Genomic DNA, 72,089 nt, shown 5'->3' on the forward strand with positions numbered 1-72,089 from the left:
GCTATTTTACCGCATTATCACACAATAAAGAATGGTAACCTCGGCTGCATCAAAGGAAAATGTACAAGAGGCAGGAAAGAAAGTAGAAGATAATATAGTAACTGAGCAATTGTGAGCAGAAGCGTAAGGTAGAAGCTTGCTCTTTAGAGATGTAAGCTTATATTTATACTAATATATTTATTTATTTTTGGCCAAGAATTTAAGTTGACATGGTTAAAACTGGCTATGAGAGCCTAATAATAACATAACAGAAACTAAAGCATGTTAGAATTAAAGTTGGGCACTACACAGTTGCCCATTGCCATCTGAGTACCAAAAGTAGGAGTGCATGGGAAAGCTACCCAGTGTACTGGTTGTTGAGTTTAGGGTTGAATTTAGAGATGTTCACTTAACTGGACTGTATAGTTTAGTTGTATAAAAATGTTTTTGATTGTTAGAAACAGTTATTTGATATCTTTGCTTTTACTATAGCTCACAGCCAGTAATATGGGGCTGAGACCAAATCCATGGCCTTCTAAACATAGTTGTGTTAAGTTCTCTGTTAAAATGTAAATATTAAAATCTTAATATAAATTTGCTGATGTTTAAACCATCCATTATAATCTAAACCCACTATAAAATTGTCCCACTTAACTCTGTTCACTAAAGATAAAAAAACTTGACATATTCAAGAGGTCACACCACTGAAAAGTTTACTTGAGTTTACTGTTTACTTGAGATACTGCAAAACTGGGTTTAAAGGACAAATAAAAAGTCATATTCACTTAAGGAGTCCGTTTGTTAGACTGATTAGATTTATGCATAGTATTTTTCTTGACATTGCTACTTTGCAGAAAATGTTCATTTCAAATACTTGGTTGAAACCCCTTTGCTGGCAATGAACTCATGGACATCACCAGATTCTGTGTTTCCTCCTTTTAAATGCTCTGCCAGGCCTTTACTGTAGCGTTGCTGTTTCTCTGTGGGCCTTTCTGTCCAAAGTTTAGTCTTCAACAAGTGAAATGCATGCTCAATTGGGTTCAGATCAGGTGGCTGACTTGGCAATTCAAGAATATTTCACTTCTTTGCTTTAATAAACTCCTGGGTTACTTTGGCTGTATGTTTTGGGTCATTGTCCATCTGTGTTATGAAACGTCTCCCAATCAATTTGACTGCATTTAGCTGGATTTGAGCAGACAGTGTCTCTAAACACCTTCATTCAGCTGCGGCAAATCATCGATAAACAATAGTGTCCAAGAGCAACTGGCAGCCATGCACGCCCGAGCCATCACATTGCCTCCACCATATTTTATAGATGATTTATAGATGAGTGGTATACTTTGGATCATGAGCTGTTTCATGCCTTCTCCATACTTTTTTTCTTTCCATCATTCTAGTAGAGGTTGATCTTGGTTTCATCAGTCCAAAGAATGTTTTTTCCAGAACTGTGCTGGCTTTTTTAGATGTTTTTTAGCAAAATCCAATCTAACAATTCTATTATTGAGGCTTATGAGTCGCTTACCCTCATTTGCTACCTAGATAGTGATATCACTTTTCTCCGGAAAACCCATGGTAAGGCTGTTACTTTAACATGACCTGATACAATTACACAAAACCACTAATGTTTTTTTTACTAAACAGAGATGACTTAACCCTTTTTTTGCCTACCGTAGTTTTTCAGAGTTAATTTTTGGTGAAAAAAAGACAACTGTTCAACAATGTCAACCTATCTAAATGATCCCCAGTTTATATACTAAATATATAGGTAAGCAATCCACTATCTGAAAACCTGATTCCAGCTCTGTATTACATGAAAGCCCTCTACTATAGATTCCCTTGAACTAAATATATAATTTTTTTTTAAAATGATTTAACGCTTTCTTGGCCTATTCTGCCAATTAGGAGTTGAGGGTGACCAGCTAGGTAGTGAGCATAGGTTACATTGCGAATCCTCACCCAGGGCAGAGCCTTCGCCAAATGGAAGCTTCCCCTTTAAACTGTAGTTGAACTACAGTTCACAAGCACATAAGTGTAAAATAGAATAATGGACGCCAGGAGGTTCTTAAAAGGTAAAACAGGAGCACAGATTTATTATGCCAGAGGCAAATGACCACAGGTTTACTTACAAATATACGAAGGACACAGCAGGTGGAATCACTTTGGACAGTACAAGGTTCACAGTCAAACAGGTGCGACTCCCAAAGGATATTGCAGATAGGTGTACATCAATTCCCAGTTTAACCGACATTGCACAGTGAGGGGATCGGGATCGATCAGGTAGGGTACAGGTAGTCCTTTGCTGACCTAGATGCCTATCAACTGAGTTCCCTGCTCTAAAGGCAAACAGGCCTTGTGGGAAGCTACTTCCTCCTACAAATCCTCGTTGGAGCGACAACTGCTCTTTCTGCTACACCTCTCTGTCTTACTCTCCTAGAGAGTCTATAACAAGATCTTACTATATTAGCTGGTCCTCGTTCACGGGGTTACCTGGTCCCCGACTTACAGATGGAGCCAGAATGGATTATACATTTGTCGCGCTGTAACGGTAGATAAGCGCAGCTAATGCGAAATCCTACGTTGTCTCATCTCATGCGTCGCGTTTACCTGCATGTAATACAGAGTTGTGGCCACTAGATGTCACCAAATGCTAGTTATAACAAACCACATTACATATGGTGGCTTAGTGGGTAAAGTCCCTGCCTTTCACCAGTGTGTTTAGTGTTCAATCCCCAAAGTCAAACCAAGTTAAATTCTGTTGTCACTTTCAGTGCAATGAACCATGTCCCAACATTAAAAAAAAAATTTTTTTTGGTGGGGGGTGGGAGACAAATAAATGGAAAAATAATCAATGGGCTTTTGTGACCATAATTCTAGGCATTAGTAATTTGCATAGTACTGTATTAATACTTGGTTGAGTACTTTACCCCCCTATAAAAACAAATAATAATTATAAAAACAAATACATACATCAATGTTTTATAGAACCTTAAATACAGCAATATTTATTATTATTTTTTTTTAACTTTTTAATAGCTGTATGTATTAGCCTAAAAGAAACGTTTTCAGCACATGCACTAGATCAGAGGCTTCATAGCCTTGTGGTTAAGTGACTGAACTTTGAAACTGAAGGTCATGGGTTCAAATCCTAGATTTTCTTTTCCCCCTTCACAATCATGATTTTTTTTTTTTTTGGTGTGTGGGACACTGCTAAATCAATTGAAATAAATGAATGGGAGTTGTGATAATAATTATCTTATAAAATAATAAGCCTAAATATGACAATGATTTTTTTTTAATTTTATTATGCTATTAGCCTTGAAAAAATGTTTTCGTCAGCCTTAACCGCCAAAAGGCTTCATAGCATTGGGGTTAGCTCACTGAGCTTTGACACACAAGGTCATATGTTCTAGTCTTGCTTTTTTTTTTTAATTTGTACTGTTAAATGTTCCACAGTATATGTATTAGAGATTCTACCAGTTGATTTATTAATGTTAAAAATAATATTTATATTTCTGACAGCACAAAAAAAATATTCTCCTGTTATAGATTGGATTTGTGATATACACAGCAACAGAATAAACATTGCTTTATAAAATGCACCCCATGTCCTGCCAGAGAGAGAGAGAGAGACAACATTTCCAACTTAATTGGCTTTTGGCAGAGAGGCCAGTACAGCTAACAGGTGCAACTAAGATACTTTGTAACAATTTTGAATTAAGAAAATAAGTAATTGTAACAGTTTAGATAAGGCCAAATTTTGTAAAATGAACATGGTAATTAGGGGTGTGTGGCCACAAAATGGGTGTGGTCAAAAAAAGATTTGCCATGCTACATGCGAAAAAAATTTTGTCCCTCTTTTTACTTATAAAATGTTGGGAGGTGTGCTGAAAGCACTCTGACCAAAGCTGCTGGGGCCACCTGTTGTTGGACCCAGTACACCCTGGACGATAAATATCCTGACATCTGGGTATGTGTTGGGGGGGTTCTCTGCAGCTCCACATGAGCCCCTGACTGCTGGTTTATGTTTTTGATATTTTCACTGCCTTTGCCAATCACCATTATCGGCTTCATTCATTAAACTCGGCTGGACAGCCTTCCCGCAGCTCCCCTGGCTGTTCCCGTCACATCACACAGCCTATAGGAAGGAAGTCACGCTACAATGCCAGTAGCTGCCCAGCTGCACACCTACAGGACCCAGAGCGGCCGATCATGGCTAAATGGCTGAATAAGTACTTCAACATGGGTAACAATAACAGCAAGAGCCCCCCGCAACCCCCCAGATCGGATTCCAGGAAGAATGGGGGGCCGAGAGCTCTTTCCACCTGCAGTACTGCAGGTAAGCTGGTGCTTGGGGGACACCATGCTCTTGTGCTCCGACCCCTCTGTCAGTTGTTGCCTGCCGATCTCCTCTCGCTGTTGCTGCGGTACAGGTGTGGAAAAAGCATAAATGGAAAAAAAATCAATGGGCTTTTGTGACCATAATTCTAGGCATTAGTAATTTGCATGGTACTGTATTAATACTTGGTTGAGTACTTTACCCCCCCCCATAAAAACAAATAATAATTATAAAAACAAATACATACATCAATGTTTTATAGAACCTTAAATACAGCAATATTTATTTTATTTTATTTTTTTACTTTTTAATAGCTGTGTGTATTAGCCTAAAATAAACGTTTTCAGCATATGTAATAGATCAGAGGCTTCATAGCCTTGTGGTTAAGTGACTGAACTTTGAAGCTGAAGGTCATGGGTTCCTCTATTTTCTTTTCCCCCTTCACAATCATGATTTTTTTTTTTTTTTTTTGGTGTGTGGGACACTGCTAAATGAATGGAAATAAATGAATGGGAGTTGTGATAATAATTATCTTATAAAATGATAAGCCTATATATGACAATGATTTTTTTTTTTATGTTATTTTACTATTAGCCTTGAAAAAATGTTTTCAGCCAAAAGGCTTCATAGCATTGGGGTTAGCTCACTGAGCTTTGACACACAAGGTCATAGGTTCTAGTCTTGCATTTTTTTAAAAAAAAAAATTGTACTGTTAAATGGTAAGAAGCACGTAGCACTGGCACAGTGGAAATGTGACTCCAGCGACTCCGGAGATCGTTCTAGTGGGTCTAAGTCCGTGAAGAAGAGTCTTGCGAGTCTGTGAAGAACGAGGCCGGTGATTTGAAATCTCTCTCCCTTGTCAGTGATTTCTGGAGGAAGCCCTGGTAGTGAAGGTGGTGGGGGGAGCAGAGGATCAATGTCGGCCGCCTCCCCCTTATATATTTAATTTTTTTCCCTATTAATAACATTGGGATCAGCCATGAAATGTACCGGCCAGGCCAGTAAAATACCGGGCAGGTGGCAACACTAGTTCCCGGTAAGCCGGGTCCCTAATTACTTTGCGCTACAGGTGTCTGCAATCCTAGTTAGTTATGACCGGGGCCCCTCTCTTGCAGGCCCGGACTGGCAATCTGTGGGTTCTGGCAAATTCCAGAGGGGCTGCTATAAGGTCCCATAGAAAGTCAGTATTTAGTGGCTGGTGGTGTCTGTTTGGGCCTCTGTGTAGGCTGGTTGGGCCTGTTTTACCTGAAATGCCAGGGCCTATTTGGACTCTCAGTCCAGCCCTGCTCTCTTGTGTCTTTAGTAGCACAGGTTGCTGCAGCTGTCTGTGGAACATTTAACAGTACAATTTTTTTTTTTAAAAAAATGCAAGACTAGAACCTATGACCTTGTGTGTCAAAGCTCAGTGAGCTAACCCCAATGCTATGAAGCCTTTTGGCTGAAAACATTTTTTCAAGGCTAATAGTAAAATAACATAAAAAAAAAAATCATTGTCATATATAGGCTTATCATTTTATAAGATAATTATTATCACAACTCCCATTCATTTATTTCCATTCATTTAGCAGTGTCCCACACACCAAAAAAAAAAAAAAAAATCATGATTGTGAAGGGGGAAAAGAAAATAGAGGAACCCATGACCTTCAGCTTCAAAGTTCAGTCACTTAACCACAAGGCTATGAAGCCTCTGATCTATTGCATGTGCTGAAAACGTTTCTTTTAGGCTAATACACACAGCTATTAAAAAGTAAAATAAATAAATAAATAAATAAATAAATAAATAAATAAATAAATAAATAAATAAATAAATAAATAAATAAATAAATAAATAAATATTGCTATAAAACATTTATGTATGTATTTGTTTTTATAATTATTATTTGTTTTTATAGGGGGGTAAAGTACTCAACCAAGTATTAATACAGTACTATGCAAATTACTAATGCCTAGAATTATTGGCACAAAAGCCCATTGATTTTTGTTTCCATTTATTTGGCTGTGTCCACCCAAAAACTGAATACATCAATGTAGTAAAATATTATTAATAGAAGTTGCTGACCGTTTTTACCCACTCCATATCACAGTTTAAAAGACTCAAAACTGCCACTACAATTGAAAAAAAAAAAATCTAATGACTATAAAACTGCTAAAATGGGAATCGATCCACCACCTTTTGTATCATAAAGCAGAGCATTAGCCAACTGAGCCATTTCTTAGAACAAGAGTAAAGCTGAATCACTTTATATAAGACACTGGTCAGGCTGCTACGGAACCCAAAAAAAAAACAAAAAAACAAATGCACACAAGGGAAAGGAGGACTGTGGTCACTACTTAATTTAGCTCTTCTACCTTATAAGAAACTGCTACCCATTTAGCTAAGAATGTCAAGCTTAAGCCTAAAACTTCAATCACTAAAAAGGGTGATTGCAAATCACTCTGCTGTCTACAGTCAAATATTTCAGCTCAGGAAGAGGAGAGTAAAGGTACTTTCCCCGCAGAAGCCCTGTTTCTTCCCCTCAAGAGATCCTTTCTGAAATGATCTCTGCCTTTTTGTAGCAAAAACAAATAATATAACGCTTATTAAAAAAAAAAAAATAATGGTGGGCAGATTAAAACTAATAACCCTCTATTTCCCTCTATTTCCTAGACCTACACCTTAACCACTACACTATAGGTGCTGCTTATGGGGTTTCTAATAGCTCAGGCGCCACCTGGTGTCCATTGCTTGAACTGCACCTATTTAAAATTTAAGGGCAATCCTTTCTATACGCTGGGACTGTGCGTTTCCCTGCGCTTAGTGCGAACAGCGCATTTATCTTGATCCGTTACAGCGCGTCAAACGTACAATCTATTCTGGCTCCATCTGTAGCACCAAAGGTGTCAGGTCCCTCTGGGGTAAATGCTTACTGGGGCCTAGGCTCCCAGGCTCAATGGGGATTCACCTAGCAGCAGCACCAGGAGCCAAAGAGGAAGAGGACACTCCCTGCACAACACTATATAGTACTGTGGCAGGGGAGTGTCATTACACTCTTTGTCCAATAGGTGTGGGTGTTACACTTTACCAGTTAGAAGGGCTTGGCCCAATAACAAGGGAAAAGAGAACTACATACAAAAGGTAGGGGATTAACTCTATAGGGATAGGATATCCTATAGGTCCCTACAATGATTTTCCTTTTCTCTGTCATAATAGCATAGTACCTTGCACTTGATGCTAACTAAGCAGCATTAATCCATACCAGTGCAGCGGAGTTCCCTGGCACCATCTTCTGTTCATTCACATCCTCTTAGGGTCTCTTCGCTGACACAAAGCCTGCAGGAGCATGTGCAGTTGAAGCTGATTCCTGATTAGACCCAACTCTGCAGGCTTTGTGCCAGCTAACCCGAAATACTTTGCTAGTGTTCTTTGTCAATCCAATGGTTCATTGACTCCACCAATTATAGCTCTGAAGGAAAAATGTTTTCTATTCAACACAAGAGAATTTTATAATAAAAAGATGTCAGCAAAAATAGATTAGAAATCTGCATAAGAAAAAAAGACAATCATAAATGAAAATGTACTAAAAATTTAATATTTCATAAAAGATGTAATTTAATTTGTTACAATAAAACACAAGAAGCAATATTAGAGTTGTTTTAGTATATTATCTATTTCAGCTCTGAAATTCATAGAAATATGTTATCCTATAAAAGACTACCCCCCACTCCTGCCAAAGCATTATGCATAAAAATGTTTTCTTAATTAGATTATAATGGCATGATGACAATAATGATATATAGATATATATATTTATATTTATTTTATATTTATTTTATATATATATATATATATATATATATATATATATATATATATATATATATAAAGAAAAATATAAATGTTGGATTATTTTAGTGCTTGAGGCATTTATTAGTCTTGCACTATAACATTTAAAATGCATTCATGCTCTTGAGTGTAATTATTTAAGAGTCAAGTCATTCATTCGCGCGTGTGTAATAACCATTTCAGGAAGCATTGCCACAATGGGCGTCTAGTTTTAGGGTAAAATTCATTTTCATGGAACCTTGTGCAAATAGTATAATAGATATAAGTTCTTCACATCATACATAATACAAGAGAAGCCTCTTCAGATATGTTCATTTATGGTGGGAATTTTTTATTTTTTGGAATGCTGGCACTTTCCAACTAGGCAACAGTTCTTCATTCCTATAACCTGAAAAAAAGGTGCACACTTAGAACTATATGCAAAAAAGTGCAGAATCCAATACAGATCAAATCAGAGGTATGTACCTATTTGTGGGATATTTTGCATTTGAGCTGCCTTGTCCTTTAATGTTTTCACTTTTGTTTATCCAGACCTTGGATGTTTTTTATACTTTGGGCAGAAAATAATTATAGCATTGTATCTGTCATGAAGTAACTATTGATGACCTTGCACTAAACCCTGAATTGAGTATTGCATTATATTTGTATTCATCAGAGATTTTTTTTTATAGATTTTTTTTTTAAACAGTTTGTTTAATTACATGAGCTTCATTGTGCTCCTCCTGACTACATCTAAACATCACATGTCTATCAGGCCACCAACTTTTTTCAAATGAAATCTTATCAAATGTACTGCTTACACCTAATGAAAAACCTAAGAGAACTGGGATGCTTTTCTATTCAGACATTTTTGACATTCTAGATATATTACTAAAATAATGACCATAATAATAATCATAATAAAAATGATTCACAAAAGATTAGCGTCTCCTTTAAACATCAACTTCAATTGTTTCATCAGTCGCTGAGAAAATGCCATCTCTACTTGGATACTAATGCACACTAGAATACGATATGAAATTAATGTTATGAGAATAAAAAACTTAATATAATTCTTGTTTCTTATGCTTGTACATTGGGTATAAACAGCATATTCAATAATGTATATTTCACTTTGTTTTAAAGAGGATCTCCAGCTTTATTCAAAACACAAATTTAAAATAAAAAATTGGTAAAAACTGCTAAAGACATCACCTGGCTCAGAGCTGCTGTTTGAAGAGGTCCTAAAGCAGCAGACATTTTGGTTTCTTTGATGGTTTCTTCTTTTCCACTGGAGTTTTCCTATTTATTTGCCTTACCAAGTCATAAAAGATCTAGGATGCAGGAGGAAAAAGAAAATCAAGTGTTCAAATTTAAAATAAATGCACCATTAATCAGAAAAAAATTAGACAGTTGCTCAGTTCTAACAATATTTAAAATCATTTTCCTAGTTTTAACAACTAAGTATGAATTTCTTTAAGTTCTATTTAAATAATTATATATACTAGGGATGTACCGAATCCACTATTTTGGATTCAGCCGAACCCCCGAATCTTCCAAAAGATTCAGCCGAATACTGAACCTAATCCTAATTTGTATATGCAAATAAGGGATGAGAAGGGGAAAACATTATTTACTTCCTTGTTTTTTGAAAAAAAGTCTTGGGATTTGGTTCAGCCGGGCAGAAGAATTCTGCCCAATCCTGCTGAGAAAGGCCCAAACCTTGTTGAATCCTGAACCGAGTAATATATACATTTAACCTAAACGAAAATAATAATTTACAATCATATTTAGAAAAGACAAATATATGGTTATACATCTGACATGATTAATAGACTACTTAATGGGAGTGTATACTCACACTATAGTTTTGTGAGAGTATAGCGAGCGGCAAATCTTACAGAGTGCCATTGCCCTTAAAGTGGACCTGTCACCCAGACACAAAAAGCTGTATAATAAAAGTCCTTTTCAAATTAAACATGAAATCCAATTTAAATTTTTTATTAAAGCATTCATAGCTGTTGTAAGATCATTTAAAAATCTCAGCTGTCAATCAAATACTGTCTGCCCCTCCTCTATGCCATGGGCATAGAGGCGGGGCAGACAATTACTTTCACTTTCCATTCAGCACTTCCTAGATGTCACTGCTCTCCCCTCATTCCCCCGTTCTCTCACTGTTTAGTTGTGTAGCCAGGGCATGGCGATGGACATCGGGTCCCCCATTCTGGTGCACAAACAAGATTCTGAGATGATACAAGGCTTTCCTTAAAAGCAGTGTCCACAAAATGGCTCCTGCCTGCTTGCTATCATTTTGAATTCCCAGACTGAAGGAAACAAGATTCAAATAATTTATATAGTGTAATTAAAGTTCATTTTGCTTGACTAATGTGATAAAATAGGATTTGGAATAATTTTTTTGGATGACGGGTCCCCTTTAAAAGGTGGCATGGCATGGTCCAACAGCCAAAGGGGTGTGGTATATTATGATACTCTCAATAGCATGGAGACCACCATAGGTTTTCTCAATGTCTGAAAGAAGATACCATTATTCTATCCCAGCACATATAATATTACTGTACTAAGAACAATTGGAAAACTGCTGCAAAATGTGTTCCCAGAAGTTTTTTTCCTACAGCAAATCAGTCAGGCTCATTTAACAACTCTGAGAAAATGTACACATGGCCAGTAACCTGTAGTATCCAATTAGTAAAAAAATTTAAGTATTCGCAAGCACCCGAAGACCATATAAGGTGATCGATTTTAATTGCTGATGCAGTCACAAAATCCTGTGAATTTCATGTAAGCAAGGTACACTGAACTTGTGCATCATAGCAACCAAGGCATGTGTTTTGAGCATTCAGTGGAGACATTTTGGGTAACATTGTGTCACTGATTAAAGTGCCACTAAAATCTTGCATTAGATTTCTGTCTCAGCTTCCATAAAAATAATGAAAGCAAAATACTAATTGTAATGTTATTGCCCTGTTGAAAATATATCTACTGTTGGTAAATTAGCTCCACTGACTGGGCATCAGCTAGTTAGAAAGCTATCACTAACAGCATGAGTGTGCTGTTTGCAGCCAGAAAACAAATGTTAAATTGAGGAACTCATCTCAAAATAATTTAAAATAACTATAAAAAAAACATATTAATTTGAACACAAATTTATAATGGCTTGTAAACAGTAACAAAAGCAACATACATTTTCAGGCTTACAATGACTTAATAATGTCCAAGATCATATCTTGATGCATTAATATATTTTTAGACTTTTTAAATTAAAAATGTTCCTATATACACAGCCATGTTTCTGTTAGTGTTTTAGTTGCCATGATGCCTTAATTGCTTTTCTCCTTAAATAACAAAAAAATTAAAGTTAGGCTGAGAAGGGCTTAACCCTTTAAGTGCCAGCAAAATTTCACATTTTGGTTACGCGAAATGCCAGCCGTTTTTGAAACATTTTGTGCTCTCTCACTTTAGGGGCATTTTCTGAGGGGAAACCTATAGTTTACCTAGGAAAACTATACATTGTTTTTTTCGGGAGAAACTGAGCTTTCTAAATCTGCCTGAGTTTTCATGTATTTCCACCTGTGCAAAAAAATTTATAGTACTAAATACCAAAAAAAAATGAAAAATTACCATTTTTCATCATATATCAATTTATACCAGAAAAATATTTCATGTTACGGATGAAAATCCAACTGATTTGGAAAGCCTTATGTCTCTCGAATGTGCCAATACCAGATATGTATAGTTTTAGGGAGAAATGAAGTTAGTGCATACAAATAGTCCTGTGGGTAACTTCAGCTAATGAAAGAGCAACACATTGACTGCATTTTTGTGGGGTAAAAACACAGAAATATATGTTTACCCCCCAAACCCATACATTTTTGGAAAGTACACATTCTACAGAATCTAAAATGGGTACCCATGCCTTTCTGCTCCAAACTACTGAGTCACAAGGCTTTCCCAAAGTTGTCGGTTTTGGTGAAATATCTGAAAATTGCCTCAAAGCTTCAACTTCCCAGCACCATATCACCCATGTGTCATTACGTACTAAGAAAAAGCACCCTAAATATGATTGCCAGGGTTCCTCTGAACATTTTGGTGGCCATTGTTCATAAGTTTACCAAAGTATCTGGCATTTAGAGGCCCCAAAATGAAGTTAGCGCATACAAACAGTCCCGTGGGTAACTTCAGCTAATGAAAAATCAACACATTGACTGCATTTTTGTGGGGTAAAAACACAGAAATATATGTTTACCCCCCAAAACCCATATATTTTTGGAAAGTACACATTCTACAGAATCTAAAATGGGTACCCATGCCTTTCTGCTCCAAACTACTGAGTCGCAAGGCTTTCCCACAATTGTCGGTTTTGGTGAAATATCTGAAAATTGCCTCAAAGCTTCAACTTCTCAGCACCATATCACCCATGTATCGTTATGCACCAAGAAAAAGCACCCTAAATATGATTGCCAGGGTTCCTCTGAACATTTTGGTGGCCATTGTTCATAAGTTTACCAAAGTATATGGCATTTAGAGGCCCCAAAATGAAGTTAGCACATACAAATTGTCCTGTGGGTAACTTCAGCTAATGAAAAATCAACACATTGACTGCATTTTTGTGGGGTAAAAACACAGAAATATATGTTTACCCCCCAACCCCATATATTTTTGGAAAGTACACATTCTACAGAATCTAAAATGGGTACCCATGCCTTTCTGCTCCAAACTAGGCTTTGCCAAATTTGGCGGTTTGGGTGAAATATCTGGAAATTGCCTCAAAGCTTCAACTTTCCAGCATCGTATTGTCCATGTATCATTACCAGCATAAAGCATCCTAAATATAAACATAGGGGTCTACTAAACAGTTTGATGCCCAATGTGCATAGATATACCAAACTATGTGGCGCACAGAGACCCCCAAATGACAATATGTATAGACATTTTCACCGCTGACGCGCTGGCTGCTGCAATATAACCACCCGGTGTGTGTATTATGCGACATTAGACCACCTAACAGTACAGAGACCCCAGAAAACCATATATTTTCAGAAAGTACACATTCTGACGAATCCAATATGGGTAAATAAGTGTTTCTACTGCAAACTGCCAAACTGCAAAGCAATGCTGAACATAACGTTTTTTATCAAATTTCTGAAAATTGTCACAAAGCTTGAATTTTACCCCATTATATGCCCCACATTTCGTAACTTATCAGCATAAAACATCCTAAATATGAACGCCAGGGGTCTACTGAACACTTTGATGCCCAATATGCATAGATATACCAAACTATGTGGCGCACAGAGACCCCCAAATGACAATAGCATATATACATTTTCACGGCTGACGCGCTGGCTGCTGCAATATAAGCACCTGGTGTGTGTATTATGCAACATTAGACCCCCCCTAACAGTACAGAGACCCCAGAAAACCATATATTTTCAGAAAGTACACATTCTGACGAATCCAATATGGGTAAATAAGTGTTTATACTGCAAACTGCCAAACTGCAAAGCAATGCTGAACATAACGGTTTTTATCAAATTTCTGAAAATTGTCACAAAACTTGAATTTTACCCCATTATATGCCCCACATTTCGTAACGTATCAGCATAAAACATCCTAAATATGAACGCCAGGGGTCTACTGAACACTTTGATGCCCAATATGCATAGATATACCAAACTATGTGGCGCACAGAGACCCCCAAATGACAATAGTGTATATACATTTTCATGGCTGACGCGCTGGCTGCTGCAATATAAGCATCTGGTGTGTGTATTATGCGACATTAGACCCCCCTAACAGTACAGAGACCCCAGAAAACCATATATTTTCAGAAAGTACACATTCTGACGAATCCAATATGGGTAAATAAGTGTTTCTACTGCAAACTGCCAAACTGCAAAGCAATGCTGAACATAACGGTTTTTATCAAATTTCTGAAAATTGTCAGAAAGCTTGAATTTTACCCCATTATATGCCCCACATTTCGTAACGTATCAGCATAAAACATCCTAAATATGAACACCAGGTGTCTACTGAACACTTTGATGCCCAATATGCATAGATATACCAAACTATGTGGCGCACAGAGACCCCCAAATGGATATATAGTATATAAAATTTACAAGGCAAAACAAAATAAGGCAGTAAAGAGTGAAATGCAAAAAAATCCAATAAAACCACAAAAATCAATGTTTTTTTTCCAGACTAGTGTTATCGGCCGTCAGAATCACAGTTTGAATATTTTAGCTGGGCCAAACAGGTTATACAGCTAGAAACAAGTGAACACAACATATGCAGAGCTGAAAATGCAATAAAATGGCTAAAAATTCAATAAAATGGCTAAAAATGCACCAAAATACCCAAAATTGCAATATAATCACCGAAATAACATACAAAAGGTATTGCAGAGTACGGTTAGCGAATACGCTATTCGTAATGGCAATAAAACATTTTTTTCAGCCAAAAAAAGAGACGATGCGATAAGAAAAAAAAAAAAAGCCACAATGCCATGTATGTGCGTGTGCGTGTGTACAAATGGTAAATTACATGTTATGTGCGCGTGTGTGCGTGTGCACGTGTGTGTAAGTGCAGTGAGTGTAAGTGACCCCCCCAATCCCCAAAAATGTATGTGTAAGTGTGTGTAAGTGTGAATCTAAGTGTGTATTACTGTAATAAGTGTGTGTTGGTGTGTTTGTGTGTGTAATTGTTGCACTAACCTGAAAAAATCGCTGGAGACTGTTGCAGGCGATCAGGAAGAGCCCCTGGAAGACATCTGCGTCGTGGTTTCTGTCTCTGTGCTGTGGGGGCGGAGATCGACGATGCAGTGCAGGCTGCAGCAGCAGGACACATAAGTGACACGTGCCTGCTGCTGTTTTTGGGCCCCTGGGCGATCGCGCCCCAGGGGCCACTCGATCCCCTGCTCTGCTCGTTGCCTAGGGGCAGGGGATCGAAGTGGAACGGAGCGAGCGGCTCTAACAGCCGCTCCTCCGCTCCAGAACCCGGAAGTGCTGCAGAACGTAGAATCTACGTTCTGTGGCATTTCAAGTTACTTTTCCACAGAACGTAGATTCTACGTTCTGTGGCACTTAAAGGGTTAAAGGAGCTAAAAATCCCTTTACAATGCAAGATATGCAGTAACAGAAGGTGATCACATACATCATGCTACAAACACATAGCATCACTCTAAAATAAAACTTGAGAGGTTTTATTATGTTGGGATGGGGACTTTTGTTTTATGACACTTGAGCCATAATTGGAACATTAAAAATGTAAAGAAAAAAAGGTAACTCAGTATAGTAAAACAAAAACAAACTTGTGATGGGCTTACCTCATTTACATTGATCTTAGACTTGGCTGAAGATTCTAAAAAGGCACAGTTGTTCCACTGTCTGGCTAGATTGTGTCCCAGCTCCTTGCCAACTACTCTTTCATCTTCCAAATCACATTTATTGCCTACAAGAATCATTGGTACCTACAAAGTAAAAAAACAAAACATGTCTATCTGTTCAGACCATCTATGTGAGCTAAACATTTTGAAATATTCCATACCACCATATGCAGCATGAAGTCAACATAATTTGAAACTTGATCTCTATTTAAATATCCTAGGGTCAGTATAACCTTTTTATTATAAAATGTATTATGTATAGGGAGTTTAAAATGAAATGTAAATTTTAGATGATAAACTGGGATTTGTTCTGCTTTGCATAAAAAATAAGGGTCTCCCCCCCCCAGACGGTCGATATTTCCCCAAATTTCCTGACAGTCCAGAAGTGTTTTTAAAGAATAAGATTTATATATATTTTTTTTTTATTACAGCCATTTCAACTGCAGCTCTTTTAATAACTTCCTTGTCTAGCATGAGGCTTTGCTCTTTTGCTTTCTGAGCACTCCTTCGATCTTGGACTATGAAGACCTCAAAGAGGTGCCTAATGACTGATTGATTCCATTGGAGCAGAGGCGGAGTGCATGCCCAGTTTGTGGAGGTGTGGAAAGGCTAGTGTAAAAGCTGCTGCAGTTCAAATTGTATAATATTCTAACATCTGAACCATTAAGGAGGTGGTCATGCTTGGTGGACCTTTTTTAAAACCAAGGGGAAAAATTACACTAAATTATTAAAGAAACATAAAACCTTATAATTAAGAACAAAACAATTTACTTACATCTTCTGTGTCTTTAACTCGCAGTATCTGCTCCCTCAAGTCCTGCAAGTCATTAAATGTGGACTGTGCTGTGATTGAATACACTAGTGCAAAACCCTGACCATTCTTCATGTATAAATCTCTCATTGCTGTAAACTGTTCCTGCAGTAAACAAGGTATATCTGTTATTAGAATGTCTAAACAGAATCCGACACTCATATTCCAATGCTGAGGTAATGGTTAACAATAGGATACAAAAGAGAAAAATATGTTTACTTTAATATGCAGTCTATTAAATTGCCAACTTTGTTTTAATTTTTGGTAGAAATTTTGAAAAAATACTTACTGTTCCAGCTGTGTCAAGAATTTCAAGCATACATTGTTGTCCTTCCACTTCCACTTGCTACAATTCAAACATAATTCAGCTTGGTTAAACCAAGACATAGGGGCCGATTCATCAAAGTATTTTCGCATGCGCTAATAGACATATCTCAAGCATTAATTCTACATTTCTGCACATCGGTATTCTAATCGCATTGCGATACTTATAGAATAGAATTAATCCTAACACATTATTCACTAACATCTTTTAAGTGACAGAAGCATAAAATAGTGTGATAATTACTGTGAAATGTAACACTTCCTAGGAGTAGGCATTACTAAACAACATCAGATGGATGTAGTGAGGAGCTGTAGGGCAGCAATTAAAAATTTATGAGGAACTGGAGGCTTACCAAACGTCGCTAACACATTTTCATGATAGCTTGGGCAGGTCCAGAATGCACCACGTTCTGTGTCATGGAATTATATTAGGTTACCCTGGGAAAGTAATGACTAGAATACAGTAAAAAGAGACTTCTACTCTGCCAGTTGTATCCCGAATGTCTTAGGTGCTGCACTAATAACGTGTGACTATATCAAATGCCCTAAAATATTGCACAAAATAACGCATGCTATAAAATACTGCACACAATTCAGCTAAATGAACATAAAAATATCACTTCTCAAGTTAGACAAGTAAACTTTAAGTGAATTGATCGTTAATTCTAAAAATATAAGAAGTGATAACATTTTTACGCCATGCTATAAATAACACTCACTTTATCGACCTTTAGTGAATCAGCCTTATAATATAATACAATCCTAGTGAATGGCATTATAATCAGCAATCAGCTTTATGAAGGATAGGTCATGTCAGACAAATTTGATTGCTTTTTATGATGAAGAAAGTAAGATGCTGGACAGTGGGGGGGCAGTAGATGTGATCTATTTGGATTTTGCCAAAGCGTTTGATACTGTGCCCCACAAACGACTGCTTTCTAAATTAAGGTCTGTTGGGCTTAATGAAGTCATTTGCACATGGATAGGAAACTGGCTACAGGATCGGGTACAGAGGGTGTTTGTTAATGGTACATTCTCTACTTGGAGTAAGGATCTTAGTGAGGTCCCCCAGGGCTCGTTATTAGGTCCAATTTTATTTAACTTGTTCATTAATGACTTAGGGGAGGGTGTTGTAAGTAATGTATCAGTGTTTGCAGATGACACAAAACTATCCAGCCCAATTAATTCCAACCAGGATGTGGCATCCTTGAAACACGATCTTGACAAACTGGCAATCTGGGCAGCAAAGTGGCAAATGAGATTCAATGTTGATAAATGTAAAGTCATGCACCTGGGATGTACAAATATTCAAGCCACTTATAACCTTAATGGGACTGCACTAGGCAAATCCATTATGGAAAAGGATCTTGGAGTCCTTGTAGATGATAAACTTGGCTGTAGCAAGCAATGCCAGTCAGCAGCACCAAGGGCAAATATGTTCTTGAGCTGTATTAAAAGGGGCATAGAGTCATGGGAGGAGGGGGTCATTCATCCACTGTATAGAGTACTTGTAAGGCCCCATCTAGAATATGCCGTTCAGTTTTTGTCTCCATCACTCAAACAGGACATTATTGTATTAGAGAGGGTACAGAGAAGGGCAACTAAGCTTGTGAAAGGTATGGAAAATCTTAGCTATGAGGAAAGACTGGACAAATTGGGGATGTTCATACTGGAGAAGAGGCGCTTAAGGGGTGATATGATAACTATGTATAAATATATAAGGGGATCATATAATTATCTCTCGAATGCTTTATTTACCAGTAGGTCTTTCCAGCTGACACAAGGTCACCCATTTCGATTAGAAGAAAAGAGGTTCCGCCTAAATATTCGGAAGGGGTTTTTGAAGATGTGGATTTCTCTCCCTGAATCAGTTGTGCAGGCTGATAGATTAGAAAGCTTTAAGAAGGGGTTGGATAGCTTTTTAGCAAGTGAGGGAATACAGGGTTATGGGAGATAGCTCATAGTACAAGTTGATCCAGGGACTAGTCCGATTGCCATTTTAAAGTCAGGAAGGAATTTTTTTCCCCTCTGAGGCAAATTGGTGAGGCTTCAGATGTTTTTTTTTCGTTTCTCTGGATCAACTGGCAGTTAGGCAGATTTAAAAAAAAAAAAAAAAAAAAAAGGTTGAACTTGATGGACGTGTGTCTTTTTTCAACCTTACTTACTATGTACTATGTTACAATACTTAAAGGAACAGTTCAGTGCGAAAATAAAAACTGTGTAAATAGATAGGCTGTGCAAAATAAAAAATGTTTCTAATTAGTTAGTTAGGCAAAAGTGTAATATATAAAGGCTGGAGTGAACAGATGTCTAATAAAACAGCCAGAATCCAACTTTCTGCTTTTCAGCTCTATAACTCTGAGTTAGTCAGCGACTTGAAGGGGGGCCACATGGTACATTTCTGTTCAGTGAGTTTGCAATTGATCCTCAGCATTCAGCTCAGATTCAAAAGCAACAGATATGACCCATGTGACCCCCCTCAAGTCTCTGATTGGTTACTGCCTGGTAACCAGGGTAACCAGTCAGTGTAAACCAAGAGAACTGAAAAGCAGGAAGTAGTGTTCTGACTGACATGTTATACAAAAAATCACTCCAGCCTTTATACATTACATTTTTGGCTAATTATAACTATATTAGAAACATTTTTTAATTTGCACAGCCTATTTACCCAGTTTTTATTTTTACACTGAACAATTCCTTTAAGAATAAAATATTTTGATATTCAGTAAAACCAATAAAAAAAGATAAAGATACTTGACCAAGTTCATAATAGTCAATTCTACTGTCCAAGAAGTAGGTCTTTTCTATTGCAACTTTAACAAAATTATAACTTTTAAGTGTCACAAATGGAAAAAAACACTTACAAAAGTACTAATGGCATAGATAACTTTTCAATGGAGCCCTATGGAAAAATATTTGGTGCAGCCCATTCGTCACAGGCAACACTGCAGGGTTAAGGGATTGTAGTAGCTAACTAAAAAGTGTTTTTTTCTTTTGCTTAAAAAAGTGTTTTTCTTGACAGTGGCTTTACACACCTGTGTACAATATGAGTTCAGCGATATTTATGTTTTGTTATGTTAAAGTGGACCTGTCACCCAGACATAAAAATATGTATAATAAAAGTGCTTTTCAAATTAAACATGAAATCCAATTTCTATTTTTTATTAAAGCATTCATAGCTGTTCAATAAAAAAGGAATGATCTAACTTCAGATATATAAAATTGACTAAAAGGAGGGGATCTGACTTCCGTCAGTATTTAATTTTGTATAGGAGAAAAGAAGAAAAGTATCCCCGTCCTCTTAATCAGAAAAAATACAAAGAATATATATTATCACTGTGTGATTTGTTTTCAGTTAAACCATTAGGTCATGTGATCCAGTGTCTATGAGTTCCCCCCTTTTAGATAATTTATCCCACAAAGTTCTAGTGCTTAACCTCAATAAGTTAACATTAAATAGGGTAAAACTAAGACACAATTAATTTTCCTTTTAAATATTGTGTGTATTTGGTAATTTCTAATTTATAAACAATTCATTTAACATTGATTAATAAATTACTAACAACCAGCTAAAACACCAATAGGGGTGGTAAAGTGCCACCAAATGTGATCGATTCACATATAAATTACTTAAAGTGCAATTATAAATATCTCTGATTCCAAGAAAAGGTAGGAAAAGGAAATTGGTAGAAGGTGGAAGAGTCCCGTATTGTCTAGCTGATTGTTTTACTAACTGCGGGACCCCACAAAGGAGGAGAAGTCAGTGCTTCTGGAACTGTGGTCTCAATTCTATTTTAACTAGCTAGATTGAGAGCACTTATAGTGAAAACAGTAAAACAGGAATACAGATGAGGAATCTCCTATAATCTGAGCAGAGAGAAGCGCCCAGATCACTATAAAAAAGTTTTTTTATAAAAAGAACCCCCCCAAGGTTTTATCTAAAAATTGTATAAACCAGTGAAAATGGAAAGCCAACGCGCGTTTCGCAAAATTGATTTTTCAAGGCTGTGTGTGCTGCCACGGACGCCAAATATTTATAATCTTTCGAACATGCGCCAGCGTCGTTAAGCCGGCGTCATTACACATACTCACGCTCAGTGCAATGACGTCTTGTGTATAGTGATGCGTTCAGTGACAGCCTTGCTATAATCATTATAGGAAATTTTAGCCTGACTTCTAGGGGATGTTGTTATTGGTGGGAGATTCGACTAAACTGTTAAAATATATCTTTATTGATTGCATTACAATTGTTAAAAATTAAAATAAACTTAATTTTGATTTGAACGAATTAACTCTCCATTATTCATAATTTCTTATGTTGTGTATCCAACTGATTTATACAGATTCCATTAAATCAAAAAATTTTGAGTTTCGAAAAACCACTGCTACGAACTCTTTACTATCCTACAATAGTTTCCATCCACAGGCAGTAAAGAGATCCCTACCTACAGGAGAATTTTTGAGACTTAGAAGGAATTGCTCCTCAATTGAGATTTTCAATTGAAATATATCAAGAAAGCATATAATAGAGCATTACATACTGAAAGATCACAATTATTAGAACAAAAGGTCAAAGAACCTGATAACACTGTTAGATTTGTTACTACATATAGTAATAATAGTATACAATTACAAAACATCATGAACAAACATTGGCCAGTCCTAATGGAAGACACAACTTTAAAAACAGTTCTTCAAAATAAAGTTTCTACCTGCTATAGAAGAAGTCCAAACCTTAAGGACATGCTGTCCAATAGCCATTTTCAAAATCATAAATACTCGGCTAAAAATCCAGGCTGCTTTCAATGTGGTGAATTCAACATTTGCGATAAAATAATGAATTTCACTACAGTCATAGATAGATTTGGACAAGTACACAAAGTTAATGATAACAATAATTGTAAAAGTCAAGGTGTTATTTACTGTATTGAGTGTCCCTGTCACTTAAGATATATTGGAATGACAACCCAAAAATTGAAAAGCAGAATTCAACAACACTGTAGCTCCATTAGAACGGCCAATAAACCCAAGAAACCAGAAAGCACTTTATCTACGGTAGCCCAGGTCTGGGCACTGGAGAAAATCAATTTGGGAATTAGAAAGGGAAATTTAGAACAGACCCTATTAAAACGTGAGAGTTATTGGATATATAAGATGAACACTGTATTCCCACATGGCATTAATGAAAATAATCTTTTCACAGCATTCATTTGAAGACTTTTTAATAGGAATCATTAATGAACTTTATACTGGGATAGTTAGCCAATTATTATTAACCAGTTAGGAGTTCGTCGAACAAACTAATATGACTACTAATAATTCTTAAACTACATAATCAACGGGTATATAAAAACATTTTCTTTTATTAGCAATGGTTACATGCAGTATGAATTGATTTAATGGAATCTGTATAAATCAGTTGGATACACAACATAAGAAATTATGAATAATGGAGAGTTAATTCGTTCAAATCAAAATTAAGTTTATTTTAATTTTTAACAATTGTAATGCAATCAATAAAGATATATTTTAACAGTTTAGTCGAATTAATTCCCACCAATAACAACATCCCCTAGAAGTCAGGCTAAAATTTCCTATAATGATTATAGCAAGGCTGTCACTGAACGCATCACTATACACAAGACGTCATTGCACTGAGCATGAGCATGCGTAATGACGCCGGCGTAACGACGCCGGCGCATGTTCGAAAGATTATAAATATTTGGCGTCCGTGGCAGCACACACAGCCTTGAAAAAGCAATTTTGCGAAACGCGCGTTGGCTTTCCATTTTCACTGGTTTATACCATTTTTAGATAAAACCTTGGGGGGTTCTTTTTATAAAATAACTTTTTTATAGTGATCTGGGCGCTTCTCTCTGCTCAGATTATAGGAGATTCCTCATCTGTATTCCTGTTTTACTGTTTTCACTATAAGTGCTCTGGAATTTGTGTGTTTTTTAGAAAAGATAGCTTCTCAATCTAGCTAGTTAAAATAGAATTGAGACCACAGTTCCAGAAGCACTGACTTCTCCTCCTTTGTGGGGTCCCGCAGTTAGTAAAACAATCAGCTAGACAATACGGGACTTCTACACCCTTCTACCAATTTCCTTTTTCCTACCTTTTCTTGGAATCAGAGATATTTATAATTGCACTTTAAGTAATTTATATGTGAATCGATCACATTTGGTGGCACTTTACCACCCCTATTGGTGTTTAAGCTGGTTGTTAGTAATTTATTAATCAATGTTAAATGAATTGTTTATAAATTAGAAATTACCAAATACACACAATATTTAAAAGGAAAATTAATTGTGTTTTACCCTATTTAATGTTAATTTATTGAGGTTAAGCACTAGCACTTTGTGGGATAAATTATTTAAAAGGGGGGGAACTCATAGACACTGGATCACGTGACCTAATGGTTTAACTGAAAACAAATCACACAGTGATAATATATATTCTTTTGTATTTTTTCTGATTAAGAAGACGGGGATACTTTTCTTCTTTTCGCCTATACATTCATAGCTGTTGTAAACTCATTTAAAAATATTGGCTGTCAATCAAATATTGGCTGCACCTCCTCTATGCCTTTGGCATAGGGGTGGGACAGGCAATTACTTTCACTTTCCATTCAGCACTTTCTAGATGCCACTGCTCTCCCCACATTCCCCCAGTTCTCTTAACCATTTAATTGTGTAGCCAGTGCATAGGGATGGACATCAGGTCCCCCATTCTGGTGCACAAACAAGATTCTGAGATGATGCAAGGCTTGCCTTAATAACAGTGTCGACAAAATGGCTCCTGCCTGCTTGGTATAATTATGAAATCCCATTATATAGTGTAATTAAAGTTCATTTTGCTTGCCTAACATGATAAAATAGGATTTGGAATAATTTTTTTGGGTGACAGGTCCGCTTTAAACATTCCAGCTCAGTCAAAAGGTATTCTGACTGAATTACTTTCTGCTGGAAAGACTGGAAAAAGCTTTAACTTTCGAAGAAGAAGGTAGTGATAAAAGGAATAGCTTGGGAACAACAAAGTATATACCAGCTCCTGTCATAGGCACATCATTTTCAATTTTTTTTTAATCAGAAATGGTTTATCACAGAAAAAAGGAAAAAGAACTAACTCGTATAACTGCACCTTCCCATCCACAGCATCCAAGTCTCATGCGTGTAAAGAAGTAAATAAAACGTAACTTTTAATGTAAAATTTAAAATTAATAACATTTTACATTAAAAGTTACGTTTTATTTACTTCTTTACACGCATGAGACTTGGATGCTGTGGATGGGAAGGTGCAGTTATACGAGTTATTTTTCCTTTTTTTCTGTGATTTAATATTTATTATCTGACTCTGCACACCATTCTCCTATAACTGATGGTTGGTGCTCCCCAATATCTAACTTTCGTAATCAGAAATGGTAGGCACTGACAAAAGGAAGAAGTTGAGGCATCTCCTTAATGTGAATAATTTAGGACAACTGATAATGCCTAGCTTTCTACTATACAGAGCAACAGAAGTCAAGCTACAGAAAACATGTTGGGCGACATGTACAGTTTATACAGATTATGCAGAGATACTTTAAGTTCCAGAATTCTACACTTCAACACTAAAAATTGAGAGGGAGAGATTGACCATGTCAGGCTAAGCTGAAGAGGAGAAATGGAATCTGCAAGTCAAAGGCAGACTATCCTCCACTCGTATTCCCTTTAACATAGGGTAAATAAGTAAAGTTTTTTTGTGGGTCTGTTTTCCTGGTTCTTTAGGTGAAAAATGACAATAAATCTTAAAGAATCGCAAACGAATATAGAATGGCTACACATGTTAAGACTTTTTCCTAACAGGTATTACCTTTCTGTAAGAATCTTCTATTGTTGGGTCATACTTTTCCACAAAAATTCCTTGAACAAACTGTACTGTCTGTAGAGGAACAAAATGTATAGGCAACAGTAATCTTATTGAAAAAATAAAACACAGTGCTTCACAAATTTACAATGCTACAGTTGTAACAGCCCCCTCCTTACAAACAATTAGAAATTTTGTCTATTATGAACTATTCATACAGTTTTTAGTCTATTACACAACAGGCTGTAGCAAGGACAAATGGGGCAACAAAATTATTGTAATAGCCATTTGCTGATAAGTCACTGGTGCTTCCATTATTGTGCCCATCAGCTGTATATTAGGTAGGCATTCATGTTAGAATCAACTCAATTATATAGGGACAAATGTTTTTTGGGCACAACTTAGCATACTAAAATGAAGGCATTGTTTTGGAAACTCCTGGAGCACCAGCTGCAATAATCATGAGAGGTATCTTGCAAATGTGATGTTCACTTTTTAAATTAAAACACATTAAGTTGTGTCAGTAGATAAGGTTCTGTGGCAATGCAAACAGCCAACTTCTGTAAGGAAAAGAACAAAACGCCATGTCATAACAAGCAAAACTGCATATCTGCGTTCCACGTTGGTGAATAGAACAAGAATTGGCATAAAAACAGCAATGGTCATAACATGACAAATAAAACATAATGCAGTCCATTTTTTGTATTTTTTTTATATGCGCATCCCAAAAAATATAAGGTGAGCCCTTGAAAGACAAGAAAGAAGATGTTGTCTTTAAGGCAACTTGTATCAGTGTTGTCACTCCACCAGTATGCCCCTGTTATTTAGGGCAGCACGGTGGGTCAGAGGGTAGCACTTCTGCCTTGCAGAGCTGGGGTCTTCAGTTTGAATCCGGTTTGAGGACTACCTGCAAGAAGTTTCCTCATGCCTGTTTGGGTTTTCTCTGGGTACTTCAGTATCCTTCCACACTCCAATAACATTCAGGCAGGTTATTGGCTTCTGATAAAATTGTACAAATGGGGGATGTTATTTCTTTTTAAAAAGCAAAGGACCAAATTACTAAAATTACATGTCACAATTCAAATTAGCCAAATGACAGTGACATATAAGGGCCAATTTATCTTGAATCAAAAAATATTTCAGCCGTTGTATCTAGCTATATTACATAAGATAATGACATGCCACATATACATATGTAAAATATAACTCACCAAAGCAGACTTTCCAACACCTCCTGAGCCAAGGACCACGAGCTTGTACTCGCGCATAATGGGATTATTTTTGTTTCACAACAGTGCAGTCTAAAGATAAAAAAATTGCATGTAGTTTTTGTTTTTAAAGAAAACTGCAGCACATATAGTATTTAAAGGAGAAGGAAAGCTATGGAGGCATTTTATTGGCAATAGATTAGCTGCAATAGTGCAAGCTAGAATGCTATATTTATTCTGTAGAATGTTTTACCATACCTGAGTAAAAAGCTCTAGAAACTCTGTTTGTTTAGGATAGGAGCTGCAGTATTAATGTGGTGTGACATCACTTCCTGTATGAGTCTCTCCCTGCTCTAGGCTCAGATTACAGTAGAGAAGGGGGGAGAGGAGCAAACTGAGCATGCTCTTGCCCAGGGCAATGAGGTTTAAGCTGAAGGCAGGAAGTCTGATACAGAAGCCCATGAGTACACAATAGAAGGAAAGAAATGCAGTATTTCTTTTGACAGGGGACTCAGAGCAGCACTACTTTGAGGGTTTACTGGTATATTTAGGTGGAACTTTCTGATGAGGCTTACTTAGTTTTAACCTTTTCTTCTCCTTTAAAGTCCAACATTTTGAGTGAAAGAAACAACTACCCTTCTGCAAAAATTCGTACAGCTCTAGAACAATTTTATTGTTTTTTCAATTGGTTTACAAAGTATTCTAGGTTGAAATCCTATGATTTGCTTACACCTTTCATAATTTTTTATATTTTGCATTGGTAAATATACTGTAACAGCATGCAACTGTAATAAAAGATTGGACGATCAATACCAAATGGGAACAATGCAAGTTACCAAAAATAAAACTGCTGCCAAAAAATGTGCCACATTTTAACTGTATTTAATAAAAAAAAAATTCTATTAAAGTGATACGGACAATAAAAACTACCCTTCAAAATAAGAATGTACATCAAAAATTACCTAAAGGTCATATTGTAGTTTTTTGCTGACTGGTCTTGTTAGTTTTACTGGAAGTTCCTAAGCCTGACAGTTTTGCCAACTTGTTTGTCCTTTACAGTTTCAAATGCTAATGGCTGGGGAGGACAGCTCTGAACTGGCATGTTTGGAGCAGGCTAACGCTCAGAGCATCCTGGAAGGCAGTGTCTCTAATACAGGTGGTGGGGGGGAAGGTTTTAGTTATAGGGGATTCAATTATTATAAAGGTGCATAGGGTAATCTGTCATAAGGACCCTTCATGCCAAACAGTCTGCTGCTTGCCTGGTGCTAGGGATCGGCACGTGGTGGAACGAGTGGACAGATTATTGGGAGGGGCTGGAGAAGACCCTACGGTATTGGTACACATAGGTACCAATCATAAAGTTAGAGGAGGTGGTGAAGCCCTCAAAAATTATTTTTAAATTAAAAAAGACAGCGGGAGCTTAGAGAGATAAATGCCTGTCTGAGAGATTGGTGTAAGAAGGAGGGATTTAGGTTTTTGGAAAACTCTGCTCATTTCTCAATCGGCTACAGGCTGGGATGGGCTGCACTTCAATGATGATGGTGCAGCTGTTTTGGGGGAGAAGATGGCTAGACAGTTGAGGAAGATTTTAAACTAGGCATGGGGGGAGGGTTCAGAAAAAGAATTCCTGGTTAGATGAGGTAGTGGGCAAAGGAAGAGAAATTGGGGAGGAGATTTGGTTGGGGGTACAGTTAAAGAAAAGGGAGGACCACATGTCATATGTTCAATATGGTACCATTAAATATTAAATGTATGTTTGAAAACGCAAGAAGTCTGACTGGTAAAATGGTAGAGCTGGAGGTGCTGGCACTGGAAGGAAAATATGATGTGATTGGTGTGTTTGAAACATGGCTGAATGCGTTGCATGACTGGGCAGATAATATCAGCAGCTATACTTTGTTTCAGAGGGACAGAGGCAATAGAAATGGAGGAGGTGTATGTCTGTTTGTTAGGCATGATTTAAAAGTGAATATAAAGGAGGAGGTGCTGGAGTCTTATGGGTTGAGCTCTTCAACAATTGTAAAGAACCCAGCAAATTAAGGAGTATGCTATAGACCGCCTAATGTAAGTGAGCAGAAGGAGGCTAAGCTCCTGATGCAAATAGAAAAGGCTGATGTTTTGGACAAAGTAATGATTATGGTCTAATGACCCAGAACGTATAGCGAATGTGAAAGTAATTGAACCACTGGGTAATAATAACCATAATGTGATATCATTTAATGCCTGGTGCAAACAAACAAATTATACACTGGGGCAACAAAACCCTGAATTTTAGAAAAGTTAATTTTAGTGCCTTGAGGGCTACCTTTCAGAGCATAGATTGGAGGCATTATGTTTAAATCTAAACACATAGAACAGAAATGGTTGTCATTTAAAATGACATTAAATCATTACTGTTCACAATTTATTCCCTTAAGGAGTAAATGAAGAAGCACTGAGAATCACCCAATGTGACTTCTTATAGAAGTAAAGACGTTAATAGGAAACAAGAGAAAGGCTTTTAAAAACGACAAGTCTGTAAGGACAGACGCTGCATTTAATGAATATGAACACTATAAAAAACAGCAATCCGGAATGCAAAACACATTGCGGCTCAGGCTATGTCTAACCTCAAAAAGTTTTTTAAGTATATTAATAGTAAAAAGATGCAGGTTGAGAGTGTTGCTCCTTTAAATAATGGTACTAGTATGGTTGTAACAGATACAGAAAAGGCAAATGTGCTAAATCAGTTATTGTCTTCAGTGTATACAATAGAGGAGCAAGAGTTCCCAGGCTCACTTTATAGCTGCACTGGTGGCTTAGCTCAATCTAGTCAGTAGCTGATTTAGGATATGATTCATAAAGGTTTAATAAAAATTAATGTAAACAAGGTGCCAGAGCCAGGTGGCATACAATCCGGGTTCTAAGAGAGCTTAGTTTAATTTTAGACCAGTCCTTATTTCTGACTTTCTCAGATTTAATTTCATCTGGTATGGCAACTACAGTATGGACTGGAAAAAAAGCTGATGTCATTAAAATATTTAAAAAAGGGATTGCGATGTGATCTATTTGGATTTTGCAGAAGCGTACGATACAGTGCCCCACAAACTAATGCTTTCTAAACTAAGGTCTGTTGGGCCTAAAGAAGTCATTTGCACATGGATAGGAAACTGGCCACAGGATCGGGTACAGAGGGTGGTTGTTAATGGTACATTCTCTGCTTGGAATAAGGATCTTAGTGGGCTCCCTCAGGGCTCGGTATTGGGTCCAGTTTTATTTAACTTGTTCATTAATGACTTAGGGGGAGGGTATTCTAAGTAATGTATCAGTGTTTGCAGATGACACAAAACTATCCAGCCCAATCAATTCCATCCAGGATGTGGCATCCTTGCAACAGGACCTTGACAAACTGGCAATCTGGGCAGCTAAGTAGCAAATGAGAGTCAATGTTGATAAATGTAAAGTCATGCACCTGGGATGTAAAAATATCCAAGCCCATGATACCCTTAATGGGACTGCACAAGACAAATCCATAATGGAAAGGGACCTTGGAGTCCTTGTAGTGCTTTGCTGCAGCAAGCAATGCCAGTCAGAAGCATCAAGGGCAAATAAAATCTAGAGTTGTATTAAAAATAGTGTAGTGTAAAACTGAGCTTTTAATGCATTTACCTTGTAAAATGTGACACAGAGCAAATGTTGAAACCACAGAGAACAGGTACCAATAAGAACAATTTACACAGTGTTTTTCAGAGGATACAATTAATATTAATTAATAAGTATAAGTATGTTATTTAAAACAATTCTTCTATGACCTTGTGCTGTGCAGTTATGCCTTTTTATGGCAATGTGTATCTTAACCTCCCTCTCGAGTATATTTAGATATACTTATTCACCCTTCAATTAATCACTGGCAAAAAAACTAAGCAAGCAAAAAGGCAAGCAACAACCATATTTGTACTTTTTTTATTTTAATAGGGCAATTCTGCATAATATTCTTAATATAGGAAATAAAAACATGGATTCTTACAATGAAGAGTTCAAGATTTCTTCTTCAGGACAGCTTTAAATGGGCTGTTCACCTTCCACTTTTTTTCAGTCCAGCTGTTTTCAGATTGTTTCCCAGAAATCTTTTTTTCAATTGCTTTCCATGTTTTATTTTTGACAGCTTTCTAAACTTGAAGTTTAATGTTTAAAGGAGAAGGAAAGCTATGGAGGCATTTATTGCCAATAGATTAGCTGCAATAGTGCAAGCTAGAATGCTATATTTATTCTGTAGAATGTTTTACCATACCTGACCTCTGTTTGTTTAGGATAGCAGCTGCAGTATTAGCTTTGTGTGACATCACTTCCTGACTGAGTCTCTCCCTGCTCACTTATAGCTCTGGGCTCAGATTACAGCAGAGAAGAGAGGGGGGGAGGAGCAAACTGAGCATGCTCATGTCTGGGGCAAGGAGGTTTAAGCTGAAGCCCATGTATACACAATAGAAGGAAAGAAATGCAGTGTTTCTTTTGCCAGAGGACTCAGAGCAGCACTACTTTGAGGGGTTACCTGTATATTTAGGTGGACCTTTCTGATAAGGCTTACTTAATTTTAACCTTTCCTTCTCCTTTAAAGGTTTTGGTCACCTTCCAACACTTATGTTTTCAGATAGATCAATAGAAATAGCGACTTTTTCTTTTACTTTCTATTGAAGTTTAAAAGAACAGTTCAGTGCAAAAATAAAAACTGGGTGAATAGATAGGCTGTGCAAAATAAAAAATGTTTCAAATATAGTTAGGTAGGCACAAATGTAACATATAAAGGCTGGAGTGACTGGATTTCTAACATAACAGAATGTAAAATCTTACTTTAAATATTCATCCATGCCCCCATGGCAGTGTGTCTGAACAGTACTTGACCTGATTATTTAGTGCCACAATTTGATTCATTTCTTTAAAGAAAAAGATGGACTTGAGTCACATAGAGGTGCCAGTCAACACCCCCCACCGTTTATTTCAGGCTTTGTATGCCCTTTCTTGTCCAAACAAACATCAACCCTAGAGTTTATAGAGACATCACAGTCTATAGATCCAGTCGGCAGATGTCATTACGAGCTGGCACACATTCTTGGTCTAGAATGCAAGAAATAACTTGTTTCTTAGTTTCATTCTAAATTGCTGGGCAGTCATATCAACAAATGTTAATGCACTTCAATGAAATATTACTGCCCCAAGCTTTCTTCCTTAAAGGAAGAAACAGTAACACCAAAAAAAATGAAAGTGTTTTAAAGTAATGACAATATCATGTAGTGTTGCCCTGCATTGGTAAAACTGGTGTGTTTGTTTCAGAAACTCTACTATAGTTTACATACTAACAGCTGCTCAGAGGTCACTGAGCATGTGAGTGTTGCGGGCACTTTTCAAGGATCATTTCTGCTATAGAAGCTGAAACTATAGGCTAGCACAATAGGTTTACTATATAAAATATTCATTTTTAGGGTTTAGTTCTCCTTAAATTTACTGGTTGGCTTTTGCTTTCATGAATAACTATATGGTATTAAAAACAGAATAAAGAAATAGATGTAAGATTTAAACCTACACTTCAGCAAATTGTAGGGAACACAAAAGCAGTTATGAATAATTTAAATACGCCCTATGTACCAAAGCCATAAGCATAGAAAAAAAAATGAAAAGCCAGTATTAAGTGACACTGCATTTTACACAGCAGGCAGAAACTCTTCTTTCTGTCTTTACACAATGACTTTAGGGGTCAGTTTAGTTCTAGAGGGGTGTAATTATTACAGAGCTTTATATTTGCACCATTTCACAGCTTTTTTTGTCATGTTGATGGGTTTTACAGGTGTCAATATAAACTGCCATCTATAATCTCTTAATCTAATATCAGAGCTCACGGTAAACAATCACCACTTTTAGCAACCACTAGACAGTCATATTCCAGTGAAGTCTATAAAGTCTATAAATACATGGACCAATATACTACTCAAATCTTTAGTGAAAATAAATATGCATAGGCTATGGAAACTACCTAAGACTAAAGCTGGCCATAGACGCAAAGATCCGATCATACGAATCAACGTACGATTGGACTTTCCCATCTCCCGACCCTCCACTAAACATTCAGATCAAAGTCTTACCATTCCGATCAAATAAAGTAGTAAAAGAACAGATCAGCCAATGTACTACCTCTGACAGCAATCGTACGATAGTTATGTCTGACAAAGTTAGTGACACTCTACACACACACAGGCCGAAAATCGTACGAATACACGATTCGCACGATCGGATCGTTGCATCTATGGCCAGCTTTAGTATGTAGCATGTTTCCATTTCGGTTGGAAAACTAAGTACTCGGATATATGTTCCATTCATGCTGTAACCTATGCCATCGAATGTATATTCATGTCCATTAAATAGAAGATAGATCACAGCTCTTTTTCTGCTGGTGCACAAATACTCTCTTGGAAATGCTAACATGTCTGTGCAATATTCATTTGCAAGTAAAACACACTGGCACTTTCAAGTGATTAAGATTAAAAACTAATGGTGGGTATCTTAAAGGGGTTGTTAACCTTCATATAACTTTCAAAAATGTAACAGTTCATGTAAAAATAACAAGCTTTGCCATATAAATGTTTAACAAAAAATGTGCAGTTGATGAGATATTCACCTCAGATGGATCCCTTTGCAGATGGGGTCCTTTCATCATGGGCCCCCTGTTGGAGGGGTCGCCGACCCCCAAAAACGCAACAGTGACTGTTGTACTTCCTTAGTTTACATCATACACACTCCTGGCAGAAGCAGGAAGTGCACACATGCAGCAGTTTCTGAAGCTTAACTGTGATTGGCTGATTCTCCTGTCAGTCTGCTTCTCATCCCTAGTCAGTGTGGTTCATTTGCATATACACTGCTCTGTAGGGAGGGGCTGAGCCAGCGTGTGAGGAGAGGAGAAGTCTTTTGGTGAGACTTGGTGTGGCAGTATATCTGCACAGAGAAGTTTCTTATGTGAAGGGGCTGACTTGAAGGAGGTGAATGTTTAGTTCTGTGTTTGTGTTGGGAGGACAGGGTGTCATATTCACAGGGGGAAGAGAAGTGTGCAGGTGGGCACAGGCTTGTGTGGGGTAGAAGGAGGGAGCTGCTGTGTGAAGGGATAAGTGATCTGTGACTGATCCACATGGAGGGAGGAGGGCTTCATGGAGTGTGTGTGTGAGGGAAGGTAAAGTCAGTGCTGGGTGGAAGGTCTGTCACTTGTGGGGGACATGTGAGGAGGGAGAACTCTGTCTTTTGTGTGTGTGTGGGGGTGACTGTGTTATAATGGGGTTTGTGAGGAGAAAATGTAATGTTAGTACTTGGGGAGGGCTGGTGAATAGTCTCATGTGGAGGGAGAGCTCAAGTCACTTTCAGGCAGGGCTCAGCTGACATTTCTCACTGTTTGGGGGTAAGTTGTAAGTGGACAGACTCCATTTTCTAGAGGGGAATAAGTGTTGAGAGGATGTCTTCATCTTGTTTACGGAGTGTGTCTTTCATATGATATAAATGTACCAATAAATGAGCAATACAAGCACATCACCTTGGCAGTGTTCTTATTGTGTCTGTATTCTATACTCAAATGACTCTGCACTTTTCAAAAACAACTCTGCCTGTGTCACATACATTACATTTTAGCAGTATTTGCTGAAGTAAGAGGATTTCTTTTATTAATTACTCTATAATCATTACACCAGGCAGCCCTGGGATTTATTATTAACCTTCAACTCCTGTGTACCTGTGTCAATGAAGGAAAATATATATATATTTGTTTCATTAGAGAATTGGAAAGGACTTTGCAGTGGTATTTTTTACTTTTCACACACAGTAAGGGATTTCTGATAATTGTGCAAATATGAGGATATAAAGTAATAGTATTAAAAGGCAATAGCAGAAGAACTGCCTGTTGGACAATAGTGAATTGTGTGTGTTTGTCAGATTTAATAGACAAAAAATGTCCTGTGTGCATCAATGTTTGTCCAAGGGGAACTACCTTTGCTTGTACCAGAGAATACCACTTATATAAACACAATGCTGCTAGTACTTAAACTCACCCGTTTTCTGTAAGAAATCAGTCCCTATAGCCTGTGATATATGTTTTCCTTTTAATAAAATTGCTATTTAATCTTATTTATACACAAACGACAAACCATACCAGCTACAGGAATTTTTTTAATGGTTTTGAAAAGAAGGGTACTATTACATATCAGCCAAAAGCAGAATTCCTAGACTACTGGCACACATGGAGATTTGATGTGGTTCAGGTATGGGACCTTTCATCCAGAGTGCTCAGGACCTGGGGTTTTTCAGATAGCAGATCCAGAATTTGGATCTTTATACCTTAAATCGACTAGAAACTGAAGTAAACATTAAATAAACCCAAGTACAAGCTACTGTTTTATTACTACAGAGAAAAAGGAAATCATTTTTTAAAAATGTGGGTAGAATGGAGTCTGTGGGAGACAGTCTTTCTGTGATTCAGATCTTTCTGGATAATGGGTTTCTGGATTATGCATCCTATACCTGTAGTTAATGTTTACTATGGGCAAGAAATCTCATGAAAATTCTTTCTCCTTGCCAAAAAATCATAGTGGTGATCCAGTTTAATATCAGGAAAAAAAGGCAATGTTACTGGGATTCATTTGGATTGCTGCATAATGTATTTTATGTATTTTTGGCAGACTTGTCACCAGTGGCAGGATAGATTTACCACAGGCAGCACATCTGTTTCTTTGGGCTATACTATAATATATAGCAAACCAAAAGTATGACTTATCAGATTGTGTAATTAGAGAAAATTCACTCCTAGGGCTCATACACTGGGGTATTATTTTATGCATTTGATGTGCAGGTTTGAGTGTTTCATCAAGATGCCACATGCTGCATTTTCTTTCCCATACTGACACAGACGCATGTAAGCTCTGAATGCAGGTGGAATGCAACATTCTGTGTTTGGCGCTTACATGGGCCTGTGTCACTACTAGGGATGCACCGAATCCACCATTTTGGATTCAGCCGAACCCCCGAATCCTTTGTGAAAGATTCAGCCGAATACTGAACCGAATCCTAATTTGAATATGCAAATTAGGTGTGGAAAGGGGAAACCATTTTTTACTTCCTTGTTTTGTGACAAAAAGTCACACAATTTGCATATGCAAATTTGGTTCGGCCTGGCACAAGGATTCGGCCTAATCCGAATCCTGCTGAAAAAGGCCGAATCCTGGATTCGGTGCATCCCTAGTCACTATGAGTTGTGTGCGTTTCAAGGAGAAAAGTGTCTTAAATCAGTAAATCAGACTGAAAAACCCAAATAAGCATGTGCATCCACATGCATCTGATCCACCTGCTGTTTTGATTACCCTGTGACAGAATAAAATGTGCACACATGTACTTCACCCATTACATATACTGGCATTGTACACTATAGCCCAAGGTTACTGTGTAATGATAGCTACTACACCACCATTCTCATTCTTCCTCCCCTGTTCTAGTCTGGTGCATTTGCAGTAGATACATTGCAGGAGCATTATGTACTGTGCATGCAAAAAACATGGTAGATCACTTCTGTGTTTTGCATTTGCATCCTTCTCTGCACTAAAAATTGCAGCAAATCTCTGCACTCCAAAGCAAAGTGCAAATACCTGCTTCCCCCAAAGAATGCCGTACTACCTGCATTTGAAGTTCTAAATTGAGCCCTGTATTTTAACACTGTATATGCTGGCAGAAAAGGGCTCTATCTGCCAAGAACGTACTAGGAACCTTATTGACCAGATTTGCATGTATGAGTGAGTGGGGTTAAATGTAGTAGTGGGATTACATGTATGAGTGAGATTAAGCATATGAGTGAGTGGGATTATGCATGTGAGTGGGGTTACATGTATGAGTGGAATTATGCATATGAGTGAGTGGGATTATGCATATGTATGTGTGGGATTACATGTATGAGTGGGGTTATGCATATGAGTGAGTGGGATTATATCTATGAGTGGTATTATGCATATGCATAAGTGGGATAGCATGTATGAGTGGGATTATGCGTATGTGTGAGTGGGATTATGCATATGAGTGAGTGGGATTATATGTATGAGTGGGATTATGCATATGTGTGAGTCGGATTACATGTATGAGTGGGATTATGCATATGTATGTGTGGGTTTACATGTATGAGCGGGATTACATGTATGAGTGAGATTAATCATGAGTGAGTGGGATTATGCATGTGAGTGGGGTTACGTGTATGAGTGGGATTATGCATATGCGTGAATGGGATTACATGTATGAGTGGGATTATGTATATGCGTGAGTAGGATTATGCATATGAGTGAGTTGGGTTACATGTATGAGTGGGATTATGCATATGCGTGAGTGGGATTACATGTGTGAGTGGGATTATATGTATGACTGGTATTATGCATATGCGGGAGTGGGATTATGCATATGTATGTGTGGGATTACATGTATGAGTGGGATTATGCATATGTATGTGTGGGATTACATGTATGAGTGGGATTATGCATATGAGTGGGATTACATGTGTGAGTGGGATTATGCATATGCGTGAGTGGGATTACATGCATGAGTGGGATTATGCATATGAGTGAGTGGGATTACATGTAGGAGTGGGATTACATGTAGGAGTGAGTAGGATTACACATACTTGCTAATAAAGTTACATTACAAAACAAAACTTCTGAGCAAGGACATCAGGTGTGGCTGGATATACAAATATAAATGATGATGTAGCTGATAGAAAATGGCCGCCTGGTTGAAGCAGATCTTGTATTCAAGAAAACACTAAATTGCGGATAATGGAGGGGAAAAATACAGAGACAATGATGAATTTTGTGTGGGAAATATGTAACCAATTTAAAGACATGGTAAGGGTTTATAGCAGGGGTCCCCAACCGCCGGGCCACGGACACTCCCGCACTGGGCCGCCGAGCCCAGTGCACAAAAACGAGGCGCGTCGAATTGGATGCAGGCGCACCAAAATTGGACGCCGGCACTACAAATTTGCTGCCGACCCCACCCCCCCTGGTCGTCGCAAAAAAAAAAAAAAAGGACCCCTGGTTTATAGAGTTTACATGTCCATTAATGTATATGATTATTTGCATAGTAAAAATGTGTTCGATTTGGGATATGCTGGTCTTTTTACCTATGTGAGACTCTCAAGTAATGCACATAAAATAGCAGCCAATGCAAGGGAGAAATTAACCAATGGCCTTTGAATTTATGTGACTGCTTACAAGTGCAAAAGCAACCAATGAATTACAAGGGGAGGGCAGTATCAATGTCCAATAAGAACCAAGTAAGGGCAAAGCCTGAGAGGGATGATGTAATCATATAGGAAGTGCAGGTGTAAAACAGGCCACTCCCATCCTTCAGAAAACTGATCAGAGAGACAGGAGAAGGGCAGATTTAAATGGTATATAAACTAGCTTTTACAATGACCTTTTTTTGATGTCAAATGGGTTTTCTAACACAATGAGAGCATTTTTAGTGGTTTAATAAGATTTGGACATTGAAGGTTAACAAATGCATCAAAACACTGTCACAGCAGTCCTCAGGTCCACAAACTTAAATCCCACTGTTTATGCAATGATAGGATTTAGAGACCCTTAATATTATTTAGCTAAGTGACTACAGTTAGAAATAACAATGCAGAGGAAAACTCCACCACTGTTAAATGCATTTTAGGCAGGGGGGGGGAAAGAAGATTTAACCTTGCTATGTGTAGCAATACTAAGGTCTGAAAAGCTGGCATTAGTGGCTGAAAAACACTGCAACATTTTCACGTGGGAATGGTAAACTAGCGTTGAATTCTTATGAATGACTGCAGTGAATAATGGGAAAGGCAATATACATCTGTTCAAATATGACTTGGTGTTTAATACGCCACTGTGTCAATCTTTTGAGTGTTTTATTAGCAATTATCTGCTCTCTGGGTAAGGGATAAAACACACAAAACTCGCCCTGCCATTCACTTTTATGTCAATTGCCTGCAAAGGCAGAAATAATTACAACACAAAAATCATACAGAAAGATTTGAAAAAATGTTACAGTAGTATCCTAATATTTGCCATTTTCTCCTCTAGGGAACAGTATCAAAAATGGCATCAGTTGCCTATAACTCAGGGGTAGGGAACCTGTGGCTCCAGAGCCTCATGCGGCTCTTCATCCTGCGGCTCAGTCTTGCGGCTTTGCCTGTCAGGTCGTATTTACAGCCCGCGCACCTGCTGGTGGCTTCTTGAGTGTGCGACCGTGGTAAGCTCACTCAAGAAGCCGCCAGCAGGTGCGAGGGCTGTATAGACATCCCAGGAGTGGCAAGACTGAGCCACAGCAAGATGATTCATCATGGTCCTTACCGCGGTCACACACTCAAGGCAAGAGAGAGACGATCAGCATATGGAGATTCAGAAACAGAAGTCACATTAAACAGATGAGAACACTAGCATTTAATAGGGCTATCCAGTGTTTAATTTATTTCAAAGTAGCCTTGCATATACACAATGCACTTCTGTTTGTTGTATTCTGTTGTTGTAACAGTTAAAATTAAAAAAAGGTTAAAAAAGTTTATAAGCTGTGTTATGTTTTGCGGCTCCAGACTATTTTTCTTTAGTGGGAGAGGGGCAAAATGGCTCTTTAGAAAAGGTTGCTGACCCCTGCTATAACTGTTCCAAATTCCTACATACAGTACATTTTTTGGGGAAATGTATAAGATGTACAATCCCCAAGATTCAGTTTGGCTTTGGCTGAACAGCAGGAACTTTTTCAAGGCGTTTATATGTCCAAATCCTTGGTTTAATTCAAATGAAATGCAAACCCTCAATACTATGTGACTTTAATTGCATGCAGGGCAGCCATCAGGGGGGGACAGGGGGGAGAGTTGTAGGGGGCCCCGAGGGTAAGGGGGGCCTGGCCACGCCACACTTACTTAAATTGCCGGGCCCCCCACCTTTCTGAGAGCTGCTGACTTTGCGAAGGTATGGACGTTTAAGGGGCCCTGGCCACCAATTTTCTTATAATGTGGGGGGGGGGCCTGGCCACCAATATTGGCCATCAATTTTTTTTTCTCATGTGGGGTCCTAGCCACCAATATTTTTTAATGAGGGGGCCCTGGCCACAAATGTTTTTTTTATGGGGAGCCCTGACCACAAATATCTTTTTATTTTTTATTAACATGTGGGAACCCTAGCCACCAATATTTTTTTTATTTTTTTACTGTGTGGTGGGGGGCGGACCTGTGGGGTGGGGAGGGAGGACCTGTAGGTGGGGCTTGCGGTGGGCGCAGCCCAGGGGGCCCAGGAAATGTTGTCGTATGGGGCCCTGTGATTTCTGATGGCGGTCCTGATTGCATGACAATATTTAACATTACCATGCTGTTTGAAACTACTCCAACCCTGCAATTCTGGAAACAGGTATAAGGATTAACATTTATATAATGATAGGATTTAGAGCCCTAATTATTATTTAGCTAAGTGACTGCATGAAAAATGATGGGGTCTCACAAGCCAATAAGAAATTTTCCTGATGTAGCTGTTGCAGTTAAAGACATGTTCAGCTAGCCTAATCCTTAGGATGTAGTGACCAAGGTCACAGATGGCAGAGTGCACCTGAGTTGTGGCCAGCTCAGCCCCTCCAAAATTCCCCAACCTTCCCAGCCTCACTGTGATGACCAAAACTGCTTGCCACATTTAATCATATACCAACGCATTAGGTGTGGGTATATAAATCATCACGGTGGACCAGACTGGCCATGGGTTGGGTGTAGACAAAAAATGTGACCCAAGTAAGACTGGGTTTAGACAGAGGCACAGAGCTCAAAACTCTAGGGGGCAAATTCACGAAGAATCAAAGTTGCGCCAGGCGCAACTTCGCCGCACTTCGCCAGGCGAATTTTCGCCAGCGCTCCGCAAATTCACTAAAATGCGAAGTTGCGCACAGGGGTAGCGAAAGGTTGCGGAGTTGCGCTAGCGTTGTTTCGCTATATAAAGCGAAGTTGTGCTAGCGAAGGCTAATTTGCATACGGCGCGAAATTCAAATTTCAATGGAGGAACATGTATCTGCACTACAAATGCCTAGAAAACCTTCAAATCTGCAAATAAAAATTTTATTTTGCCCTACACATGTGCCCACTGGGAGGAAGGGGAGCCCCAAAAATTTTTCGATCTTTTTCAGCCTATCAGCCATCATGTAGAAAACACACGCCAGCGTTTTTTGGGACTTAGAAAAAATTTTGACTTTTTTTGAAACAATCCCTATCTACTCTATTGCGCTTCGCCAGGTCTGAGGTGGCGAAGGAAGTCTAGCGTAAAAGGTAGCGTTCGCTACACTGCGCAAGTTACAAGTAACACTAGCGAAACTACGCCAGCGTTCGTTAGTGAATTTGCGCAGTAGCGAAAATGCCAAACGCTAGCGAATTAACGCTAGCGAATTAACGCTAGCGTTCGGCGCTTCGCGCCTTAGTGAATTTGCCCCTAGGAGTGCACCAATACATAATTTTTTTATTATATTTTTTGGACTTTCTAAATTAATAATTATGGTACACAAGAGGGAAAATGACAAACCCCCAACAAAAAAACCCCCACCATTAACAGAACTACCACCATGGCATAGCTAGCTAAAAAATTCTTCCTTAGAGGAGAAGAAAAGGCAACAATCACTGGAAGATGCCAAAAGTTAGACCCCTGCCCCCCCCAGTGATTGTATTCACTTATTCGATACCCCAGGAAGGTGCTCCTATCAGCGGGAAATTGCCCCAGCCCAGGGTTCTCCCAGTGAGTATAACGAGAACAACTCTTTCTGCTTCGTCTCTCTGAGTGAATCGCCAAACTTAAACGAGAACTCAACCCCCCAATTAATAAAAGCCCCTACATACTAAGCTAGATAGTCCCCCCCCTTCCTGCTCCCCCCTGCATACTTCAATAGGCCTAAAAATATCCATAAAACATTTCACACCTATAAGTTTAGAGTAAGCAAAGCGGAACTCATGGGCACCAACTTTCGGATCTTCGGATTTCTAGCACTTTTGGTGCATGCGCAGTCAGTACTAACAGGAAGACCACTCCAACTGCACATGCGACAATACTGTGCTCTATTACAGATGGAGGCCGGCCATCCGGAAGATAGCGCCCACAAGCTCCACTTATTCTGCACTGATAGGTAAGAAATATTTTAGGGACATTTTCAGGGCTATTGAAGTACGTGTGGGGGGAGCTGGGAGGGGGGGCTATCTAGGTTAGTAGGTAAGGGCTTTCTTAATTGGGGGGTTGAGTCCTACTCCTAAACACCAACTTTTCACTTAGTATGCCTCGGTCCCATGATTTTGAAGAAAGAAGAAGTGGAAGCAGACGACTGAGAAGAACCACAGGTTGGGGCAGTTTTGTACTAACAGGAGAGCCGCTCAGGGTATCAGGTAAGTGATTACAATCAGTAAGGGTGCCTAACTTTTGGCATACCCAAACAATTGTGACTTTCCTTCTCCTTTAACAGACACCAGAAATGCAGAATCTATTATGTCAGCACTGCATATACTATAATGTGGCATTTAAAGGGTTAAATCATTGCATGATAATTTTACCTGCTTTCCTGAGCATGTATAGAGTTTCTCCAGTATTACTGGTCTTCAACTGCTAAATGTGATTGATGTCTTATCTACAAACATAAGGATAATAATAATCAATAAAATGTATATATTACAAAGCACAAAAATATTAAAACATAGAATATAGTATAATACAGAAAGACTACAACACATGTTGCTTCTATGTAGTTTCAAATAAATGAGCATTTTCTGTAATGCTATACTATTTTTTGGAGCATATGCTCTCAACTAGATACCTAATAAATTTATTCAAGTTTCAGAGGATTAAAGGAAAATGGAACTAGTCACACTGTATTTTTTCACATTTGTTACAGCATAGTTCTTTTTTGTAATGTCTAAAGAGCTAATAAAGATGAAATGGTGTTCCAGTTTTTATAAATAAAAACGAAATAAAGAACTTGAGTGAAAATTATAAGTGCAGTGTGCTTATATGTTATATTAACAATCTATACATACTTTTTTGCTTTACAGGTGCCAGATCGCGTCCCTCAAGCCCTGTTCCAATGACTGTACACCTACTTCTGTTCAATGAGCATAATGGTTACAGTGAAGCAGGCTATCTGCATGTGTCTCCTTTATCTGTGTGCAGTGACAAGCAAGGGATTATTAGCCAGTGGGTGCATACAGAGCGGATTTTGTCACCGAGAAGCTATATATGCATTTTGTGCAAAAAACAGACGTGTGCGCTGCCAGGTTGATTCCATTCATGTCTGTGCACAAAGATAGAGGGGTGGAAAGCAGTGGATAGACATCAGCGAGAGCTGACCCGTGTACCATTAATCCTAGCTGTATGTCTTAAATGTTAACTTTAGATGGCCATACATGCAGAAATCCACTTGTTTGGCGAGGTCCCCAAACAAGCTGATCTCTCCCCGATATGCCCGCCTAGAGGTGGGCAATATTGGGCTGATCTGATTGTGGCCCTAGGGACCAATGATGAGTGCACAACGCTTAGAATATAGGCGGTCGGACTGAGAACCAAATTAACGAATCAACGGGATTTTCATCTATGCTATATGCCTCTTTTATATGAAACTACAAGGTTAGCAATTAGGGCAAAGTTTCCACTTGCATTTTGCAGACATTATGTGTAGCTGCACTGACAGCCACAGTGTGGTCCGGATTGCAGCTGCACGGAGATAAGTCTAAAAATGCATGCATTTTCTGAGCTCTGCTCTGTGTTATTGCATTCAGGCCGACTTTCTCTCGCTCAGTGCAGCTACACAAATCTGTAAAATTGAGCATATCTGCTTCTCGCCACCTGCCTACTATATGCAGGCTGCTGCAGCTCAATATAAATAACCTAGAACGTGTTACAACAACCATATGCATTAATACAAATCAATTAAAACTAGGCTGGATCATTAGTTGGCCTTTAAGCTAATTCAACACAGCGGCTGAGCTGATTCTCTTTGCAGGCCCATTGGGTGACTTTGGCCTTAAAGAAGAAGCAAACCCTTAATTTAAAAAAAAAAAAAAACCCTACCCCTAACCTACATGGACCCCCTCCCGCCTCCCCCCCAGCCTAGCTGCATCCAAATGTCCCTAACTCTTTACTTACCCCCCCCCCCCTCCATGCAGATTCTGTCCAGCGGAATTCGCAGGCATCTTCTTCTCTTCAGTAGTCTTCGGAATGAGACCGGCGGAGCGGTGTATGCGCAGTTGTAGCAAATTTTCTTGCGACAACTGCGCATGCGCTGAAGCTCACGAAAATTGCCGAAGCGCCAGTCTCATTCCAAAGATTACAGAAGCAGCTAAAGGTGGTGCCCTTGAACTCCGCTGGACAGAATCTGAGTTAGGGGCATTTGCCCGGGGTAGCAACTAGGCTGGGGAGGGGGGGGGGGAGTTTTTTTTTAAATTTTATTAAGGTTTGTTTCTCCTTTAAGGCTAACGCCAGATGGGGCTGTTTTTCTCAAAACAGCCAAAGCAACTTCACCCCACTCTGTTGTCTGCACTAACGGACAGAGCTTCAGCCTGTGTGCGCACAGAGTGGATTTCAACAAAAATGCTGATCACACAAAATATGCTTTAAGTGTCTGCACTAACCGGAACTGCATCGCCTGTGTGCAAACACCAGAGTGAGCGGATTCTTGTAGGGGAGGCTTTTTTATGTTAAAAGACTATACCTAGACCTTTAAAAATACAATCTTAAATTGACTATACAAGCTCAGATGTGTTTGGGCAGTCAAGCTCCCCAAACAGGTGGCAAGCTTGTATAGGTAAAGGATTTTTAAGTTCTCTGGAAAACTGTGGCAAATAATAGTGCTTTAAACTATTCATTCCCTTTAACAATTCATATACATGGCACAAACAGGCAAAGTTGTGCCTGTAACAAAATATACAAAAATATATATTTATGGGCAAAACTCATTCCCAGGTGCTCTCTCGTTCTCTTAGAAATGTCCTCTATCCTTACAGATTTATAAACAGAATTAGTGTCAGTTTTTTGCACTAAGCATTTCTTTAGCACCAACTGAGCAGTACGGCAGGATGTGACTTGTGGTATCAAAGTTTAAACTTCCTGTAGTCAATCCACTCCTGCCTACTGACTCGCCGTTTATGATATAAAAAGCCTCCAAGTAGGAGGAGAAAAGTATGAGGCAAACAAACTCAGCAAATATGGCAGAAGGATAATCATTACTGCGGCATGATTTAACAAATACCATGATTCAAATGTGTGGTGCTGCAGCATTAACACCCCTGCCTGCGGAAACAAACGTGTTTCAGTAGGGGAAGAGGAACCTCGAAGGGGAGAAAGAGCATGTTGCAAATAGCAATTGAGGGTGGCAGGTAGACTCAATGAGCAATTACTGAATAACTTCACAAGCAAGTAAACAGCAAATAGTAAACACAGAACCCCTAAATTTGTATAATAAATAAACACTGACAGAGAACTGGTGCTGCTGATCATCATCTCAAACAAAACAGTCATATGGACAGCATAAAGGACTTCAATATGTCTTTGAGGACCACAAACTCTACAGGTTTCCACTTTTCCAAATAAGGTATATTTCCATAATGTGGATCTCCATACCTGGAGTCTGTTAAAAAATCATTTAAATGTGCATTTTTTTATCATTACAGGGAAACTTACAAAATGAAGTTATTTGGTTAAACTGGACTCTTTCTAGAAAAAAGGTTTCCAGATAAGGGATCCCATACCTGTATTATCTGGTTGCTGGGCACACTAAACACAAAAACCAAGCTGTGTTTGTCTGAATACCTGTCTGAATGTATTAAGAGAATAGGGTCTGAAAAGAAAGATGTTCAATTAAAAACTCCAAACAGTCACATGGCACTTTAAAGGGTCATATAAGAGAATATATTTAAAGGGCTAGTAAACCCAAAGTGTCCAGCAGAATTATGCTAGCAAGAAGGGAATACCTAGTACGAGACTGTGTCTTCTTTGGCTCAAAGCACACAGAGACTCTAGTGAGCATTTTGAGCCAACGATTCCAAGTGGAAAATAAAACGGAACAAATAGCTATCCTTTATAATTCACATTAGAAATATTTAAAACATAATAAATACAATAAATTCAGCCCACCCTAAAAGGAAATTTTCCTAAATTTGTCCCTAACTGTTGCTGCACCTCAAACACAATATTTGCCCTAGTAATCAATCTATAAAGAAAAAAATTACATAAGTACAAAGTCATATAAAACTGTTATCCCTCACTGAGGTCTTGGATTTGGATTTGATTTTGACCAGAGAACTACCTGCAAGTTTGGTGTTCTCCACATATATCTGTGGGTTTCCTCTGCGAATGCTTCTCAAAATCCAAAACAATCTCACTTTATATGAACTGCCCATAAAATTAAATCTCATGCCAAGAAAATAATTTATTAAACAAGCAAAATAATAGTTAATGTTGAAGGGGTTGTGCACCTTGGAGTTAAAGGGGTTGTTCACCTTTGAGTCAACTTTTAGTATGATGTGTAGAGACTGATATTCTGAGACAATTTGTAATTGGTTTTTATTTTTATTATTTAAGGTTTTTGAGTTATTTAGCTTTTTATTCAGCAGCTCTCCAATTTGCATTATAAACAATCTTGTAGCTAGGGTCCTAATTAACCTAGCAACCATGCATTGATTTGAATAAGAGACTGGAATATGAATAGGAGAGGAACATACTATAAAGATGAGCTATAAAAAGTAGCAGTAATAATAAATGTGTAACCTTACAGAGCATTTGCTTTTAGATGGGGTCAGCAACGCCCATCTGAAAGCTGGAAAAATTCAGAAGAAAAATGCAAATAGTTCTAAAACTGTCAAAAATAAACAATGAAATCCAATGGAAAAGTTGCTTAGTATTGGCCATTCTATTGCATACTAAAGTTTACTTAAAGGTGAACTACGCCTTTAACTTTTAGTATGAGGTAGAGAGTGATATTCATGGTGTCCCAACTTTGTCTTTTGCAAGAGAACAGAAAAAAACTGTAATGCAAACTCACAACCACCCCATATTGGGTTAAAAAAAACGAACTTGTTGCCCAGTCCACACCCTTATTATGATGCCATGTGCCAAGTCATACTCATTCTGCTTTCAACATGATATATATTTACATAGTTACATAGTTTAATCGGGTTGAAAAAAAGATAAAGTTGATCAAGTTCAACCTCTCCAAATGATACCCAGCATCCATACACTTAGCCCTCCACTCCATACCTTCGCATAAATTATAAATACCTATATCTTTACTAACTATAGAGATTAGTATCACAATAGCCTTTGATATTAAGTCTGTCCAAGAAATCATCCAAGCCACTCTTAAAAGCATTAACAGAATCAGCCATCACAACATCATCCGGCAGTGCATTCCACACCACAATCTCAATGTCCTCCTGTGAAGAACCACCTACATTGCTTCAAATGACAGTTCTTTTTTTCTATTCTGAAGGGGTGGCCTCTGGTGCGGTGATCCTCTTTATGGGTAAACAGGTCCCCTGATATTTGTCTATAATGTCTTCTAATGTACTTGTAAAGTGTAATCATGTCCACTCAAGGCACCTTCTTTCCAGAGAAAACAACACCAACCTTGACAACATACCCTCATAATTTACGTCTTCCATCCATCTAACCAGTTTAGTTGCATGTCTCTGCACTCTCTCCAGCTCATTTATACCCCTCTTAAGGACTGGAGTCCAAGATTGCACTGCATACTCCAGGTGAGGCCTTACCAGGGACATATAAAAAGGCATAATTATATTTTCATCTCTTGATTTAAAGGGATTGTTCACCTTAAAACAATTAGTTGTTTTCCGATAGATCACCAGAGATAACGACTTTTTCTAATATTAAAGTGTCTCTTTTCACCTTCTAAAGCAGCTCTCAGAGGGAGGTCGCTGACCCCCTAAAATGTTCTAAATTGGTACATTTAGTTGATACATTTCTTATCTTTGTCCCTGCTGAGCAGAATCTCTGGGTTTCATTACAGGCAGCAATTAGAATTGATACAATATTTGCTAATACTCCAGAGATGCTGGTGAGAAATGTATCAACTAAATGTTGCAAAATTGTAACAGTTGAGAGTCTGCAACTGAATTACTGAGCTGCCAGACTGAAACACCACAGACAGGAACATTCAACTTTAAACTTTGATTTTGGAAAAACTGTAAAAAATAAATAATGGAAAGCAATTGAAAAAAAGTCTTTATTTCTGGGGAACAACCTGAAAACAACTAAACTGAAAAATGTGTTTGGAAGGTGAACAACCCCGTTAATGCCATTTTTTATGCAAGACAGAACTTTGCTTTACTAGCCACAGAATGACACTGCCCAAAATTAGACAACAGGTTATCTACAAAAAACCCTAGATCCTTCTCATTTAATGAAACCCCAACACACTGCCATTTAGTGTATAACTTAAATTTATATTATTTTTGCCAAAGTGCATAACCTTGCATTTATCAACATTGAACCTCATTTTGCTGCCCAGTTTTCCAACTTAGACAAATCACTCTGCAAAGTGGCTGCATCCTGCATGGAACCTATAGTTCTGCACAATGTATTATCATCTGCAAAAACAGAAACAGTACTTTCAATGCCCACCTCCAGGTCATTAATAAACAAGTTGAAAAGCAAAGGACCTAGTACAGACACAACACTGGTCCAATTAGAAAATGTCCTATTCACCACCACTCTTTGTAGTCCATCTTTTAGCCAGTTTTCTATCCAGGTACAAATACTATGTTCCAGGCCAACATTCCATAATTTTACCAGTAACCTTCTGTGTGGCACTGTATAAAATGCTTTAGCAAAGTCAAAGTAAATTACATCCACTGCCATCCTAGAATTGAGGTCCCTGGTCACCTTCTCATAAAAAGAAATTAAGTTAGTCTGGCAAGATCTATTATGCATAAAACAATGCTGGCACACACTCAAAGTATTATTATTTGCTATGAAGTCCAGTATCTTATCCTTTATTAAACATTCGAAAAGATTTCCTACCACGGAGGTCAAACTCGCCTATAGTTTTAAGGCTGAGACCGTGACCCCATTTTGAATAGTGGCATCACATTAGCAATTCTTCAGTCTCTCTGCACCATGCCAGATCTCAATGAAACCTGAAAAATTAAGTTAAGAGGTTTGACAATCACAGAGCCTAAGCTCGCTAAGTACCCTGGGCTGAATACTATCTGGCCCTGGCCTTTGTTTATCTTAACATGTTCTAGTCTCTTTTGAATTTTCTCATGTGTGAACCAGGCATCATTAGTTGTTTTACTAGAATTGGGACTATTAAGAAGGAAACCTTCATTAACTGGTTCCTCATTTGTGTAGAGTTGTAGACAGACGAAAAATATGAGTTTAAAATCTCAGCTTTCTTTTGTTCTTATTAACCAGCTGACCCCCTCTGATATTACAGGCCCCACCCTTTCCTTTTTCATTTTTTTTTTTACTATTAACATATTTAAAAAATTATTTTGGATTATTATTACTGCTTGCTTCCTTTGCCATATCGATTTTAGCTTGCCTGATTTTTTGCATGATTTATTGGCCTCGTTGTACCAATAAATCATGCAAAAAAGTTATTCCAAAATTACTTTTTATGTCAATTATGAAAAAAAGTATCAAGCTGAATTCTAAACAGAAAACCAAACTGATGCTTTCTATAGTGTGATTGGATTTATCATGGTCTTTCTGTAGGGCATGGGTTGCCAAACTTTTTTTTTTTACCTGTGAGACATTAAAAATGTTTCTGGAGGTGCAAAATAATGGCAGTGAGTGGCTCTTTGGTGACACATATGTGGACTAACAACAGGAGGCTCTTTTGGCAGTGCATCTGGTCTACATAAAAACAAAACGTGCCTCCAAGCCAGGAATTCTAAAATAAGCACCTACTGTGAGGCCACTGGGAACAATATTCAAGGGTTGGCAAGTAACATGGTGCTCAGGTACCACTAGTTAGCGATAACTTCTGTTGGTTGTCCCCACACTTACAGGGGCAGATACACCACCAAAAATACAGGTCTTGTTCAAATGTGGAATTTGAGGGGGGGGCTCTGTACCGAACCGTACAGGAAAATACAACTGGAAATATACCAGTAACCACTAATCCCTGTGATTGTTGACCTGTACAGTGGTAGGGAGCAATAAAAAGGAACTCCAAAATGTCAAGACTGCCTAATCTGACTGTTCACCAATCACACCCAACTACAGTCTCAAGATCCTGCCTCAGATGTGCAAACCGTAGAGACCAGAACTCACTGGTCACCAATCACGAACTTCACAAGCCAGTAGTATAACAGGACAAGCAGTCAGGGCAACAAGTGCCCCAGATGCACACGTTCACCAAGAGCAACAAACGGCTGGTGACTGCAGTAATGGGCTAACCCTGTGTGTATATTAGTGACAGAAATACACTGCCACAGCTCGGAAACTCGCAGTCCTGGGCTGCTCATTTCGTTCCGAAAGGGTTTACTGAGCGAGCTGGGAACGGTGGGACTGTAGGTGGACCGACAGTGTCAATTAATCTCCCAGCAGCCGAACTTCCAGGGAGGTACAAAAGGTACATTGTCTGTATGCAGCCGGCAAAACAGGCCTCAGCCTCGGCCTTTCCAGTAATACAAGGAAGCGTTGCCTCGGCCTTTCCAGTAATACAACTACAAGGAAGCGTTGCCTCTGCCCAGAACCCTCCTTACCGACAACTTCACTTCTTTCCCACTAGGAGCCCTCAAAATACCCCGACGTTCACTCAGATTCTTCTTTTTTTTCTTTGCGGAGAACCCCCCTCTTTCTTCGTTGGAAAAACAAATTAGCAACACCAAAACGACGCGGAAAAAAATAAAACAAAAAAATAGCCCTAACAGCTGCCCGCAAAGCCACACGGGGACACGCCTAACTAGGAGCGGGCACGCGCACAGCTTGCAGGATGGTGTAAAGGGAGGTGCCAGAGCTGGGGGAGGGCAAGCGAGCCCATTCGGCCGAGGATTAGCCAATAGTAAACGCGTAGCAGAGAATGTCATTACGTGCTTAGACAGGGACAAGATTGATGGGAGCGCGCTTAGTAGCGTTTACCAATGTATTCTAATAGTTCCTTCTGCTGTTAGCCATGGTGGTTTAGACGAAAGTTCCGCTTCTGCTGGCACATTCTAAAGGATATGCTCTCTCAAAGAATTACAATCATAACGTGGACGCTTTATTGTCTTTTTCCACTTTTAAATAAAGTTATTTGTATAGTTGTTTTATTGCATGACAAAGGCACACGGTGCAATTTAAGAGAGTAGGCAAGTAACAAAATGCTTGGAATACCCCACATATTTCTATAAAAAATATCCTGCACTGATTCAGGTCAGGTAATACTCATTTAACAATGCTAACTACCATATTTAAGGTAGGACTACATGGACGTTTTTGCATACCTCCCAAATGTTTTTTTTGCACGTAGCGCAGCAATTTTTTGACCACACCCCCTAATTACCATGTTTGTTTTACAAAATTTGGCAGGTTATGAAAGTTTGAAAATATTTCTCCTTATCTAAACTGTGTTTTTGTGTCTCAAAATTGTTACAAAGTATCTTATTTGCACCTGTTAGCTGTTCTGGGCTCTCTGCTAAAAGCCAATTAAGTGAGAAACTTTGTTTCTTTTTCTGGCTGTTCAGTGCAGAGAAAAGAGGGACTTTCCAGTACAAATGAGGGACTGCGGGTTGAGCTGTCAGAAGAGGGACTGTCCCTCCGAAAAAGGGACAGTTGGGAGGTATGGTTTTTGGCGTGATCCAACGCACTGCAATAAAACGCAGGCATCAAATCGTGTATGAAGTAAATAAGGTAAGTAATGGCAGGCCTGGATTTGTGGAAAGGCCACCTAGGCCCGGGCCTAAGGTGGCAGGATTTTAGGAGGGTGGCATGCTGCCCAACCACACCCACATTGGTCAGTGGTGTGGGAGCAGGGGGTGCAATTGGGCCAGGCAGTCACGCGCCCACTGCAGCGCCGCACGGAAGAGGGTGGGGGACGGGGCCCGGCTGCACGGCCCGCACCAGGGCCCGTCCCCACCTAGTTCCGTCTCTGACATTGGTTCAGAAACACTGGGTACAATAATTTTTGCAATTTCCCGTGTGACAATCCTAATTGCTCCACTCCAGATGATGAAAATTTGCACAAATAAAGGGGAGGGGACAGGGGCGATGAACGGCAGTGGGCTTAGGGGAGCCCACTATGTAAATCCAGCCCTGAGTGATGGAAATGTCGGATACGACGCAACACCACTGTCGGATGCAGACACGGCGTGTCGCGTCAGATCAACCCTGCGACACCATCCGACAATGCATTCACTTACCTTATTTCCATTGCATGCGATTTGACTCTGGCGTTTTGTTGCATCGCTTCGGATCGCGCAGATGTGTGTTGCTGCACTCCCCTGTGGCTGAACACATTTAACTGAACTCAGGGAAGCACAGGGTAAAGATTTTGTGAGGAAGAGCCCCCTGAGCTGATTTGGCCTGAGTGCCATTGCTGTAATTGTAGGCATTAGGTAAGAGCTCTTGTTCTGTTTTCCGTATTGGTAGAAAAGCAAATGTGTAGAGACTAGGAATGCACCGAATCTGGGATTCAGTTCATTATTCAGCCTTTTTCAGCAGGATTCTGCCAAATTCAAGTGTCTGGCCAAACCAAATCCAAAAAAAAAAAATCCCATGATTTTTCGACACATATGTCGGAATAGGAATAATTACTGCTTCACAACACAAACAAGGAAGCTGTGTGTGGCCGTTTTTCTCCCCCGTTTTTTTAATTTGTATTTGACTGAATCTTTTGGTAAGGATTTGGGGTTTATCTGAATCCTAAAGTAGTGGATTCGGTGAATCCCTATTAGAGACTGGAGCACCAGATTAAGACCCCAAGGGTCTAGTGCTGTATATTTTTAATGAGCCTATTACTGAAAAAAACTTTATCACAACACATTTGGATATCTAAACAGCTAGTAATAGTATTATTACTATTAATATAGTAAATGTATTAAGATACATTTTAAGACATCTCAGAAGCAAAAGTATTTAATTTATATTAAGTTGTAGCAATAATTTAGATCTGCCACACATTTTTCCAGCTTGGGTATTCAAGGACTGAGACCTGAAAGTATTATGTTGACACATCGAGGCCAGTGAATCTCCAAGATGCAGGCTCCCGCTTGTTAGTTTTACAAAACTGTAAAATCTACTGCATCCCCAGTCCCTAGTGCTCGTGAACAAAATTAGGTGTGCCTTGGCATCATGCTGCCTCTAAAATCATCATTATGTGGAGTGATGCATTAATCCTTCTCCCTGGGTACCAAGGTTCTACCTTTGAACCTCTTCCTTTCAAGTACGTTTTTGTTTCTATCAGGTCCAATAGTTCCACAACTGGTCAAACTGTGTTGATATAACCAATTGGCAGATGAACCTGGGGTTAAGTGGAACAATTCTAAAGAGACTTTTAGGTATGTTTATTGTTTGCTCATAACAACGGAATAGATATACTGTATAAAAAGAGTGGACTTTGTCCATAGTCTTTTTTTCGTCTAGAATACCTAGAGGCCCATTTACTTAGCTCGAGAAGGAATAGAATAAAAAAAACTTCAAATTTCGAATGTTTTTTTTGGCTACTTTGACCATCGAATGGGCTACTTGGACCTTCCACTACCACTTCGAATTGAACGATTCGAACTAAAAATCGTTCGATTATTCGACCATTCGATAGTCGAAGTACTGTCTCTTTAAAAAAAAAAATTCAACCCCCTAGTTCGGCACCTAAAACCTACCGAAATCAATGTTAGCCTATGGGGAAGGTCCCCATAGGCTTTGCTAGCTTTTTTGGGTCAAAGAAAAATCGTTCGATCGATGGATTTTTGCGGTAAATCCGAAGGTCGAAGTCGAAGGATTTCAATTCGGCAGTCGAATAGTGAGGGTTAATTAACCCTCGATATTTGACCATAAGTAAATTTGCCCCCTAGTGTTAGCTCCATATTTTACCCTAAATAGCTTTCAGGCATGTATTCCAAAAATATCTTTCATGACAAATAAGCATTCAAGAATATATATCACCCAAACTAACCATACCTAATCTTGCTCATACCCCATTGCTTTGGAAACCAATGCTATATATGCTTGGAAAATAATGTGAGGAATAGCTATGGCAATATTTTTTCATAGAAGTCGTTGGTGTTTTCTGTGTAAATTAAAGAAGAGTTCTCTGTGATCCGGGTTTGCAGTTACTTTGGTTTGCAGTTACTTTGACTAAATGATTTGAGGTTTCCTATTAGAAAACATAAAATGCAGAGATAGGTCATAGTGCCTCTGCTGCTCACAAAGGAATTTTGTAAACATAAAAAAGTAGATTTTCAGACTTTAACCGAATCTTCCTATATTTTTATGTATCTACATCAAAAACAGAATATATCAGTTTATATTACTGGCCAAACTCGTTTTCTCCTTGATAATTTGTGACAACCCCTAAGTCTAGCTTCTCAACAGCTGTTCAGAGCCCACTGAACAAGTGAGTGTCGCAGACACTTTTCAAGATGGTATTCCCCGTGACAAGTTCAGCTATTGAGAAGCTGAAACTTAAGGCTGGAGCAATAAGTTCAGTATGTAAAATATGCCATTTTTAGCCATATTAATTTTTACAGGTTAGTTTTCCTTTAAAGAGATACTGACATCAGAAATTGAAACTTTGTTTACATCTATAATAACGTTGTCCTTGCATGCTATTTAAAAAGTTACATAAATTATTTACCTGATGCTTTTATACAACCCATATGATCCACATGTTCCCCCATGGGGGGGGTCTGTCACATTTGTGCAGCAGTAGTTCATTAGCATTAGAAGCTAAAACTGACTTGAGTAAGGACAATCTGGTTGGTAAAACAGTGAGGTTTAGGGACTTCAAGCAACAATTACGTACAAAAGCAAACCTGTCTGCAAAAAAAGATCAGCATGACCCATAGGTAACTTTTAAGGTGGGGAGCATATTGCCAGTCCCTGCTCTTGAAATAATAACATTTAATAATATTTGTAACTGGAAGCACACATCTACCACCTGTCCTCAAACATATGTTGTGTTTGAGAAAATGCCTTTGAGACCCTGTACCATCCTACTAATATGGCCTGGCTGGTGTGGCCTGAATAGGAAAGTGAGCAGCTATACAGGTGGAGATTGTTTGAACAAAACTCCATATGCATTTAAACTATCTTCATCTGTAGATCAGATTGATTAATGCATGTGACAGAAGAAATCACACATTTGCAGAAGCATTAAATCAAAATTTACTCCTCGGCAGGAGTAATTGGTAAAGTTCTTCTTTTGCAAAGTCCTACCACTCTAATAATCTTTCAACAGGAGAACATCCCCTTTAATTATGATGCATTGCAAACAGCCTTCTAGTATTTATTATTTTTTCCATGAAATGAAAGCATACAAGTTTGAATGGGTCATTACTAGTTTAAAACAATTTTTTTTACATACAGTACAAGCAGACAGCAGGGAGACTGCTGGCCAAGTGAGTTGCTCCCAGTGGCCTCAAAGCAGGTGCTTATTTTTGAATTCCTGTCTTTTGGTTGCATAAAAACCAGGTGTACTGCCAAATAGAGCCTCCTATAGGCTGTCAGTCAACTCATGGGATACCAAATATCCAACCACAGTCCTTTTTTCATACTTGTGTTGCTCCCCAATTCTTTTTTCCTTTGTGTGCTCATGGGTAAAAAAAGGTTTTGTACCTCTGCCTCGTCATTAAATTTATAAAAAGGTATGTGAACCAGATTTCTAAAATGTAAAAAACACAAAAACACTAATACAAACAGTAAAAGCAGTCTTATAGAAGTCAATGGCAGCTGAGCTGAGCTGATCCAAAGTAATGAAAATATAATGTACTGATTATGCTGCACTTGTACAACTGGTGTATTTGCTTCAGAAACTCTACAATATTTTATATAAACAAGCTGCTGTGTAGCCATGGGTTGAGTGCAGAGGTCCTCTTGTATCCTCAAAATAGGAATTTTGTGGTCACAGCCTCATTGCACCCCCTCCTAATTGTTTTAAAAATTAGTGGTGAGCACAACTTTCCCTTGTTTGTTATAGTTTATACAGGAGCAGTGGCCAGCTCCATGTTGTAGCTCCCACTCTTCCCAGCTATAGTCATGTGATCCCACTGGTGGCTAATAAAAGGGCAACCAAGTTTAGGAGTTTTAATGTGAAAGCAGCAAGTAAGTTGCAGGTAAAACTTAGTCCCTTTGTAATGTATAATGAAGCAATAGAATTCTTAATGAATCAGATGCAAGTTGAGTGTAGGACTGGCCAGGTATGGGATGACTTTGATGTAGTTGGCCATCTTAAATATATTGCAATACAGTTAGGTCCAGACAACTTTTTTTTCTAATTTTGGTTCTGCACATTACCACAATGCATTTTAAATGAAACAACTCAGATGCAGTTGAACTGCAGACTTTCAGCTTCTGCTTACTTCATGTGGGTTGAACAAAAAGATTGCATAAAATGTGAGGAACTAAAGCCTTTTTTTAAAACAATCACTTAATTTCAGGAGCTCAAAAGTAATTGGACAATTGACTCAAAGGCTATTTCATGGGCAGGTGTGGGCAATTCCTTTGTTATTGTCACGATCGCCGCCCAGAGCAGGTCCAGGAGCTCCGGGCGGCGCGTCCTTCCCTGCCGGCGTCGCTCCCAAAATGGTGGCGCCCATGGCCGCCACGTGGGTAGCGGCGCCGGCGCGATGACGTCAGCGCGTCGACGTCGACGCAAGGACGCCGATGACGTCAGAATGGCGCCAAATTCAAATATAAAAGCCTTACCAAGACGCCAGAATGGCGCCCAAGTATAGGATTCATTCCTGTGAGTTTCCTGGGTTTCCTGTCTGCTTTTCTGAAGACTTATCTTGTTCCTGTTTGTTGCTGATCTCTTGCCTGGACTTTTGGACTTTGCTGATATTCTGCCTGCCTTTGAACCCTTGCCTGGACTTTGGTTATTCTCCTGATTTACCCCTTGTTGGACACCGCGACCTTGACTCCCTTGTGGGCTTCCTCCTTGATCCTGACAACCTCCCTGGTGGGAGCATCCCGGCTCCCTGACATTATACTTGGGCCATGGATCCCACTGAGGAAGCTCAGCCAGACTTCGGCAGGGCCTTTCGAGGTCTGCATACCCGCATGGAGGCGTACGAAGCTCGGCAAAATTATGTCGGATGCACGCTGGAGGCGATTTTGGAAAAGTTATCCATGCTAACGCCGACTACTTCAACGCCGACAACGCCCACGCTAGCTGCTGCCGATATGGCTACACAATCCTCCACTTCTGGTCCGCGAAATTCCTGCACCGCCTCTCTACAGTGGCGACCCTCAAGCCTGTCGTGGTTTTGTGAACCAGTGCCAGATTCGGTTCGCCCTGCAACCTGCGGAATTTAACTCTGAACGAGCAAAGGTTGGTTTCGTAATCACTCGTCTGGCGGGGAAAGCGCTTGAATGGGCATCTCCGCACTGGGAGAAGGAGTCTCCCTTAATTGACGATTCCAAAGCCTTCCTTCATGAATTCCGGACGGTGTTCAATGCTCCCGGTCGGGTGGCGACCGCTGCTTCTCGTCTGTTCCAGATCCTGCAAGGAAATCGCAGTGTAGCGGAATATGCCATTGAATTCCGTACCCTCGCTGCAGAGACTTGCTGGAACAATGATGCCTATCATGCTGCCTTCTACAATGGTCTCTCTATCTGCCTCAAAGATGACCTGGTCTCCCGTGAATTACCCACGCAGGTTGAAGACCTCATTGCTTTGTCTGTCAAGGTGGACACTCGTCAGAGAGAACATCAAGCTGATAGGGACCGAGTCAAGAAATTTCAACCCATGTTGGCTCCTCGCTTTCAAAGACCTCTATTACCTCCTACCTCCCAGCAGCCTTCTGTTATTCCTCCAGAGGAACCTATGCAAGTCGGACGAGCTCGTCTCTCTGAACAGGAGAAACTCCGGAGACGTACGGCTGGAATTTGTCTCTACTGTGGGGGTCAATTTCATTTTGCCAACTCCTCTCCAGTGAAGCCTCAGTGTTCCCCTCTTCAAGGTAACCTTGGAAAGACTCATGTAGGGGGTGTTACTCCCAAGTCACAAGAGAACTCTCAGAGGTTTCTTCTGCCTTTACAGATCCGTCTGTCCACTAAGACCATTGTTGGCTCAGCTTTTATTGACTCTGGAGCTGCCGGAAATTTCATGGACGCTCTCTTTGCCAAGCAGATGAAGGTTCCCCTGTTTCCATTGTCTCCTCCACTTCGTGTAACCGCCATTGATGACCGACCCCTTGAATCCGAGTTTATCTCTATGATGACTGGGGAATTGCCTGTGCAGGTTGTGACTTTACACAAAGAAAAGTTATCGTTCCTGATTATTTCCTGTCCTTCTGTTCCAGTCGTCTTGGGGCTTCCTTGGTTACGCCTGCACAACCCTATCATTGATTGGTCCTCGGGACAGGTTTCCCGTTGGAGTCCATACTGTCAACAGCACTGCCTTCCTGCTAAACCCATCCAGAGGGTGAATATTTCTACGTCAGATTTGAAGACGCTTCCCTCCTTCTACAAGGAGTTCGCGGATGTCTTCTGTAAAAAGTCTGCAGAATTTCTCCCTCCTCATCGTCTCTACGATTGTCCAGTTGATCTCCTGCCTGGAACCATGCCTCCTAGAGGTCGCACTTATCCTCTCTCCCCAGCAGAGACCACTGCCATGAAGGAGTATATTCAGGAGAATCTTCAGCGGGGGTTTATTCACCCTTCCACTTCTCCTGCAGGGGCTGGATTCTTCTTCGTGGAGAAGAAGGATGGAGGCCTATGTCCTTGTATTGATTACCGGGGTCTTAATAAAATCACCGTTAAGAACCAGTATCCCTTGCCTCTGATCGCAGAACTTTTTGACCTACTGAAGGGGGCTAAAATCTTCTCTAAGTTGGATCTCCGTGGGGCGTACAATCTTATCCGCATCCGGGAAGGTGACGAATGGAAGACAGCATTCAACACTCGTGATGGGCACTATGAGTACCTCGTAATGCCCTTTGGTCTCTGCAATGCCCCCGCTGTCTTTCAAGAATTCGTGAACGACATTTTCCGGGATCTCTTGGGGAAGTTTGTGGTCGTGTACCTAGACGACATCCTGATTTTCTCCAAGGACCTTGCAAGCCATCGCTCCCAGGTGAAGGAAGTACTCTCTCGTTTGAGGAAGAACTCTCTCTTTGCCAAGCTGGAGAAATGTGTATTTGAAGTTTCCAAGATTCCTTTTCTGGGCTATATCATCTCCCCAGAGGGTTTCGAGATGGATCCCGTTAAAGTGTCCGCAATTCAAGAGTGGCCCCTTCCGCTGAGCACCAAGGCGATCCAGAGATTCATTAGTTTTGCCAATTACTACCGGCAATTCATTAAGGGGTTCTCTTCTCGTATAGCTCCTATCCTGGCCCTCATCTGAAAAGGGGGTAAACCCAGCTCATGGCCCCCGTCTGCTATTGAAGCCTTTCAATCCCTGAAGGATGCCTTCATTTCCGCTTCGGTTCTCCGCCATCCTGATCCGGGGTTACCTTTCTTCATTGAGGTGGATGCTTCTGAAGTTGGAGCTGGAGCTATCCTGTCCCAAAGACATCCCTCTGATGGAAAGCTGCACCCATGTGCATATTTCTCTAAGAAGTTCTCGCCTGCTGAACATAACTATGATGTAGGAAATCGAGAACTTCTGGCTGTCAAGCTTGCCTTAGAAGAGTGGCGTCACCTCCTTGAAGGTTCTTTGATTCCAGTCACGATTTACACCGATCATAAGAATCTCGAATTCATTCAGTCTCTCAAGAGGCTGAATCCCAGACAGGCAAGGTGGTCTCTCTTCTTTTCTCGATTGAACTTTATCTTGACTTATCGCCCTGGCTCCAAGAATCGGAAGGCTGATGCTCTGTCGCGAAGTTTCTCTCCGGTGGATCGTTCTCCTGAAAGACAAGAGCCAATTATTCCTCCTGTCAAGATCATCGCTTCATTGTACCCTCAGTTTGCTGATCAAATCCTGGCTGGTCAATCTTCTGCCCCTCCTGATACCCCCATCGGAATGGCTTTTGTACCTCCTGAGCTTCGTCTGCCTATTCTGCAACAGACTCATAGTTCCAAACAAGCGGGACATCCTGGTCCTGTTAAAACTCTTGAACTTTTACGGCGTCTAGTCTGGTGGCCGACAATCCGTAAAGATGTCAAAGACTTTGTTTCTGCCTGTACTGTTTGTGCCACTTCCAAGTCCAGCCATTCTCGCCCCAGTGGGTTACTACAGCCGTTGCCTGTTCCCTCTCGTCCTTGGACGCATTTGGCAATGGACTTCATTGTTGAACTTCCTCCCTCCAGTGGGAACACCGTGATCTGGGTTGTCATTGACCGCTTCAGCAAGATGGCCCACTTCATCCCTCTACGGAAGCTTCCATCTGCAGTGGAGTTGTCACAGTTGTTCATCCAGTTCATTTTTCGCCTGCATGGCTTCCTGGCCGAGATCGTTTCTGACAGAGGGTCCCAATTCACGGCAAAGTTCTGGCGTTCCCTGTGCAAAGATCTGGGTATTAATCTTCAGTTCTCCTCAGCTTATCATCCCCAGACTAATGGAGCGGCTGAGCGAGTGAACCAAGCCTTGGAACAGTTCTTGAGGAACCACGTTTCCCTTTGTCAAGATGATTGGTCTGATCTCCTCCCGTGGGCGGAATTTGCTCATAACAATGCCTGCCACACTTCCACTGGAAGGTCCCCATTTATGTCGGTGTATGGTCAACATCCTCAAGCCTTCCCACAAGACTTTGTGTTGTCTGATCCGGCCGCTGATGACCATGCAGCCCACATGTCTGCTATTTCGGCTGCAACCAAGTCAAACCTGGAGAAGAGTGCTCTGGTTCATAAGACGTTTGCAGATCGTAGACGTAGACCCTCTCCTCCCTTCAAGGTCGGTGATAAAGTCTGGTTGTCTTCCAGGAACATTTGGTTGAAGGTACCATCTCCTAAGTTGGGTCCGAGGTTCGTAGGTCCATTCTCCATCTCGGAGGTGATCAACCCTGTGGCTGTCAGACTTCAGCTTCCCCCTGAGATGCGAATTCCCAACGTGTTTCATGTCTCCTTGGTGAAACCCGCTACCTTCAACCGCTTTTCTGTTGTCCAGCCTCCCCCTCCTACCATCTCTATGGATGGTCAACAAGAATATGAGGTGGAGAAGATCCTTGACTCCAGAATCTCCAGGGGCTCTCTTCAGTACCTCATCAAGTGGAAAGGCTTTGGCCCTGAAGAATGCTTCTGGGAAGGACGCTCTGATGTCCATGCTCCTCGTCTGGTGAGGGAGTTCCACTCCAAATTTCCCCAAATTTCCCCAGAAGCCAAGTCCTGGTGGTCCGGAGGCCCCCCGTGAGGGGGGGGGGTACTGTCACGATCGCCGCCCAGAGCAGGTCCAGGAGCTCCGGGCAGCGCGTCCTTCCCTGCTGGCGTCGCTCCCAAAATGGCGGCGCCCATGGCCGCCACGTGGGTAGCGGCGCCGGCGCGATGACGTCAGCGCATCGACGTCGACGCAAGGACGCAGATGACGTCAGAATGGTGCCAAATTCAAATATAAAAGCCTTACCAAGACGCCAGAATGGCGCCCAAGTATAGGATTCATTCCTGTGAGTTTCCTGGGTTTCCTGTCTGCTTTTCTGAAGACTTATCTTGTTCCTGTTTGTTGCTGATCTCTTGCCTGAACTTTTGGACTTTGCTGATATTCTGCCGGCCTTTGAACCCTTGCCTGGACTTTGGTTATTCTCCTGATTTACCCCTTGTTGGACACCGCGACCTTGACTCCCTTGTGGGCTTCCTCCTTGATCCTGACAACCTCCCTGGTGGGAGCATCCCGGCTCCCTGACATTTATGTCTATCAATGAAGCAGATTAAAGCCTTTGCTGTAGGCTGTCATGGGTATTTTTGACTGGCTATTTGTTTATGCAAATAATTTGTAATACAGTTCCACAAAATGAAAACATTTTATCACCTTGGTGAGTGTTAATTTGACCATAGTACTTACGAAATTTTACAATCACCATACCCTAAGTCTTCCAAAAAATCAGTTAAACATCAAATAAACCCAATAGGCTAGTTTTGCCTCCAATGAGGTATAAATGATATCTTAGTTTGGATCAAGGTAATGTTTTATTATTACAGAGAAAAATTGAATAATTTTTAAAAATATCAAATATTTGGATAAAATGGAGTCTATGGCAGACGGCCTTTCCATAATTCAGATCTTTCTGGATAACAGGTTTCCAGATTAAGGATTTTGTGTTCAAGGATCCGCACACACTCTATTATTCTGCAGTTGGGGAAGTGTCCCTTTCTTTATTTATAACACCACCAGTAGCACTGGTGAACGCAAAAGACCTGGACATCCATGGAAGTGGTGGATGATCGCAAAATGATTTCTATGGTGAAGAGAAACCCCTTCACAACAGCCAAACAAGAGAACAACACTCTCCAGGACACCAAGATCAACCTCTACCAGAATGAAGGCAATAAAAAAGTATGGAAAAGGTGTGGAACAGCTCATGATCCAAAGCATACAACATCATCTATAAAACATGGCGGAGGCAGTGTGATGACTTGGGCATGCATGGTTGCCACTGGGACACTAGTGGTTACCGCTGATGTGACACAGTACAGAAGCAGCCAAATGAATTCTGAGGTGCTCAGAGAAACCCCTTCACAACAGCCAAACAAGTGAACAGCACTCTCCAGGAGGTAGGCGTATCGATATCCAAATCTACCATAAAGAGAAGACTGCATGAAAGTAAATACAGAGAGTGCACTGCAAGGTGCAAGCCACTCATAACCATCAAGAATAGAAAGGCTAGATGGAACTTTGCTAAAAAAAAAAACATCTAAAAAAGACAGCACAGTTCTGGAAAAAAAACATTCTTTGGACATATGAAACCAAGATCAACCTCTACCAGAATGACAGCAAGAAAAAAGTATGGAGAAGGTATGGAACAGCTCATCATCCAAAGCATGCCACATCATCTATAAAACATGGCAGAGGCAGTGGGATGGCTTGGGCGTGCATGGCTGCCAGTGGCACTGGGACACGTGTTTATTGATGATGTGACACAGGGCAGAAGCAGCCAAATGAATTCTGAGTTGTTCAGAGACATACTGTCTGCTCAAATCCAGCTAAATTCAGTCAAATTGATTGGGAGGCATTTCATAATACAGATGGACAATGACCCAAAATAACCAAAGCAACCCAGCAGTTTATGAAAGCAAAGAAGTGGAATATTCTTGAATTGCTAAGTCAGTCACATGATCTGACCCCAATTGAGCATGCATTTCACTTATTGAAAAGTAAACTTCGGACAGAAAGGCCCACAAACAAACAGCAACTGAAAGCCACTGCAGTAAAGGCCTGGCAGAGCATTAAAAAGGAGGAAACCCTGAATCTGGCGATGTCCATGAGTTCAAGACTTAAGGCTGTCATTGCCAGCAAAGGGTTTTCAACCAAGTATTTTCGAAATGAACATTTTATTTTCAGTTTTTTTCATTTGTCCAATTACTTTTGAACCCCTGAAATGAAGTGATTTTTTTAAAAAAGGCTTTAGTTCCTCACATTTTTATGCAATCTTTTTGTTAAACCCACTGACTTAAAGCTGAAAGTCTGCAGTTCAATTGCATCTGAGTTGTTTCATTTAAAATTCATTGTGGTAATATACAGAGCCAAAATTAGAAAAAAGTTGTCTCTGTCCAAATATTTGAACCTAACTGTACATTGATAGAGCTATAGTTAGTTTGTTCTATTGCTTGCAACCAGTCAGTTTCTTACAAGTCTAGTTGGAGATCTTGAGTCCAGGCTTGACTATATTTAAGTTCCATTATAGAAGTAGTATTAGTTAGTTAGATATATATATATATATATATATATATATATATATATATATATATATATATATATATATATATATATATATATATATATATATTGGTCCAGTCAGTCTCCTAGATGAAGGATATTTTAAACAGTATGTTTCATATAGCGTAATGGATCTTGCAGAGTACCCCATATCCAGAAATAGTGGTTTACTTGGTAGAAGTAGATTAATGCTGTTTCTGGGGCCTGGTACTTTTGCTGGAATTTAGGCCAATCTGTGAAATTGCCTTGTGTCAGGTGGTAGATCTTAGTAAATCCATTATCTGTCCACCATTTGAATTAGTGGGGACATACCTGGTGGAAAGTTAGGGTTGCAGAAGAGTGGAGAGTCTGGGGTCTGGGGTGATATAAGAGTATGTCTATGTAGGATCATGCCCCAGGTTCTTAGGGAAAATTGTATTACAGGTGAGTTTGCACGAGGTCGAGAGTTTTTGTCTAACCACAAAATATGTTGAAGATTTAATGAGGGGCAGAGTGCGTTTTCTATCTCCACCCACGCTGGGAGATTCTCCATTAAGTGCCATTTTGTCAATTGTGCAAATATTGTAGCGTGGAAATAGTTGGTGTTGTTTGGGACTCCCAGTCCTCCTTGTATTCGATGGCGAAATCCTTTTGCTTTAGCAATATGCGGTTTAATGTTACCCCATAGGAATTTTTGGCTCATGCATTATAATTTATCAGATGTGTTGGTGGGGAGGCTGGTATAGTTTGAAGTAAGTATAAAATGCGTGGTAACTACCACGTGTGTTCTCCTGCTAAACCATGAGATGTACTTGCCCCATGTTTCAAGATATTTTAGAAGGGATTTGATAGTTAGTTTGAGATAGATTGGTGTATTCGGGTGTGATTTTGGTTCCAAGGTAATTTATATATTTGGTTTTCCATAGGATTAACGGTAAGTTCTGAGCCGTTACCGAATAGTTCTAAAATGCAGTATAAATTAGGTTGTGAGGTCATTGGTTAAGTTATTGTAAGCAATATGCCATCAGCATATTGGCAGTAGGGATGTAGCGAACGTCGGAAAAAAAGTTCGCGAACATATTCGCGAACTTGCGCAAAAACGCGAGCGGTTCGCGAACGGTTCGCGAACCCCATAGACTTCAATGGGAAGGCGAACTTTAACATCTAGAAAAGACATTTCTGGCCAGAAAAATGATTTTAAAGTTGTTTAAAGGGTGCAACGACCTGGACAGTGGCATGCCAGAGGGGGATCAAGGGCAAAAATGTATCTGAAAAATCTGCCTGTGTGTGCTTGGAAGAGATAGTGTAGGGGGAGAGCTGTTAGTGATTTCAGGGACAGATGATAGTAAGTTTGCTGGCTAGTAATCTGCTTGATACTGCTCTGTATTGGAGGGACAGAAGTCTGCAGGGATTTGAGGGACATTTTAGCTTAGGTAGCTTTGCTGGCTAGTAATCTACTGTTCTCTTTAAACAACTGCCATACGTTGACCTTGTAGGCATTGTTTGCCCAGTTTTTTTGGACGCAGCCACTGAAGCACAGTTGCCATAAAAAATATGCCATATAAATGCTGAAAATAGTAATTTTTCGCCATACGTTGACCTTGTAGACATTGTTTGCCCAGTTTTTTGGTTGCAGCCACTGAAGCACAGTTGCCAGAAAAAATATGCCATATAAATGCTGAAAATAGTCATTTTTTGCCATACGTTGACCTTGTAGGCATTGTTTGCCCAGTTTTTTTGGTCGCAGCCACTGAAGCACAGTTGCCAGAAAAAATATGCCATATAAATGCTGAAAATAGTCATTTTTTGCCATATACGTTGAGTCAACGTATGGCAAAAAATGACTATTTTCAGCATTTATATGGCATATTTTTTCTGGCCTCTGTGCTTCAGTGGCTGCGGCCAAAAAAACTGGGCAAACAATGCCTACAAGGTCAACGTCGTTGACCTTGTAGGCATTGTTTGCCCAGTTTTTTTGGCCGCAGCCACTGAAGCACAGAGGCCAGAAAAAATATGCCATATAAATGCTGAAAATAGTCATTTTTTTGGTCGCAGCCACTGAAGCACAGTTGCCAGAAAAATTATGCCATATAAATGCTGAAAATATGCATTTTTTTGGTTGCAGCCACTGAAGCACAGAGGCCAGAAAAATTATGCCATATAAATGCTGAAAATATAAATTTTTTTGGTTGCAGCCACTGAAGCACAGAGGCCAGAAAAATTATGCCATATAAATGCTGAAAATATGCATTTTTTTGGTTGCAGCCACTGAAGCACAGAGGCCAGAAAAATTATGCCATATAAATGCAGAAAATATGCATTTTTTTGGACGCAGCCACTGAAGCACAGTTGCCAGAAAAAATATGCCATATAAATGCTGAAAATAGTCATTTTTTGCCATACGTTGACCTTGTAGACATTGTTTGCCCAGTTTTTTTGGTTGCAGCCACTGAAGCACAGAGGCCAGAAAAAATTAAACCAGTAGGGTTTGCACCCTAGTTTGTAACGGTGGCGGAGGGAGGAGGAGGACGCTAAAGGACAGCTGTGTGTGGAGTCATGAGGCTTGAAGAGAAGGACAGCTGCATAGAAGTCAGAACAAGTCTTCCGGCGTGCAGTAACCCTCCGAGATCCACCCCTCATTCATTTTAATAAAGGTCAGGTAATCGACACTTTTGTGACCTAGGCGAGTTCTCTTCTCAGTTACAATCCCTCCTGCTGCACTGAAGGTCCTTTCTGAGAGCACACTTGAGGCTGGGCAAGACAAGAGGTTCATGGCAAATTGTGACAGCTCTGGCCACAGATCAAGCCTGCGCACCCAGTAGTCCAGGGGTTCATCGCTCCTCAGAGTGTCGATATCTGCAGTTAATGCCAGGTAGTCCGCTACCTGCCGGTCGAGGCGTTCTTTGAGGGTGGATCCAGAAGGGTTGTGGCGCTGCCTTGGACAGAAAAACATTTGCATGTCTGACGTTACAGACTGGCCAAAGGGCTTTGTCCTTGCAGGTGTGCTCGTGGCAGGATTACTGGCACCTCTGCCCCTGGAATGTTGATGAGTTCCTGAAGTGACATCACCCTTAAAAGCATTGTACAACATGTTTTGCAGGCTGGTTTGTAAATGCCGCATCTTTTCGGACTTGTGGTATGTTGGTAACATTTCTGACACTTTATGCTTGTACCGAGGGTCTAGTAGCGTTGCGACCCAGTACAGGTCCTTCTCCTTAAGCCTCTTGATACGGGGGTCCTTCAACAGGCATGACAGCATGAAAGACCCCATTCTCACAAGGTTGGATGCAGAGCTATCCATCTCCGCTTCCTCATTATCAAGGACTGCATCATCCACGGTCTCCTCCCCCCAGCCACGTACAAGACCAGGGGTCCCCAAAAGGTCACCACTAGCCCCCTGGGAAGCCTGCTCCTGTTGGTCCTCCTCCTCCTCCTCCACAAAGCCACCTTCCTCCTCTGACTCCACTTCTGGCACCTCTCCCTGCGTTGCAGCAGGTGCCTGGGTTCGTTCTGGTGATTCCGACCAGAAATCGTGCGCTTCCAGCTCCTCGTCACGCTGGTCTACAGCCTCATCTGTCACTCGTCGCACGGCACGCTCCAGGAATAAAGCGAAGGGTATTAGGTCGCTGATGGTGCCTTCGGTGCGACTGACCATATTTGTCACCTCTTCAAAAGGTCGCATGAGCCTGCAGGCATCGCGCATAAGCACCCAGTAACGGGGGAAAAAAATCCCCAGCTGTGCAGATCCAGTCCTACCACCCAGTTCAAAAAGGTACTCGTTGACGGCCCTTTGTTGTTGCAGCAGACGTTCCAACATAAGGAGCGTTGAATTCCAGCGAGTCTGGCTGTCAGAAATCAAACGCCTGACTGGCATGTTGTAGCGCTGCTGAATGTCAGCAAGGCGTGCCATGGCTGTGTAGGAACGTCTGAAATGGGCCGACACCTTTCTGGACTGGGTGAGAACGTCCTGGAATCCTGGGTACTTGGAGACAAAACGTTGGACTATTAAATTTAACACATGTGCCATGCAGGGCACATGTGTTAAATTGCCTAGTCTCAACGCTGCCAACAGATTGCTTCCATTGTCACACACCACTTTTCCGATCTGCAGTTGGTGTGGGGTCAGCCACCGATCGGCCTGTGACTGCAGAGATGACAGGAGTACAGATCCGGTATGGTTTTTGCTTTCCAGGCACGTCATCCCCAAGACAGCGTGACAACGGCGTACCTGGCACGTCGAATAGCCTAGGGGGAGCTGGGGGTGCACAGGTGTGGAGGAGGAGAAGGAGGACCCAGCAGCAGAGTAAGAAGAAGAAGAAGACGAGGTAGAGAGCGATGGAGGAGTAGAGGTGGTGGCAGAACCGCATGCAATCCGTGGCGGTGACACCAACTCCACTGTTGTTGTTGAGCTACCCATTCCCTGCTTCCCAGCCATTACCAAGTTCACCCAGTGGGCAGTGTAGGTGACATACCTGCCCTGACCATGCTTGGAGGACCATGCGTCAGTAGTCATATGGACCTTTGGCCCAACACTAAGTGACAGAGATGCGGTAACTTGGCTCTGCACATGTTGGTACAGGTGTGGTATTCCCTTTTTAGAAAAAAAATTGCGGCTGGGTACCTTCCACTGCGGTGTCCCAATTGCTACAAATTTGCGGAAGGCCTCAGAGTCCACCAGCTGGTATGGTAAAAGCTGGCGGGCTAAGAGTGCAGACAAGCCAGCTGTCAGACGCCGGGCAAGGGGGTGACAGTCAGACATTGGCTTCTTACGCTCAAACATGGCCTTCACAGAAACTTGGCTGGTGGCAGATGACTGGGAATGGGAACAGGTGGTCAAGGTGGAAGGCGGAGTGGAGGGTGGTTCAGACGGGTCAAGGAGAGCAGAGGTAGAGCAGTAAGATGCTGGACCAGAAGGAGTGTGGCTTTTAGTTTGCCTGTTGCCTTTGAGGTGTTGCTCCCAAAGTGCTTTGTGCTTGCCGCTCATGTGCCTTCGCATAGAAGTTGTACCTATGTGGCTGTTGGGCTTACCAAGGCTCAGTTTCTGACTGCACTCATTGCAAATTACAATGCTTTTGTCAGAGGCACACACATTAAAAAAATCCCACACTGCTGACTTTTTGGAAGTGTGCGATCTGGCGGTAACAGTAGAAGTTGGCGGCATTGGCGGCAATGGCGGGTGCGTTGGCCGGCTGAACACAGGTGCCGATACATGTTGTTGCCCTACTGATCCCTGCGGGCTGTCCTCCCTGCTTCTTCTAAGTCTTATTCTCCTACTGCCTCTCTGACTCTCCGTCTCTCCATCTGAACTACCCTCCTCTTGCTCTCTTCTACTAGGCACCCACAAAACATCAATCTCCTCATCATCATTCTCCTCAGATGCATCAATTTCTTCTGACACATCACAGAAGGAAGCAGCAGCGGGGACCTCCTCCTCATCACTCATTATGTCCATCTCTGTCGTGTTCTCTGCCAGAATTAAATCTGGTGTAAGGTCCTCATCTCCTTCATCTTCTTCTGGCAATAATGGTTGCGCATTACTCAGTTCAAGAAACTCATGGGAAAATAACTCCTCTGACCCCAGTGAAGAAGGGGCACCGGTGGTGGAGGAAGTGTTACGTGGGGTGGCCATAGCAGTGGAGGATGAGGAGGATGTTGTGGTAAAGTTAGAAACGGTAGAGGATGGGGTGTGCTGTGTAAGCCAGTCAACTACCTCTTCAGCATTTTGGGAGTTCAGGGTCATTGGCTTTTTAAAACTGGGCAATTTGCTAGGGCCACAGGATTGCATAGCAGCACGGCCCCTAGCACGGCCTCTGCATGGCGGCCTGCCTTTGCCTGGCATTATTTTTAAAAAAACAACAACAACAACAAAAACTCAGTTGGTTTTTCTGGAAACGATAATACACACAGCTAGATGGCGGGTTGAAGAAAACAGTGTGCAAATAATGCCTACAAGGTCAACGTATACACTACTACAGCGGTGGATACGGATTACGTAAAATATATGAATGCTGCTTGAAAAAAAGTAACTCAAGTGGTTTTTCTAGAGACGATAATATTATCAATATTTAGACAAAATGTGAACAAGCTCACACAGCTAGATGGCGGGTTGAAGAAAACAGTGTGCAAATAATGCCTACAAGGTCAACGTATACACTACTACAGCGGTGGATACGGATTACGTAAAATATATGAATGCTGCTTGAAAAAAATTAACTCAAGTGGTTTTTCTAGAGACGATAATATTATCAATATTTAGACAAAATGTGAACAAGCTCACACAGCTAGATGGCGGGTTGAAGAAAACAGTGTGCAAATAATGCCTACAAGGTCAACGTATACACTACTACAGCGGTGGATACGGATTACGTAAAATATATTATGGCTGCTTGAAAAAAGTCACTCCGGTGTTTTTTCTGGAGACGGTAATATTATGGATATTTAGACAGAATGTGAACAAGGTCACACAGCTAGATGGCGGGTTGAAGAAAACAGTGTGCAAATAATGCCTACAAGGTCAACGTATACACTACTACAGCGGTGGATACGGATTACGTAAAATATATTATGGCTGCTTGAAAAAAGTCACTCCGGTGTTTTTTCTGGAGACGGTAATATTATGGATATTTAGACAGAATGTGAACAAGGTCACACAGCTAGATGGCGGGTTGAAGAAAACAGTGTGCAAATAATGCCTACAAGGTCAACGTATACACTACTACAGCGGTGGATACGGATTACGTAAAATATATTATGGCTGCTTGAAAAAAGTCACTCCGGTGTTTTTTCTGGAGACGGTAATATTATGGATATTTAGACAGAATGTGAACAAGGTCACACAGCTAGATGGCGGGTTGAAGAAAACAGTGTGCAAATAATGCCTACAAGGTCAACGTATACACTACTACAGCGGTGGATACGGATTACGTAAAATATATTATGGCTGCTTGAAAAAAGTCACTCCGGTGTTTTTTCTGGAGACGGTAATATTATGGATATTTAGACAGAATGTGAACAAGGTCACACAGCTAGATGGCGGGTTGAAGAAAACAGTGTGCAAATAATGCCTACAAGGTCAACGTATACACTACTACAGCGGTGGATACGGATTACGTAAAATATATTATGGCTGCTTGAAAAAAGTCACTCCGGTGTTTTTTCTGGAGACGGTAATATTATGGATATTTAGACAGAATGTGAACAAGGTCACACAGCTAGATGGCGGGTTGAAGAAAACAGTGTGCAAATAATGCCTACAAGGTCAACGTATACACTACTACAGCGGTGGATACGGATTACGTAAAATATATTATGGCTGCTTGAAAAAAGTCACTCCAGTGTTTTTTCTGGAGACGGTAATATTATGGATATTTAGACAGAATGTGAACAAGGTCACACAGCTAGATGGCGGGTTGAAGAAAACAGTGTGCAAATAATGCCTACAAGGTCAACGTATACACTACTACAGCGGTGGATACGGATTACGTAAAATATATTATGGCTGCTTGAAAAAAGTCACTCCGGTGTTTTTTCTGGAGACGGTAATATTATGGATATTTAGACAGAATGTGAACAAGGTCACACAGCTAGATGGCGGGTTGAAGAAAACAGTGTGCAAATAATGCCTACAAGGTCAACGTATACACTACTACAGCGGTGGATACGGATTACGTAAAATATATTATGGCTGCTTGAAAAAAGTCACTCCGGTGTTTTTTCTGGAGACGGTAATATTATGGATATTTAGACAGAATGTGAACAAGGTCACACAGCTAGATGGCGGGTTGAAGAAAACACTGTGCAAATAATGCCTACAAGGTCAACGTATACACTACTACAGCGGTGGATACGGATTACGTAAAATATATGAATGCTGCTTGAAAAAAAGTAACTCAAGTGGTTTTTCTAGAGACGATAATATTATCAATATTTAGACAAAATGTGAACAAGCTCACACAGCTAGATGGCGGGTTGAAGAAAACAGTGTGCAAATAATGCCTACAAGGTCAACGTATACACTACTACAGCGGTGGATACGGATTACGTAAAATATATTATGGCTGCTTGAAAAAAGTCACTCCGGTGTTTTTTCTGGAGACGGTAATATTATGGATATTTAGACAGAATGTGAACAAGGTCACACAGCTAGATGGCGGGTTGAAGAAAACAGTGTGCAAATAATGCCTACAGGGCAAATAATGCCTAAAAGGTCAACTTATACACTACTACAGCGGTAGTAAAATAAAAAAAAGTAAAATAAAAAAAAAATGAATATTAAAAAAAAATAATTAAAGTTGGTGCTGCTGAACTACTAGGAGCAGCAGATTAGCACACCAGTCCCACTCCCCAACACTGCTAGACTAATAGCACTGGGCTCTTATAGTAGTAGTAGTAGTAGTAGTAAAACAACAAAAAAATAAATAAAAGCAGTCCTTACAAGGACTACTGTTATTGCAGCAGTCAGCAGATGAGATCAGAAGCAGGACAGCTGCCCACTGCAGCTACATACAGAGCACTGCAGTAGAAGGTAGATTACTAGCCAGCAAAGCTACCTAAGCTAAAATGTCCCTCAAACCCCTGCAGACTTCTGTCCCTCCAATAACAGAGCAGTATCAAAACGATTACTAGCCAGCAAACTTTCAACTGTCCCTGAAATCACTAACAGGCAGCAGCTCTCTCCCTACACTATCTCTTCAGCACACACAGGCAGAGTGAAAAAACGCTGCAGGGCTTCGGTTTTTATAGGGAAGGGGAGTGGTCCAGGGGAGAGCTTCCTGATTGGCTGCCATGTACCTGCTGGTCTGGGGTGAGAGGGCAAAAAAAAGCGCCAACAATGGAAAACCCAAAATGGCGAACGTCGCGCGACGTTCGCGAACTTCCGGCGAGCGCGAACACCCGATGTTCGCGCGAACAAGTTCGCCGGCGAACAGTTCGCGACATCTCTAATTGGCAGCATTTATTTTCAGTATTACCAATTGCTATACCTGAAACATTAGTACGCTGTCTAATTGCTTGGCTAAGGGGCTTGATGCATAAGGCAAATAAAAGCGGGTAGAGGGGACAGCCCTGGCTCGTTCCCCTTTGTATGTGAATAGGCTCCGATGTGAAGTTCATATAGTTAATCTTGGCACTAGGATTTTTAGATATAGCAAACACATGGTTTAGAAAGCTCATAGGAAATTTGTATTGTATCCAGATTTCTCGCAGCTATACCCAAGATATGGAATTGAATGCTTTCTCTAGGTTTAGTGAAAGGAGCACCACACATTTTCCCCCCGATCCCTGGTCGTGCATAACAGATTCACCACCCTCCATACATTATCACTTTCTTGAAGGGTTGGCATAAAGCTTACGTGATATTTGTATATAATGCTAATAATAAAATTATTTAGTCTGCGTATATTTTAGCT

General features: G+C 40.2%; 1 protein-coding gene across 5 annotated transcripts; it reads right to left on the reverse strand.

The window, feature by feature from the left end:
• Window positions 1-7,858: 7,858 nt before the first annotated feature.
• rap1a.S (RAP1A, member of RAS oncogene family S homeolog) lies at window positions 7,859-49,712 on the reverse strand. Of its 5 annotated transcripts, none has more exon segments than NM_001091031.1 (10): window positions 7,859-8,526; window positions 9,333-9,451; window positions 15,463-15,606; window positions 16,298-16,438; window positions 16,623-16,679; window positions 24,512-24,580; window positions 25,717-25,806; window positions 41,297-41,370; window positions 41,777-41,899; window positions 49,463-49,708. In NM_001091031.1, coding segments are annotated over 6 exon segments (558 nt in total). In that variant the 5' UTR covers window positions 25,774-25,806; window positions 41,297-41,370; window positions 41,777-41,899; window positions 49,463-49,708; the 3' UTR covers window positions 7,859-8,526; window positions 9,333-9,361.
• Window positions 49,713-72,089: the final 22,377 nt, after the last annotated feature.

This window comes from Xenopus laevis, chromosome 2S, assembly GCF_017654675.1.
Source record: "Xenopus laevis strain J_2021 chromosome 2S, Xenopus_laevis_v10.1, whole genome shotgun sequence".
Lineage (NCBI taxonomy): Eukaryota > Metazoa > Chordata > Amphibia > Anura > Pipidae > Xenopus > Xenopus laevis.

Coding starts and splice junctions, on each gene's coding strand:
- rap1a.S (XM_041583059.1), bottom strand. CDS start 25,773: ATGCGCGAGTACAAGCTCGTGGTCCTTGGCTCAGGAGGTGTTGGAAAG. Junction 24,581..25,716: donor GTGTTGGAAAGTCTGCTTTG/GTGAGTTATATT, acceptor GTTCCTCTACAG/ACAGTACAGTTTGTTCAAGG. Junction 16,680..24,511: donor TAGAAGATTCTTACAGAAAG/GTAATACCTGTT, acceptor TTTGAATTGTAG/CAAGTGGAAGTGGAAGGACA.